This window comes from Triticum urartu, chromosome 2A (genome assembly GCF_056163025.1).
Source record: "Triticum urartu cultivar PI428250 chromosome 2A, HENAU_Tu73, whole genome shotgun sequence".
Lineage (NCBI taxonomy): Eukaryota > Viridiplantae > Streptophyta > Magnoliopsida > Poales > Poaceae > Triticum > Triticum urartu.
Window position 1 is genome coordinate 379,201,067 of NC_141874.1, and position 72,089 is coordinate 379,273,155.

Genomic DNA, 72,089 nt, shown 5'->3' on the forward strand with positions numbered 1-72,089 from the left:
CGAGATCAGATGCACTTTTCACTAATCTCAGATACAGCTCCAGGAGCACTTTGTACTGCCCGATGTACACCCCAGATATATACTCAGACATGCAGGAGTAGGGGTATTATCTCTCCGGAGAGCCCCGAATCTAGGTAAACTAGCGTGCTACTCGCATACCCATCCCTGAATATTCCGCCAGCAGTCTTGCCCTCACACTAAGCCACCCTGTGGCATGTGTCGTCTTGCACCCCCCGTGAGAATACCACGACAGTTGGCGCCCATCGTGGGACGGTACTATGCTACCGCGCTGCTACTGGTTTCGCACTCTGGGTGGGACCATCTTCGTCATCTCCGCTGTGACGTCGCCTTCGTCTCATCCGGTAGTGCTCGGGGGCCCGACATCAACACGCCCTCGGAGTGGCCGCGAGGGGCGGCACGTCCTCGCCGTCGGCCTCGCCATCTTCATCATCACTACGACGTCGCCACCTCTCCGGCGCCGGTCAAGGGCTCGACATCAGCACACCCTCGGCGCGTCCATCCTGGGTGGTGCGACTTCGTCACCATCATTGCAACGCCGGCAGTCCGTCCGCGCATGCGCCGCGCGCGGGCTCACTTCGGTCGGCCGTGTCCATCCACGCGTCGTTCGTGTCTGCTCCCCTCCAAGTTGCGCCTTGCCTTTGGCCGGAACGCGTGTTCGCTCCTCCATATATTATCCACACTAGCTGTCTAGATGCAAGTCAACTATTGGCAAACCATTAGCCAATCATGGTCAGATATAACCCATACACTAGCCAGACTCTAGTCATACATCTCCCAGATGCAAGCCATACATGCATGTAAGCAATGCGTACACTACTCGCCTTGCATCGCGGTTCTGCTGCTCCACTGCACCGCGCCGTCCGCTGCAGGAATCCCAAGCGCGATCGCTGTTTAGTGCTTGCGTCCTCCTTCCCCTCCATGTATGCGCGCACCGGGTATCCCGCCGCCTGGGTTCGCCTCTGCTCCATTCCACGAGCATGCATGCGCACGCTGCTGTCCGGCTCGTAACCGCCCGCCGCGTTGGCCCTCTGCCCCGCTCGGCCCTAGCGTGCGCGCAGCCGCTTGCCGCGCTGGCCCTCCGCTCCGCTGTGCCATCCCAGCGCGCCTCTCCCTTTGCAGCTCCTGGCCGGCTCGCCCAGCCGCCTACCATCCAACTCGCCGCGCGCCTCCCGCAAGCCGGGCTCGGCCTCTCGAGCCGTCTCCGCTAGCGGGCCGGATTGCCGTTCGCCGGCTCCTGCGTCAGCCTGCCGGCCGCGTGCTGCCTCCCCGCGCCGGGTGCTCCTGGCCAGGACGCGCTGACGCTCCCGAGCTGACCGGCTCTCGGCTCCGCCCCCATGGCCTCCGTGCGACCCAGCCGGCCTCCTCCACGACGCTGCGCCCCTCCGCCGCGACCGGCGTCCGTGCCGGCTCGGCCGAACGTCCCCGCCTGGACCACCTCCACGCCGGGTTCCCTCCGCCGCGGCCGGCGCTGGCCGCTCCCCTCGCTCACTCCCGCACCTCGTCGGTCCGCCTCCGCGTGCCACCCCAGGCCGGCTCCCGCGCCTGCCTGCTGGCTCCGTGCCGGCTCCCAGCTCGGCCTGCCGGCTGCGCCACCCGGCCGCCTGCCCGCATCCCGGACGCCGACTCCCGCGCTCCGCTCCACTCCGCCTTGCCCTGCTAGCCAGCATCCGCCCCGTCGGTCCTCCCCGTGGACGGGTGCTCTGCGCCCGCCCGCCGGCGGCCGGATGCGCCGCCTCCCGTTGCCCGGCTTGCTACCCCAGCCCGCACTCGCCGGCCGCCTCCCGCTCCAACCGATCGATCCAGCCGGCTGCTCGAGAGAAGCAAAGAAAAAGAAGAGTCTGGCTGCTAGAAAAGTCAAGAGTCCGGCTGGCGGGTTGGCCAAAAAAAGAAAAAGAGAGAGAGAAGTCGGCTGGGACAGAGAGAAAAAAGAAAAACACATCCGGATGACCCGTCCGCCTGCTTCGCCACTCGGACGGTCAGTTGTGACCCGCACTGCCGGCTGTGCCAAGCTGGCTGGACTGCCTCCTGCTCCGACGACGCATCGAGCGGGTGCGCTGACGAGCCCCCACGAGGAAGAAGACAAAATAGTTGCCGGGAGATCCAGCCCGACTGCTCAGTAGTCGGCCCGAATCTCGGGGCTACACCCAGCGGGTGTGCTGACGCGCTCCCGCGAAAAAGAAAAAGACAAAGTAGTTGTCGGGAGATCCGGCCCGACTACACAACAGTCGGCCCGAATCTCGGGGGCTACACCCAGCGGGTGCGCTGACGCGCCCCCGCGAAGAAGAAGACAAAGTAGTTGCCGGAAGATCCGGCCCGACTGCTCAGCAGTCGGCCCGAATCTCGGGGGCTACACCCGGTGGGTGCGCTGGCGCGCCCCCACGGAAGATTGCAAACAAGAGAAGAGTTTTGTCCGATTGCCAGCAGCCGGCAGAAGAGAAAAAGAAGAAAAAGGGCGCTGCAAGACGCCTCGCCGCCTGGCCGGTCGAGGCTGACCGGCCAGGACCCCCCTTCAAGCACCCGGGGGCTCGAAGGCTACATCCAGCGGGTGCGCCGGCGCACTCTACGAGCGCCGAGCCGTGCTGGCTGTCTTCGGCAAACTCCGCCTCAGCTACACAAAAACTAATGTGACCTCCTCACCCGCATGTTTTTTGCACCACGCAAGCACGGATAACCCCGAGCGATGCTCGGGGGGCTATCTCCGCATTTAATTACAGTTGCATCACTGTTCGCCCCGGCGCCAGCCAGAGTTGGCCCGGGGACTGGCCGCTTGGCCTGAGATATTAGTTCCCGCAGACTGCTTAGTAGCGTGCGCGGTACCAAAGGCCCACTCTTAGCCACAGACCTCAGAGTGGTTGTTCAGCTAGCAAGAGTGAACGCTGGAGGCCACCCACGCGAAAAACGTCCGGGAAGAAAAACGGTTCGGGTGACCCGGTCATTTTCTTTACAAGTATCTACTCGGTTGAATCTGCTCCCAGACTCTGAGTACTGTACACTCCACTTCGCGGCTGTACGGCAAGCAAGAGCACAAGCCAAAAAGCGGAGGGAACACGAAAAAGATTAAGGGGGCCCGGAGGAAACCGAGTTGGCACCCTCCGCATAAAACTTGCAATGCTAAAGCAAAGATTTTATATATTTGCGTGGACTAACTTTGTCTTTTTGCATGATCATTTCCGTGGGGAACCCCCCCCCCTCGCTCGGAGGCTCGGAGACTACATTAACACCTGCCAAGGAACTTCCGTCCAACTTTGCCAAGTTGCCCGAAGGCTCGGGGGCTACTGTCAGAGTTATTGGCGACAGGTACCCCGAAGATGGCAAGACAATAATTCAAGACATCGGGGATAGAAAAGCCCCTCAGTCCAGTTGCCCGGCCGCTCCAGCCGGCTCCATGGCCCACTACCTGGCTGCTTGCCAGCTGCGCCAATCTGCCGGCTGCCGACTGTAGCTCGACCCGACACCGACAAGACCCTGACGGGACGGCCATACCGCAACGTCATCTACAGTGTACCATGTCCCTTGGGCATTGACTTATAAAATGCATGACATGCACCATGCCACTAGCTAGCTACCATGCCTACATAGCTTGGTTTGTAAGCTACCCAAGGTAGCTTGCAACCAACGCCACCATCACCCATGCTAACTCCTATATATAGGCACACATCCATCCATCTAGGGAGATGGACAAGGCACTCACGCCACACCCATTCGGCCACACTCGGCCACAAGAGCATGCCATGCACATGCATATATGAGATCATATGCACTTGGCATTGATCTCAGATACAGCTCCAGGAGCACTTTGTACTGCCCGATGTACACCCCAGATATATACTCAGACATGCAGGAGTAGGGGTATTATCTCTCCGGAGAGCCGTGAACCTGGGTAAACTAGCGTGTGCTACTCGCATACCCGTCCCTGGATATTCCGGCAGTAGTCTTGCCCTCACACTAAGCCACCCTGTGGCATCTGTCGTCTTGCACCCCCCGTGAGAATACCATGACAGGAAGGGTTTGGAGAGTGCAAATGCAATGATGACACGGAGATTTTTGGCATGGTTCCGATAGGTGGTTCTATCGTACATCCACGTTGATGGAGACTTCAACCCATGAAGGGTAACAGTTGCGCGAGTCCACGGAGGGCTCCACCCATGAAGGGTCCACGAAGAAGCAACCTTGTCTATCCCACAATGGCAATCACCCATGAAGGACTTGCCTCACTCGGGTACATCTTCACGAAGTAGGGGATCTCCTTGCCCTTACAAACTTCTTGGTTCAACTCCACAATCTTGTCGGAGGTTCCCAAGCGACACCTAACCAATCTAGGAGACACCCCTCTCCAAAAGGTAATAGATGTTGCATTGATGATGAACTCCTTGCTCTTGTGCTTCAAATGATAGTCTCCCCAACATTCAACTCTCTCTCTCTCTCACACAGATTTGGATATGGTGGAAAGATGATTTGAATGGAAAGAAACTTGGGGAAGGCTAGAAATCAAGATTCTTGTGGTTGGATTGGAATATCTTGATCTCAACACATGAGTAGCTGGTTCTCTCTAAAAATGTAGGCTGGAAGTGTAGGCACGTTCTGATGGCTCTCTCACATATGGAGAAGGGGGTGGAGGGGTATATATATCCTCCACACAAAATCCAACCTTTACACACATTTGACCCAACTCGGCCGGACCTAATAGATGAACTCAGTGAGACCGATTCAGTTAAAAATGTGAACATTAGGAATCTCGGTGGGACCGACTGGAACACCTCAGTGGGACCGATGTGCTAGGGTTAGGGAAAACCTCATCTCGGTGAAGCCGATTGCTTGAACTCGGTGAAACTGATTTCAGCAAAGAGCAAACAGAGAGTTGGTCAAGGAAACTCGATGGGACCAATCGCTCATTTCGGTGAGACCGAAATGTTACGAAAGGGAAATAGAGAGTTTGCAAGGCCATCTCGGTGAGACCGAGATCTGTATTGGTGTGACCGAGGTGTTAGGGTTTCTAGCAGTGGCTAGGTCAAATGAACTCGGTGGCGCCGTTTAGAATATTTCAGGGAGGGGGGGGGGAATTTGACATTGGGTTTTGGACATATTTGGAAATGAGAAAGTGGTTAAGGGCTTTGGAGAAATATCTCTAAGCATTTTCAGAAAGTAGACTATAAAGCAACACCTCATCCCATTTTGATATTATTGTCTTTCCTATGGACTCAATGTCATCTTGGATCACTAAAATATAAATGAAGAGTCTTGAGCTTTTGCCAATATGTGTCATTAGCATTTTGAGGGATCCACATCTCTAGTCCATGCCATGCCATTCATTGAACTTTCCGAAATATTAAACTTGAATGAATATTAGTTCAATGAGCTATATATTGTTATGAATTACCAAAAGCACCCATGGATTAGTTGCACTTTCAGATAGCCATAGTGTTTCTTGTTATATATATCTTGTTGTCACTTAGTTGTGTATCTTGCTTAGCAAAGTTGTTGGTGCACATAGGTGAGCCTAGTTGATTTAGGTTTTGTGCTTGACATATTAAGCGCTAGTTTTATTCCATATTTGTTCAAGCTTAACCCGTAACTATTTTAAAGCGCCTATTCAACCACCCCCCTCTAGGCGACATCCATGATTTTCCAGTTGGTATTAGAGCCACATCTCTCTTTATTAGGCTTAACCACCTAGAGAGTCAAGATGTAGACTAGGGGATTAGGATTCGTTGACACTCTTAATTTCGATGTCACAAATTTTGATGTTTTGGTAATTTGCATGCTTAATCTCTTTAGGGTCATGGGCCCAAATTTAGAGCGAACCGTGGATGGGTTTTTCTCCTCCAAAGGATCCTCAAAACCTATATTTAGAGGATGAGAAAAACTCTTATCTCAATGCTCAAGCTTCTATAGTGCTTTTTGATGCTTTGAGCAATGTAGTTATATTTCAACTCATGCCATTTCGGGATACTCATGAGTTGTGGACAAAGCTTCACAATAAATATGGTGTGTCCAAAATTTGTGGGAATGATTGTACTCCCTCCATCTCTGGTCGTGTAGTTTTCTCAACTTCTTCTACTTCACCTAAATGTGGATTGCCACAAAGTAATGATATTGTGCGTAGTGTTGGTCGTTGCAATGATGATGGTGGGATTATTGTTGATGATCCTTCATCACTATCTTATTGCAATGATCCTTCTTTGGACCTTAACACTTTGACCACTCTAGTTGTTTCACATGCTTGTGTTGATAGTCCTTGCATATCATGTAGAAATTGTTTGACTAAATCTCATGATGATATGCTTGCTATATCTTGTTGCCATGATAAAAATGCCTCTATTTTCTCGAGTTGTTGTGCTAACAATGTGGAGGAAAACCAACGGTTTATGGAACAAGGCTTGGTCTCGGATGGTGCATCAAGGGATCCTACATCATCATCTCTTGTTTCTCACTTTTTCCTTATGGATAAGGCTTCAAAGGTATCTCCTACTTTGAATCCCAATATATCTCTTGATGATAATGATGAAGAAAATGATAAAGTTGCTTCCTTAAAAATTAAGGGGGAAATGATTTTTAAAGCTCTTCATAAGAACAAAATTGCTCGTTCCAACTTCATGGAAATCATGTATATTGCCATTGAGGGTAATAAATACATTGAGGAGTTGGAAGCTCATCTTGAGTAGCATGAGGTCACCACTGAGAAAATGGAAGGTCATGAGCGTGATTACACTAATGAGATTGTGGATCTTTCTCAAGCTCTTGAGGAAGAACAAGCCACCAAGGAATCTCTTGAGGAGACCTTTTGCTCTAGAATTAACTAAAATAAAGGAATCCCATGATAGAGCCCTTGAGGTGGCCAATGATTTCAAAACTAAAAATGATAAGCTTGAAGTTGCTCATGTTAAAATCCTTGAGGACTTTGAGCACCTCAAAAATGGTTCAAGGGTCATTAAGAGTGAGATCCTCGGACTAACCGAGTCTCATCCACAACTGAAAGTTTCATATTTAAAAGAGCTTGCCAGGTTGCCTTCTCCTCTTGTTGTTAATGATGATGCTTGTGCTAAAGGCTCAACTTGAGTTGCTATCTAGCCATTATGGGAAATTGGAAGAAAGCCATGTAAAGCTCACAGCTCTCATGATAATCTTCTAGTATCCCATAATGTGCTAAAGATAGCTCATGAGGATATGATTACTAAGGTAACAGATCCTCATGTGGATACTAGCACTACTTGAAGTCAAAATGCCATATTGCCATGTGCTAGTCCTTGTAATCCATCTACTCACAATGTTGCTACATCTTGTGATGAATTGCTTTCCTTGCCTTGTTGCTCTAACGATGAAGCTTATACTTCCTCTAGTACTTTTGTTGACATTAACCATGTAGAGGAAATCAAAGAGCTCAAGGCCCAAGTCACTTCTTTGAACACTGGTATGGCGAGCTCCTATACAAACGGGTTTTAACCCCTTTCCGTGATGACATTTTGAATCGTCGCCTAGTGAGTGTGGGTGATAGGCGGGTCCCTCCCACATGACCCAGAAACCGTAGGGAATAGGCCCTCTGGTCACACATGCTGGGCAAAATGAGATCGTGTCCGATGGGCGAGCGATCAAATACAATTATACATGCCCAATCGGTTCCGGACGTAAGTACATCCCACACAGTTAGTCCTAGACAAACATTTCCGTTCATATGTACATTCCAAACAGTCAATCCAAGGAATACGTTTCTGTTCGTATGTACGTACCACACAGTCAATCCAAGAAATATGTTTCCGTTCGTATGTACATCCCACACAGTCAATCCAGGGAAAACCTTTTCGTTCCCACGTACATCACACAATTTTCCCCATTAGATCTTTTGTGATAGTGTTGCCATTATAGACGATATTAACCATTTTATCGTTTGCATTATTGAATGCATCACACACGGTGCATAGAAGCAACTATGTGGCATAGGCTATCCATCACACACACTTTTTATGTGGTAAACGTTTGCGCAAGGTGGCCTAACACAAACAGTTTTCAAGAGGAAGTCGTGTGTGATTATTCATTGATCCGACACGTTTTCTTCCTAGAAACTATGTGCATTGTCTGAGGTCATCGCCCACGGTGTTTTCGCAATACCTGTTTGCAATAGAAAAACCCAATTACCAGGCTAATTGGCCTATTGTTAGTAATCCATTTATTAATAAAATTGACATTTCATATTAAGCACACAATATATTTCATGTTCGTATTAAGGAAGCAAGATTTCATAATTGAAATACAGCAGAGTACAACATCAGATAACTTCAGCACTCAGTTACACCATATAGGCATATAGCTAGCTACCCCATTACACAACTGCACGAGCACCAAGTTTCACATGCAACATCTATAACCTTTCGAAATTAGCATCATAGACGGTACATAGACAGATGAATCTCATCTAGAAAACTGCTGAAGCGGAAGGCGAATATTGAGCCTTCATTGATATTGAAGGTCTTTGCAACTTTAGGTCGGTGCCTCTGGATGATTGACCGTCCATCCTTCATCCTCTTCAGGAAGACTTCAATACTAAACCGTGGGTGTTGTATGAATACATTCATCACCTCCTGACCACACAGATGGTTTGAGATATCATCATCAGTGAATTGCTTTGGAAAGGCCTGAAAATAAGGATATGCATAAATATTTTCTCTAGATCTGAAATGGCGCAAAGGAATAAAAAAGACGAGGTATAATAGTTAGTACCATCATGTCGTGAACTGATGTCTTCTTCATTGTGCAGACAAAGATCTTGTTGTTTTTGTCGCTAATTTCTTTATCGTAACAATCTTTGTGAGTTTCTTGACTTGACTGATATTCATGGACAACTCATTTCCCCATATACAAAAAGGGTCGAACAGTGGGTCAAAACATTTGACAGCAGGACCTACATGTGCAAGACCAAATTGTTAAAAACCTAAATATTAGAATGGTTCTTGCAATTGCACAGTAATGTGCTATTAGACAAAGGACCATGCATGTGAAAACCTCGATTGTAAACCTCGGTGCTTCCCATTGTTTCCCTACAACACATATAAGGTAGTTAGTGATCAGGTTAAGTGATGGTTGGCATTCTATCAGTAAAATATGTTGATGAAAGATAAACACATTGCAGATTCATCGGATTAATTATAGCCACATGGAAAAGCCATTTATCCAAACCAAGCATGATTAAGAACTAGGAAATATAGCAATTTTATATGTTTCTCATGTATTAAGTGTAGCCAAATTCGATTTATTCCTCGCATGCATAACAATTCAAATTTGTACCCACAATAATTGGACATCACATTGCAGAATTGAACCAAGCAGTTAACTAAACACCATGACAAATGAACCAAACATTAACTGAGCACCACTTGCACAATAAAACATACTCCTAATAGAAGATCATATAGTTAACCAAACCAAGCATGCTTAACAACTTGGAAATATAATGATTGTATTTGTTTCTCATGTATTTAGTACAGCCAAATTCAATTTATTTCTCACATGGTAGAAAATAGCAAAATGCATCCACAACAATTGAACATCGCATTGCAGAATTGAACCAAAAAATTAACTAAACACCACAACAAATGAACCGATCATTAACTGAGCACCACATTGCACAATATATAACATACTAGAAGATCAGATAGTTAACCAAACAAAGCATGCTTGACAACCTGGAAATATAGCAATTGTATTTGTTTCTCATGTATTTTGTAGGACAAATCCGATTTATTTATCACATGGAAGACAATACAAAATTACACCCAGAAGAATTGAACATCACATTGCAGAATTGAACCAAACAGTTAATAGAACCCGACAACAAATTAACCAAACAGTTAATAAGTGAGCACCACATTGCACGATATATAGAACATATACACTAGAGGAATAGATTCCATGGTAAACGTAGATAGGAAAATTCACTAGAATTTGTTAAGGAAAGGCAGGAGCAGCACATGCAACAGGTAAACCCAGCATGCTTAACTGGCGTAGCTAGCTAACTGAACATAGGTCCTTACAGTGAGCTAATTAGACAAGAAACTCCTCATCGTTGGAGATATCGATGATGATTGGCTCCTTGTACATGGAAGAGGGCGAGGCCTCCACATCGTGGGTGCCCTCCTTGTAGTGGTGAGTTGCCTGAGCCACTCCGGGCACCAATCCGCTGGCTCTCGAGTTGAGGTAAGCACGGGTACGCTGAGAAAGAACCTTGTAGTCTTCGTCAAAGGCACCGACGGTGGCCTCGAGAAAACGCCACGCACTGTCGTTTAAAGTAGCCAACCGCGTTGCGGCATCAGCGCACGAGGCGTCGATGGTGAGGTGCTCCTCCAAGATCTGGGGGTTGGCATGAATGGCAGCCATCGCAATCTCATCCGCGCGTGCGGCCCCGATATGCTTCTCCGCTATTAAATGCTCCTTGAGCTCCTGGCTATAATGCATGAACCATGGCTTAGGGTGGCGCTTATTTGGGGTAGGGGTTGGTGATTTGGGTGGAAGGTGTCACACCAGTGGTCGGGGCCTGTGGGATGTAGAAGGAGGAGGAGGATGGGGGTCGGTTGTGGATTACCTGCCTAGATCGAATGAGGCCGAGCAGCGTGAAGCAGGGTCTCCGGCGAGGAGGTGGCGCTGCAAGCAAGGAGTGAAGATTTTGACTTGGAAAGGAAGGCAGAAACAGGGGAAATGTGGCTTTTGTTAAGGGGGAGGGGTGGGGAAGTAGATATTTCTGCGGAAGCCAATTTTTTTGGCTCCGTGGAGCGAAAAAACTAGCGCGCAAAGTGTCATCGGTCCCTTATTCAGCACTGTGTACGATATGTGAACATCACAAACGATTCATATAGCTTACCCTGTGTGTGATGAGTTTGAACGTGCAAATTTAGGTCTGAATTTCCCTGGTTATAGTGGTCATCCATGTCATTGCATAATTTTGGTACGTAAAGGAGCCTACGGCGCACCCACACTTCTTAATCGAGCAGGTTTAGCATTTAAACAGAGCTAGCCGACCTAAACATTACTCTAACAAATTAAAGATCGACGCTCTTAATTAAACAAGGAGTACTACTCCGGCTGGTGCAGACTAAGGCATAGCCTAGTGGTGTGAAGGGGCTGATGCCTTCCCACCCACCCAGGTTCAAGGCATGGTACTTGCAATTTGGGTTTGTTGCACCAATTATACTGTAGGGGGTTCCCTTACAGTCTTTCTGTCAAAAAAACTACTCCGGCTAGCGCTCGTCGATCTCCACCACCTCCTCCATGTCCAGCTCGCGCCTCATGATCCCCTGGGGAAGGCGCTGCATGCCATCCATCGCACCATACTCGGCAAGCATCTCACCATCCGCATCTGCCATCTCTTTGGAAAAGGCCTCCATGAGCTGGGTGTGGGAAGCCATGATCTGGGCTTGGACGGGCACCTTCGTGACAAGGTGTGCTGCAAAGGAACGGACGGCTGCTCGAACAACCTCGGCGATTGCCAACTCTTCGGCTATGGGTTGCCGACCGTTGTCGGAGAAGCTTCATTCGATTTGTGCGATGACCGCCAGGAGGTGGGCGTGGGCGGCCTCGACATGGTCGTGGACGGCCTCCATCAGAGCTAAGGCTGCCACTACGAAACGAATAGCTGTTGCGTCGCTCTCGCCAGTTGCTATCCCTGAGGCAGATGTTGCTGCCACCACCTCAGAAGCAACAACGGCCGTTTGGGATGCCTTGGCTGCCCAGTTGCAGATTGTGGCCGTGCTCACACAACTTGTTATCATGTGCATGGCGGCTTGATACATCTCCAATGTATCTATAATTTTTGATTGTTCCATGCTATTATATTATCTGTTTTGGATGTTTTATATGCATTAATATGCTATTTTATATTATTTTTTGGGACTAACCTATTAACCTAGAGCCCAGTGCCAATTTTTGTTTTTTTCGTGTTTTTGAGTTTTACAGAAAAGGAATACCAAACGGAGTCCAAACGAGCTGAAACTTTACAACGACTTTTTATGGACCAGAAGAAGCCCACTGAGTATTGGAGATGGACTAGAAGAGCCACGAGGCATCCATAAGGGTGGAGAGCTCCACCCTAAGGCACGCCCCCTGCCTTGTCGTCACCTCGTGGACCCCCCCTAATTTGTTCGTGATGCCAAAATTTTCTATAAATAGATAAAAACCCGGAAAGAAACCTAGATCGGGAGTTCCGCCGTGGCAAGCCTCTGTAGCGACGAAAACCAATCGGGAGCCCGTTCCGGCACCCTGCAAGAGGGGGAAACCATCATCGGAGGCCATCTTCATCATCTCGCGGCTCTCCAAGATGAGGAGGGAGTAGTTCACCCTCGGGGCTGAGGGTATGTACCAGTAGCTATGTGTTTGATCTCTCTCTCTCTCTCCCGTGTTCTTGATTTGGCATGATCTCGATGTACCGCGAGCTTTGTTATTATAGTTTGATCATATGGTGTTTATCCCCGTCTATCTTCTTGTGATGAATTAAATTTTACCTTTGAGGTTTCATTATTATTGGATTGAATACTATTATGGATTTGAGAACACCTAATGTATGTCTTGCATGGGATACCCATGGTGACAATCAGGTGTTCTATTGATTCACTTGATGTATGTTTTGGCACTCAACCCACAGATTCCCGAGGTGACATTGGGGTAATCTATGCATAGGGATTGGTGCACATTTTCGTCCTTGTTTCTCCGGTAGGAATCTAGGGGCACTCTTTGAAGTTCTTTGTGTTGGACTGAATATTATGAATCTGAAGTTGTTTGATGCATATCGTATAATTGACCCACGGATACTTGTGGTGACATTGGAGTATCTAGGTGACATTAGGGTAGATTTATGTGTGTCATATGATGTTATTTTACTACGAACTCTAGGGTTGTTTGTGACACTTATAGGAATAGCTCAATGGATTGATCAGAAAGAATAACTTTGAGGTGGTTTCATACACTACAAGCAATTTCATCGCATGTTCTCCGCGATAGGAACTTTGGAGTGACTCTTTGTTGCACATTGAGGGATTGCCATATGATCTAATTATGTTATCATTGTTGAGAGAACTTGCACTAGTGAAAGTATGAACCTTAGGCCTTGTTTTCAAGCATTGCAATACCGTTTTCGCTCACTTTTGCCACTTACTACCTTGCTGTTTTTATATTTTCAGATTACAAAAACCTATATCTACCATCCATATTACACTTGTATCACCATCTCTTCGCCGAACTAGTGCACCTATAAAATTTACCATTGTATTGTGTGTGTTGGGGACACAAGAGACTCTTTGTTATTTGGTTGCAGGGTTGTTTCAGCGAGACCATATTCATCCTACGCCTCCCACAGATTGACAAACCTTAGGTCATCCACTTGAGGGAAATTTGCTACTATCGTACAAAACTCTGCGCTTGGAGGCCCAACACGAGTCTACAAGAAGAAGGTTGCATATTAGACATCAAGCTCTTTTCTGGTGCTGTTGCCGGGGAGGTGAGTGCTTGAAGGTGATACGTCCATTTTGCATCATGTTTTCTTTCTATTATTTATAATGTTTTTATCTATAATAATGCTTTTTGGAGTAATTCTAATGCCTTTTCTCTCATAATTTCAAGGAACACACCAAGAGGGAGAATTCCGGCAGCTGGAAATCTAGACCTGGAAAAGCTACGTTAGGCCACCTATTCTACCGAACTCCAAATAAGTTGAAACTTCACGGAGATTTTTTATGGACTGTTTAAGAAATATTGGAGCCAATAAACACCAAAGGGGGCCACCAGGTGGGCACAACCCACCTGGGCGCGCCAGGCGCGCCCTGGTGGGTTGTGGCCTCCTTGGCCCACCTCCTGTGACGCCCCCGATTTGACCGTACACTAATCATGCACACAAATGTGTACGATCAAGATCAAGGACTCACGGGAAGATATCACAACACAACTCTACAAATAACAATAAGTCATACAAGCATCATATTACAAGCCAGGGGCCTCGAGGGCTTGAATACAAGAGCTCGATCATAGACGAGTCAGCGGAAGCAACAATATCTGAGTACAGGCCTAAGTTAAACAAGTTTGCCTTAAGAAGGCTAGCACAAACTGGGATACAGATCGAAAGAGGCGCAGGCCTCCTGCCTGGGATCCTCCTAACTACTCCTGGTCGTCGTCAGCGGGCATCACGTAGTAGTAGGCACCTCCGGTGTAGTAGGAGTCGTCGTCGACGGTGGCGTCTGGCTCCTGGGCTCCAATGTCTGGTTGCGACAACCAGGAAGAAAGGTAAGGGGGAAAAAGGGGGAGAAAGCAACCGTGAGTACTCATCCAAAGTACTCGCAAGCAAGGAGCTACACTACATATTGTATGCATTGGTATCAACTGGAATAAGGCTATTATATGTGGGCTGGACTGCAGAAAGCCGGAATAAGAGGGGGATAGCTAGTCCTTTCGAAGACTACGCTTCTGGCAGCCTCCGTCTTGCAGCATGTAGAAGAGAGTAGACTGAAGACCTCCAAGTAGCATCGTATAGCATAATCCTAACCGATGATCCTCCCCTCGTCGCCCTGTGAGAGAGCGATCACCGGTTGTATCTGGCTCTTGAAAGGGTGTGTTTTATTAAGTATCTGGTTCTAGTTGTCATAAGGTCAAGGTACAACTCCAAGTCGTCCTGTTACCGAAGATCACGGCTATTCGAATAGATTAACTTCCCTGCAGGGGTGCACCACATACCCCAACACGCTCGATCCCATTTGGCCGGACACACTTTCCTGGGTCATGCCCGGCCTCGGAAGATCAACACGTCGCTGCCCCACCTAGACCAACAGAGAGGTCAGCACGCCGGTCTAAACCTAAGCGCCCAGGGGTCTGGGCCCATCGCCCTTAGCACACCTGCACGTTGCGAACGCGGCCGAAAGCAGACCTAGCCTAGTGGCCTTCCAGTCCAATCCGGCGCGCGCCACTCAATCGCTGATGTCACGAAGGCTTCGGCTGATACCACGACGCCGGGATACCCATAACTACTCCCGCGTAGATGGTTAGTGCGTATAGACCAAATGGCCAGACTCAGATCAAATACCCAGATCTTGTTAAGCGTGTTAAGTATCCGCGAACGCCGACCAGGGCCAGGCCCACCTCTCTCCTAGGTGGTCGGAACCTGCCCTGCCGCTCCGCCTCAAAACTCCACTCGCGGGTGCTCCTCAAGCCGACCCGTCTTTAGTCACCACATGTATCATGTATAAAGTATATAGTATATACCCGTGATCAACTCCCGAGTGATCACGGCCCGATAGTATAGCATGGCAGACGGACAAGGATGTAGGGCCATTGATGATAAACTAGCATCCTATACTAAGCATTAGGATTGCAGGTAAAGGTAACAACAGTAGTAGCAAGGATAGGCTATGCATCAGGATAGGATTAACGGGAAGCAGTAACATGCTACACTACTCTAATGCAAGCAGTATAGAGAAGAGTAGGCAATATCTGGTGATCAAAGGGGGGGGGCTTGCCTGGTTTCTCTGGCAAGAGAGAGTGGTCGTCAACTCTGTAGTCGTACTGGGTAGCGGCGGCGTCGGTCCCGGTGTCTAGCGAGAGAAGAGGGGGGAGAAACAATAAATATTTAAGCAAACAGATGCGTAGCGATGCATGACATGACAAGTATCGATGCTAGGGGTGCCCTATCGCGGTATGAGGTGATACCGGTGAAGGGGGGAAACATCCGGGGAAGTATCCCCGGTGTTTCGCGTTTTCGGACAAATGAAACAAAGGGGGAAAGTTGCATGTTCGCTATGCTAGGGATGTGTGGCGGATAAACGGGTTGTGTATTCAAATTCGTCTTGTCGTTCTGAGCAACTTTCATGTACAAAGTTTTTCCATCCGAGCTACGGTTTATTTTATATTAATTTTAAAAGATTTAAATCATTTTTAGGATTTATTTATTTAATTTAATCAACATTATCCAGAATAGTGTTTGCTGACGTCATCATGATGTCAGCATGACGTCAGTAGTTGACTTGGTCAACCTGACAGGTGGGTCCCGTTCGTCATACTCTGTTTTAATTAACTAACAGTTAATTAGGTTAATTAGTGATTAGGTTAATCTAATTATAATTAATTAACTTAATTAATTCCTTAATTAATTAATTAATTATTTTTATTATTATTATTATATATATTTTTAATTCTTCTTTTTTTTAATAAAGTTCTGGGGCATGGGGGCCCACTGTCATAGTCATAAGGGGGGTCTTAGCGGGCGGTGACGCTAGTGGTAACGGGCGCAGGGGGGTTCACGGGCGCCCAACCCGGGCGGGAACCGCGTGGGCATGGCTGGGCGCCGGCGCGGCGCGGGCGCCGGGCGCCGGAGACGGCCGTGGGCATGGCGGCCAGGGTCAGCAGAGGAACAGGGGGCGGTGGCGTCGGTGAGGCAATGACAGGGGCGATGCGAGCGGGCGCGTGTGACGCGGGGAGGAGGAGAGGTAGGCCGTGGCCTCACCGTGCGAAGCAGGGGTCGGGGCAATGCGCTTGACGGAGGTCGGGGACGACGGCGACGTTGGGGAGGAAGTCCGGCGAGGCAGATCGTTGACGGAGGCGAGCTAGCGGTGACGGGGTCGAGGCGGAGGCGGCACCGGGCGGCGTCGGCGGTCCGGGCGACGTGCGAGGGAGAAGGAGGGGCGAGGCAGTCCAGCGCGCGGCGAGGTGGGGCGTCGGGGTGGCACCAGGGACGGGCTCCGGCGAGGAGGATGCAGGCCGGCGAGGGGGGGTCCGGCGACGGGGAGGTCGAGGCGGAGGCGCGGTCCAGGCGGCGACGACGAAGGGCACGGCGTCGGGGGGGGGCATTCCCCTCGATCCGATCTGGATCGGGGAGGAGGGGGGAGAGCGACTGGGGGGAGGGGGCGAGTGGGGGAGTGGGTGACGGGGTGGGGTTAGGGTTTGGGTTGTGGGGGATATGGGGAATGGGGGTGGCCGGCTGGGCCTTTGCCCAGTTGGGCCGGTTGGTGGCCTGGCCGGCTGGGCCGTCTGGCCCAGTGGGGGGTGCGTTTCCTTTTTTTTTGTTTTTTTTGCTTCTCTCCTTTTTTCTTTTTATTTATTTTCTATCATGTTTTAAACCATTTTAAATCATCTAGGCATTTTATAAAAATGTGTTAGCTTTACTATAACTACCCTGGCATTTAACTGCACACTCCGAACATTTTAGTTTAATATTTTGAAACCTTTGCCGTTTGACATTAATTTGAATTTTGAATTTGATGCGGTTTCGAATTAACCCGAGATTAGTAACAGTAATCGCAGATGACATGGCATCATTAGGAGAGTTTTACTGTAGCTTGATTACCTGGTCGTTACAAAACTCCTCCACTACAAGAAATCTCGTCCCGAGATTTAGGAGGTAGAAAGAAACAGTGCGGGGTATTCATCACGCAGGCGGTCCTCGCGTTCCCAAGTGGCTTCGTCTTCAGAGTGATTCGACCACTGGACTTTGAGGAATTTGATCGCCTTCTGACATGTGCGGCGTTTAGCTTGGTCAAGAATGCGGACCGAATGCTCTTTATAAGAGAGGTCCTGTTGCAATTCGAGCACTTCATGATCCATCGCTCGGATTGGATCCTTGAAGCAACGGCGGAGTTGTGACACATGGAACACATCGTGAACCTGAGAAAGGTTCGGCGGAAGCTCCAATTGATATGCTACCTTTCCACGCCTTTCGAGAATAGTGAAGGGACCGATATAGCGAGGAGCTAGCTTGCCCTTGATCCTGAAGCGGTGAGCACCCTTCATTGGTGTAACTCGAAGATAAGCCTTTTCGCCAGGTTGATAGACCATGTCTTGGTGATGACGGTCATACTGACTTTTCTGACGAGACTGAGCAGTCTTGAGATTCTCGCGAATAATGCGAACTTGTTCTTCGGCCTGTTGGATAATATCCGGACCGAAGAGTGGACGCTCCCCAGTTTCTGACCAGTTCAGAGGGGTTCGACACTTTCGTCCATATAGCACTTCGAAGGGGGACATCTTCAGACTAGCTTGATAGCTATTATTATAAGAGAACTCGGCATATGGAAGAGACTCCTCCCATTTCTTGCCGAATGAGATTACACAAGCTCGAAGCATGTCTTCGAGAACTTGGTTGACACGTTCAACTTGCCCTTGTGACTGCGGATGAAACGCAGTACTGAAAGATAAGTGAGTCCCCATAGATTCTTGGAAACTTGCCCAGAATCTTGAAGTGAATAAGCTGCCACGGTCTGAACTGATAACCAGTGGGATACCGTGAAGTGAAACAATTCTAGCCATGTAGAGAGTAGCAAGCTGACTAGAAGTGATTGTCTCTTTGACCGCCAGGAAATGGGCAACTTTGGAAAGCCGGTCAATGACGACAAGAATAGCATCATTACCTTTCTGCGATTTGGGAAATCCAGTGACGAAGTCCATTTCAACATGGTCCCATTTCCATTCAGGAATAGAGATAGGTTGCAGAGTTCTAGCAGGCCTTTGATGCTCTGCTTTGATTTGGCGACAAACGTCACACTCAGCAACATAACGAGCAATGTCCTGCTTCATATTAGACCACCAGAATCTTTGACGAATATCCTGGTACATCTTTGTACTACCAGGATGGATGGACAGAGGCGTATCATGGGCTTCTTGCATAACCCTTTTAGTCTTATCCAGGTTTTTCTTCGAACATGGTACCACTAGGCGGCCTTTGAAATACAAGGCGCCATCGTCGGCGATCGTGAAGAATGAGGGCTTTCCTTTTTTTAGGTCGCGCTTAATCTTGAGGACTTCATCGTCACATTTCTGTATCCATTTGATGGTGTCCACAAGATCTGGTTTCGCAACCAGGGTATTGAGAGAACCCTTGGAAACAACATGGAGGTTCCGTTTGGGGAAATCTTCGGGAGGGGGAGCGAGTGATCCCGGAGGAACAATATGGAGGTTCAGCCCTCTAAATTCTTCAACAAGCGATGGGTGAACTTTGTGAACCTGGAGGTGGTTACAGTAGGACTTGCGGCTCAAGGCATCAGCCATTACATTAGCCTTGCCGGGGGTATAGGATATACCCACGTCAAAGTCTGCAACAGTCTCCATCCATCTTTGCTGGCGTAGGTTCAAATCTGGCTGAGTAAACAGATACTTCAGACTTTGATGGTCGGTGAAGATCTCGCAACGATTACCGAGAAGGACTTTCGGTACGAAGCGCCGCCTCTGGTGCCCATCTTTTGGTATATACGTCATCTTAACCAAGAAAAAAATAGGAGGAGGACTTTCGGTACGAAGCGCCGCCGCCTCGAGGCGAAACTTGGGCAGGAGCACTTTTGCCCTCCGGCGAAGCGATTCCGTCGGGGGAACTTCCCTCTCGGAGGGGGAAATCATCGTCATCATCATCACCAACAACTCTCCCATCTTCGGGAGGGTAATCTCCATCAACATCTTCAACAGCACCATATCATCTCAAACCCTAGTTCATCTCTTGTATTCAATCTTGTTACCGGAACTATAGATTGGTGCATGTGGGTGACTAGTAGTGTTAATTACATCTTATAGTTGATTACTATATAGTTTATTTGGTGGAATGTTATATTTTCAGATCCATTATGCTATTTAATACTCCTCTGATCATGACCATGTTTATTATTTGTGAGTAGTTACTTTTGTTCTTGAGGTCACTGGAGAAATCATGTTGCAAGTTATCAGGTGAACTTGATATGTGCTCGATATTTTGATAGTTTGTATGTTGTTATTCCCTTAGTGGTGTCATGTGAACGTCGACTACATGACACTTCACCATATATGGGCCTAAGGGAATGCATTGTGGAGTAGAAACTAGATGGTGAGTTGCGAGAGTGACCGAAGCTTAAACCCCAGTTTATGCGCTATTTTGTAAGGGACCGATTGGATCCAAAAGTTTAATGCTATGGTTAGAATTTATTCTTAATACTTTTCTCGTAGTTGAGGATGCTTGCAGGAGGGTTAATCATAAGTAGGAGGTTTGTTCAAGTAAGAACAACACCTAAGCACCGGTCCACCCACATACCAAATTATCAAAGTAGTGAACACAAATCGAACCAACATGATGAAAGTGACTAGATGAAATTCCCGTGTACCCTCAAGAATGCTTTGCTTATTATAAGATACCATTTGGCATGTCCTTTGCCTCAAAAGGATTGGGATACCTTGCTGCATACTTGTTACTTTTATCGTTACTTGCCCGTTACAAATTACCTTGCTATCAAACTACTCGCTACTTACAATTTCAGCACTTGCAGACAATACCTTACTAAAAACTACTTGTCATTTCCTTCTGATGTTCGTTGGGTTCGACACTCTTACTTATCTAAAAGATCTACAATTGATCCCCTATACTTGTGTGTCATCAAGGCTATTTTCTGGCGCCGTTGCCGGGGAGTGAAGCGCCTTTGGTAAGGAAACATTTATATAGTGTGCTAAAATTTATTGTCACTTGTTACTATGGAAAACAATGCATTGAGGGGTTTGTTCGGGGTATCTTCACCACGTCCAGAACCAGAATTATCTACCCATCAACCTACTGCACCTACTTCAAATATTAAATATGAAATTCCTTCGGGTATGATAGAACAACTGCTAGCTAATCCTTATGTAGGAGATGGAACCGAACATCCTGATATGCACTTGATATATGTAGAACAAATTTGTGAATTGTTCAAGCTTGCAGGTTTACCCAGGGATCAAGTTATGAAAAATGTTATCTTTGAAGGGAAAGGCATTAGCATGGTATAGGCTATGCGATGATATTGGATCATGGAATTGGAATCGTTTGAAATTGGAGTTCCACCAGAAATTTTATCCTATTCATCTAGTTCATCGTGATCGGAATTATATACATAATTTTTGGCCTTGTGAAGGAGAAAGTATCACTCTAGCTTGGGCGAGGCTTAAGTCAATGTTATATTCATGCCCCAATCATGAGCTCTCAAGAGAAATTATTATTCAGAATTTTTATGCTCGGCTTTCTCGTAATGATCAAACCATGCTTGATACTTCTTGTGTTGGTTCCTTTATGAAGAAGACTATTGAATTCCGGTGGGATCTTTTGGAAATAATTAAATGCAACTCTCAAGATTGGGAAATCGACAAAGGTAAAGAGTCAGGTATTAAACTTGAGTATGATTGTGTTATATCTTTTATGGATACCGATGCTTTTCAAAAGTTTATCACTAAATATGGACTTGACTCTGAGATAGTAGCCTCCTTTTGTGAATCATTTGCTACTCATGTTGAACTCCCTAAAGAGAAGTGGTTTAAATATCACCCACCTATTAAAGAAGAAATTAAAGAACTGGTACTAGTTAAAGAAGAAACTATACTTTATAATGTTGATCCAGTTGTTCCTTCTGCTTATATTGAGAAACCACCTTTCCCTGTTAGGATAAAGGAACATGCTAAAGTTTCAACTGTGGTTAACAAAAGCTATATTAGAACACCTAAACCTGATGAACTAATTAAAGTGGAACCTAGCATTGCTATGGTTAAAGATATCTTGGAAGAAGATATTGATGGGCATGTTATTTACTTCTATGAAGAAGTTTCTAGAATTGCTAAACCTGATAGAAAAGATAAACATAGACCTGTTGTTGGCATGCTTGTCATTTCAGTTAAAATAGGAGATCAATGTTATCATGGTTTATTTAACATGGGTGCTAATGTGAGTGCTATTCCTTACATTTTATATGAAGAAATTATGAAAGATATAGCACTTGCTGAGATAGAAGAAATAGATGTTACTATTAAACTTGCTAGTAGAGACACTATATCACCAATTGGGATTATTAGAGATGTTGAGGTCTTGTGTGGGAAAATAAAATACCCTACTGATTTTCTTGTTCTTGGTTCCCCACAAGATGACTTCTGTCCAATTATATTTGGAAGACCTTTCTTGAACACAGTTAATGCTAAGATAGATTGTAAGAAACAAACTGTGGGTGTTAGTTTTGGTGATGAGTCTCATGAGTTTAATTTTTCCAAGTTTAGTAGAAATCATCATGAAAAGTAATTGCCTAGTAAGGATGAATTAATTGGCCATGCTTCTATTTCTGTACCACCTACTAATCCTTTAGAACAATATTTGCTAGATCATGAAAATGATTCACATATGCATGAAAGAAATGAAATAGATAAAGTTTTCTTTGAACAACGTCCTCTGCTTAAACACAATTTGCCTATTGAAACTCTTGGAGGTTCTCCTCCACCTAAAGGTGATCCTGTGTTTGAATTAAAACAATTCCCAAACACTTTGAACTATGCTTATCTTGATGAAAAGAAAATATATCATGTTATTATCAGTGCTAACCTTTCAGAACATGAAGAAGAAAGATTATTGAAAGTTCTAAGGAAGCACCGGGCTGCTATTGGATATACTCTTGATGATGTAAAGAGAATTAGTCCCACTCTATGTCAACATGAAATTAATATGGAACCTGATGCTAAACCAGTTGTTGATCACCAACGTTGGATAAATCCGAATATGAAAGAGGTGGTAAGAACGGAAACATTAGAACTTCTGGAAGCAGGTATAATCTATCCCATAGCTGACAGTAGATGGGTAAGTCATGTTCATTGTGTCCCTAAGAAAGGAGGTATAACTGTTGTTCCTAATGATAAGAATGAGCTTATTCCACAAAGAATTATTACAGGCTATAGAATGGTAATTGATTATAGAAAATTAAAGAAAGCAACTACAAAAGATCATTACCCTTTGCCTTTTATTGATCAAATGCTCGAAAGATTATCTAAGCACACACACTTTTGCTTCCTTTATGGATATTCTGGCTTTTCACAAATACCTGTTTCTCAACCTGATCAAGAAAAGACCACTTTTACTTGTCCCTTTGGAACTTATTCTTATAGGCATGCCTTTTGGTTTATGTAATGCACCTGCTACTTTCAAAGATGTATGACTGCTATATTCTAGGATTTTTGTGAAAAGATTGTTGAGGTTTTCATGGATGACTTCTCTATTTATGGGAAGTCTTTTGATGATTGTTTAAGCAATCTTTCTCGATTTTTCCAGAGATGTGAACAAACAAATCTTGTCTTGAATTGGGAGAAGTGCCACTTTATGGTTGATGAAGGCATTGTCTTGGGTCATAAAATTTCTAAAAGAGGTATTGAAGCCGACCAAGCTAAGGTTGATGCAATTGAGAAAATGCCATGTCCTAAGGACATCAAAGGTATTTGTAGTTTCCTAGGTCATGTTGGTTTCTATAGGAGATTTATCAAAGACTTTTCTAAAATTTATAGGCCTCTTACTAATCTCTTGCAAAAGGATATCCGTTTTGTTTTTGATGATGATTGTTTAGAAGCTTTTGAAACACTCAAGAAAGCCTTAATTACTGCACCTATTGTTCAACCACCTGATTGGAACTTGCCTTTTGAAATTATGTGTGATGCTAGTGATTATGTTGTTGGTGCTGTTCTAGGACAAAGAGTTGATAAGAAATTGAATGTTATTCATTATGCTAGTAAAATTCTAGACAGTGCTCAAATAAATTATGCTACTACTGAAAAAGAATTCTTAGCAGTTGTGTTTGCTTGTGATAAATTTAGACCATATATTGTTAATTACCAAGTAACTATTCACACAGACCATGCTGCTATTAAATATCTTATGGAAAAGAAAGATGCTAAACCTAGACTTATTCGTTGGGTTGTCTTGTTACAAGAATTTGATTTACATATCATTGATAGAAAAGGAGCTGAGAATCCAGTAGATGATAATTTGTCTAGGCTTGAAAATGTGCTTGATGACCCAATACCTATTGATGATAGTTTTCCTCATGAGCAGTTAGCTGCAATAAATGTTGCTAATAGTACTCCTTGGTATGCTGACTATGCTAATTACATTGTTGCTAAATATTTACCTCCTAGCTTTACATACCAAGAAAAGAAAAAAATCTTCTATGATTTAAGACATTACTTTTGGTATGACCCACATCTTTATAAAGAAGGAGTAGATGGTATTATTAGACGTTGTGTACCTTAGCATTAACAGGGACAAATCCTACGGAAATGTCACTCTGAGGCTTATGGAGGGCATCATGCTAGAGATAGAACTGCTCACAAGGTATTGAAGTCTGGATTTTATTGGCCTACTCTCTTCAAGGATGCCCGTAAGTATGTCTCATCTTGTGATGAATGTCAAAGAATAGGTAATATTGGTAAGCGCCAAGAAATGCCTATGAATTATTCACTTGCTGTTGAACCATTTGATGTTTGGGGATTTGATTACATGGGACCTTTTCCTTCCTCTAATGGGTATACACATATTTTGGTTGCTATTGATTATGTTTAAGTGGGTAGAAGCTACTCCAACCAGTAGTGATAATCACAACACCTCTATTAAAATGCTTAAGGAATTTATTTTTCCAAGGTTTGGAGTCCCTAGATATTTAATGACCGATGGTGGTTCACATTTTATTCATGGTGCTTTCCGTAAAATGCTTGCCAAGTATGATGTTAACCATAGAATTGCATCACCCTATCATCCTCAGTCTAGTGGTCAAGTTGAACTTAGCAATAGAGAAATAAAATTAATTTTTCAAAAGGTTGTTAATAGTTCCAGGAAGAATTGGTCTAAGAAATTAGATGATGCACTTAGGGCTTATAGAACAGCATATAAAAATCCTATGGGTATGTATCCTTATAAAATGGTTTATGGAAAAGCTTGTCATTTGCCTCTTGAGTTAGAACATAAAGCATATTGGGAAATCAAGGAACTCAATTATGATTCCAAACTTGCTGGTGAAAAGAGGTTATTTGATATCAGCTCATTAGATGAATGCAGAACCCAAGCATATGAAAATGCAAAATTATTCAAAGAAAAAGTTAAAAGATAGCATGACAAAAGAATTCAAAAGCGTGAGTTTAAAGTAGGAGAATATGTTCTTTTGTACAACTCTCGTTTCAGATTCTTTGCAGGAAACTCCTCTCAAAATGGGAAGGCCCATATGTCATTGAGGAGGTTTACCGGTTTGGTGCCATCAAAATAAATAATTCCGAAGGTACTAACCCGAAGGTTGTTAATGGGCAATGAATAAAGCACTATATCTCAAGTATGCCTATTAATGTTGAAAGTAATATTATCCAAACCATGACACCGGAAGAACACATAAAAGAGTCCTTCCAGAACACTCTAGAATCATGAAAATAAGGAGGTACGTGATACGGTAAGTAAACGGACTCCGAAAAATCCGCAAAAATATTTTTTATCAGTTTTGGAATATTTTAGAATTTTGGAAATAAAGAAACTCCCAGGGAGCGTCCCCTGGTGGGCACAAGACACCAAGGCGCGCCAGGCTTGCCTAGCGCGCCCAGGTGGGTTGTGCCCAACTGGGACACCTCCCGTACTCCATTTTTCTACCTTATACTTCTCCTCCAAGATAAAAAAATATATATATACTCCCCGAACATATTGATCACCGTATCGCGGAGAAGTCCTTCGTTCTCTTTTCTTGTTGTTTCCTGTGCAGTTTTGAAAATATGTCGTCCCAAGACTCCGACGGTGAGAGCTATGTCTCGCATCTCATTGCTGACCCAAAGGCCTATGGGGACCTATCTCCTTATGGTCGAACTACGGATGATGAGGAGGATGCTCACTTGATGAGGATCGATGACTCAAGCTCGGGGGAGGAGGATGTTCCCCTACCTCAACCTGGGGATATGAAGATAAAGTTCAAGAAGTCCAGTCTCCCTAAGAGAGCTAACCATTCTAATAACCGACCTATTCCTTCTCATTTTCGGCAGAAAAGTAAAGGAGATCTATGTGACAAGATCTTGAAAGTTGGAGTTGGAAGTCGATGATTTAAAGGAGGAAATTGATCTCCTCAACTACAATATGAAAAAGTTGAAGGCACAATTGGCCTCACCACCACCATCACCTTCTTCACCACCAAAGGAGAACTAAGTATCAGGCATGGGCACTCCCCTTGGCTTCCTCCAAGCTTGGGGGAGGTGCCCCGGTATCGTATCATCCCACTATCTTTTTGCTTTTACTTATCTTAGTTTGATCTTTTGCTTTTAGGTGAAATAAAAGTTTAGTTATATCCTTTCTTCCTTCAGAGTTTGCTTAGTGATCTATCCTTGTAATCGTATATAATAAAGTTAGTTTGAGTTTTTGCTTTCTTTGCTTTCATGTTGTAAATAATGAAAAGAAATAAAGAAAGAAATAAGAAAGGAAATAAATAGAGAAAATATTATATACTAATCCTATGTTAGGTGATAGCACCACATAAGGAAAAGTATAAGTAGAAATTTTTATTAAAGATTGAAAAACATAGCATTAGTCAATGATGCAACTCATGAAAGAATTAATAAGGGAAGAGAAGATTCACATATAGATATACTATCCTAGAAATCTTTTGTGACTGTGGGCCCTCATCAAAATATTATATGCCAAAATTGTTGACGTTGGACAAGGAAGACAACTTAATGGTTTATGTTTGTTTATATTCACATAGAAGTCATATTGTCATAGATCCTTTAACATGTGATGCTTACCCCTATCTTTGCTAGCCAAAAATTCTGTACTAAGTAGAGATACTACTTGTGCATCCAAAAACCCTTAAACCCAAATCTTATTTTCAAGTGTCCACCATACCTACCTAGGGATTGAGCAAGATCCCTCAAGTAAGTTGTCATCGGTGCAAAAAGGCAATAAAATTACTTCTAAAAGTGTGAGATCATTTAGTGTAAGAGAAAATTGAGCATTGCACAAACTGGTGATGGTGAAGAATAAAAGCGACAGACTGCATAATAAAGGTCGCTATCGCAAGGGGAAATGTAACATCACGTTCTTTTGCACTAAGGGATTGAGCATACAAGCAAATAAGCGCATGGCAACCTCCGCTTCCCTCTGCGAAGGTCCTATCTTTTACTTCTATGCAAAGAGTCAAAAGTTTTTCTCTCTATTCCTTTTATTTTTCTCTTTTGGAAAGCATCATGTGGTGAGGAAAGATCAAGGCACATATGTCCAGTTGAATATGGGTGGCATGAGTTATTATTGTTGACATCACCCTTGAGGTGAGCATGTTGGGAGGCAAAATCATAAGCCCTTATCTTTCTATGTGTCCGGTTGAAACGTTTTTCTCATGGGTATGAGGTGTGTGCTAGCAATCATAGAAGACTATATGATGGTTGAGTATGTGGACTTGCCTAAAGGCTCCGACATGTGACTCTTCCTGAAAAGATGATGAATTATAGTTGCAAAGTTGACTGAGAACATAGTTTGTTGGTTTCTAATAGAGTTTTTGCTTTATACTTCGGTTGTGTGATGAACTATACTTATTCATAGGAAGTATATGATAAAAGTCCTATATTAAATTTTGTTGCTGTTATAATAATCAACATGATGCTTCTATGTCTGTATTTTGTTTTTATCGACACCTCTCTCTTAAAGCATGTGGACATGTTTTTCGATTTCGGTTTTCGCTTGAGGACAAGCGAGGTCTAAGCCTGGGGGAGTTCATAAGTCCATTTTGCATCATGTTTTCTTGCTGTCATTTATAATGTTTTTATCCATAATAATGCTTTTTGGAGTAATTCTAGTGCCTTTTCTCTCATAATTTGCAAGGAACACACCAAGAGGGAGAATTCCGGCAGCTGGAAATCTGGACCTGGAAAACTTATGTCAGGCCACCTATTCTGCACAACTCCAAATAAGCTAAAACTTCATGGAGATTTTTTATGGATTATTTAAGAAATATTGGAGCCAATAAACACCAGAGGGGGGCACCAGGTGGGCACAACCCACCAGGGCGCCCCAGGCCCCCCAGGCGCGCCCTGGTGGGTTGTGGCCTCCTCGGCCCACCTCCGGTGCCCATCTTTTGGTATATAATTCATTTTGACCTAGAAAAAAATAAGAGGAGGACCTTCGGGACGAAGCACTGCCGCCTCGAGGCGGAAATTGGGTAGGAGCACTTTTGCCCTCCGGCGGAGCGATTCCGCCGGGGGAACTTCCCTCCCGGAGGGGGAAATCATCATCATCATCACCAACAACTCTCCCATCTCTGGGAGGGTAATCTCCATCAACATCTTCAATAGCACCATCTCATCTCAAACCCTAGTTCATCTCTTGTATTCAATCTTGTTACCGGAACTATAGATTGGTGCCTGTGGGTGACTAGTAGTATTGATTACATCTTGTAGTTGGTTACTATATGGTTTATTTGGTGGAAGATTATATGTTCAGACCCATTATGCTATTTAATACTTATTTGATCCTGACCATGTTTATTATTTGTGAGTAGTTACTTTTGTTCTTGAGGTCACGGGAGAAATCATGTTGCAAGTAATCAGGTGAACTTGATATGTGTTCACTATTTTGATAGTATGTATCGACTACATGACACTTCAACATATTTGGGCCTAAGGGAATGCATTGTGATGTAGCAACTGGATGGTGGGTTGCGAGACTGACAGAAGCTTAAACCCTAGTTTATGCGCTATTTTGTAAGGGATCGATTGGATCCAAAAGTTTAATGCTATGGTTAGGATTTATGCTTAATACTTTTCTCGTAGTTGCGGATGGTTGTGAGAGGGTTAATCATAAATAGGAGGTTTGTTCAAGTAAGAACAACACCTAAGCACCGGTCCACCCACATACTAAATTATCAAAGTAGCGAACACAAATCAAACCAACATGATTAAAGTGACTAGATGAAATTCCAGTGTACCCTCAAGAACGCTTTGCTTATTATAAGAGACCGTTTTGGCCCGTCCTTTGCCTCAAAAGGATTGGGCTACCTTGCTGCATACTTGTTACTTTTATCGTTACTTTCCCGTTACAAATTACCTTGCTATCAAACTACTCGCTACTTACAATTTCAGCACTTGCAAACAATACCTTACCAAAAACTACTTGTCATTTCCTTCTGTTCCTCGTTGGGTTCGACACTCTTACTTATCGAAAAGAGCTACAATTGATCTCCTATACTTGTGAATCATTAGAAGGTATATCTTTAGATCTTGCAATTGAATATTTTAGTTTCTTGTTTTATCACTAGTTTAGTTTATAAAAGAAAATTACAAAAAATGGAATTGAGGTTGCCACATATTATCCATCTTTATAATGTCTTCCGTAAAAATGATGGAAAGGAAAATTGTGCTCAAGTGTTAGAAGAAGAAGTCAATAAAATGTTTGCCACTAAATCCTTGAATGGTGAGCATGATTGCAATTTTGTTAGTACGAATTTCTTGAATATCCATGATGCTAATGATATGCAAAGCTACAAGCTTGGGGATGCTATGTTTGATGAAGATGATATTTTTTGTCCCCCGAGTTTTGATGAGCAAATTTATTATGATGATAACATTCCTGATATTTATGATGATTATATTGATGGAAGTGGTTTTGGAAGAGCATCAACTTTAGGTAATGATCCCACAGTTTTGGAGGGTGTTGAATCTTATTGTCAGAATTATGAAAGTGGATTTGGAGAGGCCATGACTTTATTTAGTGATGAATCCACTATTTCGGAAGAGGTTCCAAATGATTATGAGAACAAAGTTGCTATCTATGATGATTATTGTGATGACATGTATGCTATAAAGAATAATGATAACCATGAAACTTGTCATCATGATTTTAATTTTCAATTGGATTATGCCTCACATGATAGTTATTTTGTTGAGTTTGCTCCCACTACTACTCATGAGAATAAATTTGCTTATGTGGAGAGTAGTAAAATTTGTATGCTTGTGCATCATGAAAATAATGTTTATGTGATGGTTACATTGTTGAATTCATTCATGATGCTACTAAAAATTATTATGAGGGAGGAATATATGCTTGTAGGAGTTTCAATAATATCGAGTTTCCTCTCTATGTGCTGAAAATCTTGAAGTTATGCTTGTTTTGCCTTCCTATGCTAGTTGATTCTTGTTCCCAAAAATTGTTTGGTCACAAAATCCCTATGCATAGGAAGTGGGTTAGACTTGCTAGTCATATGCTACATGATGCTCCCATTATGTTTCAATTCTTATCTTTTATGTGAGCATCATTGAAATCATCATGCCTAGCTAAAAATGCATTAAAGAAAAGCTCTTGTTGGGAGACAACCCAATATTTATACCTACTGTTTTTGTGTGTTCACATGATTTGGATACTGTATTAATCATGTTTTATAGATTTTATTTCAATAAAGTGCCAAGTAAGACCTTTGGGATGGTCTATGGTGATAGTTGATTTGATCTTGCTGAAAACAGAAACTTTTGCGCCCAGTAAAATAATTTTCTCTTATTACAAAAGCGTGATAAAATCCTGATTCTTTTTGAAAAAGATTAATATAAAAATTTCCCATGTTGCCCTAATTTTTCAGAATTTTTGGAGTTACAGAAGTATACGAAGTTTCTAGATTACTACAGACTGTTCTGTTTTTGACAGATTCTATTTTCTATGTGTTGTTTGCTTATTTTCATGAATCTATGGGTAGTATCGGAAGGTATGAACCACGGAGAAGTTGGGATACAGTAGATATAACACCAATATAAATTTATAATGAGTTCACAACAGTACCTAAGTGGTGATTTTCTTTATTATACTAACTGAGCTTACGAGTTTTCTGTTGAGTTTTGTGTTGTGAAGTTTTCCAGTTTTGGGTAAAGTTTTGATGGACTACGGAATAAGGAGTGGAAAGAGCCTAAGCTTGGGGATTCCCAAGGCACCCCAAGGTAATATTCAAGGATAACCAAGAGCCTAAGCTTGGGGATGCCCCGGATGGCATCCCCTCCTTCATCTTCGTTCATCGGTAACCTTACTTGGAGCTATATTTTTATTCACCACATGATATGTGTTTTGCTTGGAGAATCATTTTATTTTACTAGGATTTGCTTGCTATTTGAATAATATCCCAAGTTCTGAAATTCTTAAATGTTAGAGAGTCTTCACATAGTTACATAATTATTCGACCACTCATTGATCTTCACTTATATCTTTTGGAGTAGTTTGTCGTTTGCTCTAGTGCTTCACTTATATCATTTTAGAGCATGGCAGTGGTTTTATTTTGAAGAAATTATTGAACTCTCATGATTCACTTATTTTTGTGGAATTGTCACGGCAGATGTCCTAGTGTGAGGACTTATTCGTGAGGCCAACGCATCTTTGTGGTAGCTTGAGAGGGGTTGATCGGGATGAGAGACGTAGGGCGGATCAACGCACAAGACAAGGATTTAGACAGCTTCGGGCCCCAGGAAACATCATCCTGTAATAGCTCTACATGTTGTTTGTGCCTAGATATCATTATGGTTATGAGAGAGTCGCCGCATAGCCGGCTCCCCCTTTGTGTCTAGCCCTAGAGATTGTTTCTTTCTTACTTGTCCCTCTTTGGGGAGCCCTGCCCCTCCTTATATATGTTGAAGGGGCGGGTTACATGACTAGTCCTAGTAGGATTAGGATTACTCTATTACAAGTGGAGTCCTAGTATTGCTTCCTTTGCAGGAGAATATTCCTTATGTTTTCCTCTTAAGTCGGACCACCATAACATGAGCCGTCCTTCTGGGCCTTGGGCCTTGTCATCCATCTGAAACACCCACCGGGTCACCAATGAGTCTTTAGGCTCATGAGTTGTCACACCAGTGAACCGCCAGACACATGAGCTGCCAATCTTCTGGTGGGTTGCCAATGAAATGCCAAGTCCGGCCGGGTCATATATCCGGCCGGGTCATACCCCGGGGTATATCCCCGACATTAGCCCCTAGTTTAATTTGGATTTATCCATATTAAACTAATCTGCAATATAAACACAAGAACAAATTTTATAGGTTGTGCTCCGGGTTAAATTTTTTTGTAAGCCGGCACCTGATCATCCTTAAGTCCTTGACATTTTCTCCCGGAAAATCCGGGTCAATAGGCCAGCTTCATAATCCATTTGCTGACATTGGCTCTTGTAAAGAAATATTATAAGAGATAATCCATTTGAGTCGGCCTTCAATGCTCTGATTTTAAAAAATATTTGTCTTGAAATATTCAACTGATATTCAACCGGCTTAAAGATGTAGATCTTGCCGATTTATGATTGCCAAAATTGTTGGGTTATAAACAAATAATGCCGGGTCATGCAATTGTTGCTGATGCCGGGTTAATCTTATGATGACGTCGGGTCATAAACTTTGCAGATTTCTCCGATAACAATATAATACCTGATTTGCTCAAAACTGATAATTTGAAGTTATTCCTCCCTTATATGCATATCACCTGTAGCCCCCAAGTGCCAGGTTGTCATGCTTGCAGCAACCTGGGACTTGTAATTGCCTTATGCTCATAAAAATTTCAACTAGTGTAGCCCCCAAGGGCCGGGTAATTATGCAATAATGAGCAGGGACTTTGTAAATATGATCATGTAAACTTGAGAAGCAACATGTAGCCCCCAAGGGCCGGCTCAGTAAGATATTACTGAGCTGGGACTGTGTATATGATTCATTGATAATAACATCATATGATGTAATCTCCACCATGGAGCTTGAACCCACATCCACAAGGTTAAGAGCTTTGTACTCTACCATCTGAGTAGCGGATCTTTCAATATAATGGATTAAGGCTTGTGTGCCTTGAATTTTCGACAGGAGCAATTGGTAGCCCCCAAGGGCCGGCTCATTTAGAATGTGATGAGTCGGGTCTTCAATAAGTTGAGCAAAAAATGATTTGTATTAGCCCCCAAGTGCCATGGTGCATGCTGGCAGTGACATGGGACTTGCATATTCGATGTAATCTCAACTTGAATAATGTAGCCCCCAAGTGCCGGGTCGTAAGCCTACAGCGACTCGGGACTATTCCTTCCATTGTAGAATAAATTATATCCATTGATAAAATAATATACATTGCACTGAAGCGACTTTGAAAACCTCAATCGTAACATTGGTTATTGATAACCATAATAAAAATCCAGCCATGTTGGCTATTAAAGATTTGAATAATATAACTCGGTTTGAAAAACCGGTTCGTGTGATATTGAATCGTACTGCCGATCTAGGATACCTGTGCAGTAAGGGTGATAACCCAATCTTTAGAAGCCAAAAACTTCCAAATGTTTATGATTGTCATATATGGCGACTTATCATCCAAACTCAAGTCGGGTTAATCGAAACCACATATATGCTTCAGATATGAACAAAAAGTCTCAAGACAAACCCAACAGACTGTTTTCAAAAAAACTTAAGAAAAATAGAAAGAAGAATTTGAGGCTTCTGATTCGAATACGATCAGTAAACCAGACCAAAGGGGTTAAGCTAGGATTCGAATACGATCATGTAGCCCCCAGTGGCTTTGGCGTTGCACCGATCAAGAGTGTACCGACAGCTATGTTCTCTTTGGTTCGAATACGACCTATGTTTGAACAGGAAGCCCCCAAATGACCTTGAGAGTTGTTTAATGACTTTGATTCGAATACGATCAAAGTCGGACCCAAAAGGGGTTAAGCTATGATTCGAATACGATCAAGAAGCCCCCTAATAGGTTTGGCATTGTGCCGATCAAGAGGGTACCGACAGCTATGTTCTCTTTAGTTCGAATACGACCTATATTTGAACAGGAAGCCCCCAAATGACATGTAACTGTGGCTATGAGCCGGATCAAAGGGTAATCATAGCTTAGCTCAATAAGCCGGAAGCCCCGAAGTGATATATTTCTGAGCAGTGCTTGCCAGGTGCCTATGTTTGAGTTGTGTTGTGCAACAAACTCTCTTTGGTCCCTGTAATTTTTCTAAGAACTCGAACTTGCGAGAGATTATTTCTTTTAAACCGGGACTTTAAACCGAATATTGAGAGCTTCCAAAGCTTTGTGGGAGATAGATTTACCTTGAATTGGAATCCTTCGTGATAACCCGGAGTTCTTCTATTGAGCCGGAACTCTATGATTGTCAATCCCTTTTTAAGCCGGAAATTTTCTGACGGCCTTTAAATTTTCACCAACAGGGTAGTAGCCTCCAGGGCCGGGTTATTTTTCCCTCCAAGGACCCGGAGTTCTCGAATTTTGCTGAAACTGGCAACATTTGTTGGGTCATGTCATCATAGCCCCCGAGTCTCAAGGTGACTCGAGGAGTTCGCTTGAGATTCTCCATAATTGACCGTGATATAAACCGGTATGAGTCATTCAACAGCTCAGTGATATAACAGTCCTTTTTGCAGTAAACATCTTGTCCTGCATTAAAGAACTTGCAAGCCAGAGTAATTGCTCTTTTTAAAGAATGCCAATATGTAATATAAAAATATACTGGATGGATTTCACCTGATATGTTAGACCAGAAATTATCTACCGCGGAGTTGATGATCACCACGGTGAAGCTAAAATCAATCACGCCCGATTCAGCCACGGGAACAAACAGATGAGCCGGCCACGGCGTTGTAAGCCAGCGCGGACGGGCGAGGCAATCGCAGGCGCGGTAAGCCGCACGGACGGGTGATCAACCACGTCATCTTGATGTAAACTGGGCCGTAAAAAGGCGGTTTCCACATATATTCATCTAGCATCATGGCACGGTCAGATGCTGGCGCATGATAATTGTGACGTGATCTATACGTCCATGACATGGCCATCGCTCTTGCAGTGAACAATTGTCCTGCATAAACAATATTGCAGACCAAGGCAAAGATAAACTGCTCTTTTGCAAAAATAATATGTGCAAATATGATAAATTTAAATGAATATCACCTGATTTGTTCGGATGACGGATGATCCATTCAACACGATAGAGGCGGTTCAGGCAGACAGGCGACTCAATATGGCCCCGACAGCTCAACGCGGCCCCGACGGTTGGCCGGCTCATCAGGAGAGGCTACGACAGCCAGAGCACACGAAGGGAGCGGTAAGCCGGCCTGCAGAAGAGAACTGTGCAAGGAGCCTGCGGTTTTTTTCCTTTTTGAACCGGTCACATGCCCACATCCAGGGCGGCTCGCGACGGATCAACATGCCGGCGAGGCCGCCTGTAGGCGGTTCGTAGTGATAGAGACGGGACTAGCTCAAGGGAGACCCTCAGGCAGGAACAGCTCAGGGAGGTTCCCTGCGGCGGTGAGACAAGTTCATCATGCGGGCGGCTCGCGGGCCCGCATCTCAGACAGCGGGCGGCTCTTCGCGCGGTGGCAGCGGGGCGACGAGGTGGCCACCTGCAGTTGAAAACTGTGCTCGAGATGACAATGTGCTCTGCGATGAGTCAGCGAAGGCGCGCATCAGCTTGTCACTACCGAGGCGGCGCAAGGGGCGATTGATTAGTTCCATAACTCCTGTTTATAAATCGTTGAAGGACAGGGATCCGAGCCACACTCCAAACCGTTGACCCTTTGGCCAAAATGTGCAAGAATTTGATGAAGGAACCTGTCCATCGGGATGATCGGATGAGGCAGAGCTCATGACCCCATCGCTGTTGATGTACTTGGATAGTATTAGCAGTCTTGGACTTATTTTTTGGGGGGGGGGGGTATGTGGAGGACGAGTCTGATTTCTTGTTCGATTCCATGCCGACCGCGTTGACGGCTCGGACTTCTACGTCTGCGACTCCGGCTCTGCCTCGTGCGGTTCCGACTCATGTGCTAGCTTCTTGAAAGTACTGATTCCATATATGCAACTTGCGTACCAAAACACGGCGGCTCAGGCGGATTGCAGCTTGTGTCCTTCACGCACACGTAATATGCAACAGTTTTGACCCATGATTCGATGTATTGACAGCAACAATTTTGTCTTGGCACGTAGTATGATGATTGATGTGTTGTGCTCTGAACTTTCCCAGCTGCCCTCCTTAGTTTTTAAAGGGAGGATGCCCGACGCTTGGGCGGCGTATAACCAAAACCCTGCAAACTTTCGGCATGATGCTTTGGTTGAACGCGACGACATTGTTGTGAAAATTGCGTTGGGATTCATTGCTTGGCGAGATTTCTCTTGAACACTTGTGAGTCAGGATCCACAGCCGCTACGTAAACATACGACGGATCACCCATATCTGACGTACGCGGTCGTCAAAGAAACTTTTTCCCTCAATCTATTTATGCGGACGCCGAAACTTTTTCAATCTCGACTAATGAACTCGAAGTTGATGTAGTTCCTTCCGCGGCCGCGCTTTGTCATTTGAACAATAGCAATCTTCTTGAACCCTAGAAAAGATCCCTCCAAGAACTCATCACCACTGTGTGGTCTTGGGTTCGAGCCCCACGGTGGGCGCCAACTGTCGTGGAATTGTCACGGCAGATGTCCTAGTGTGAGAACTTAGTCATGAGGCCAGCGCATCTTTGTGGTAGCTTGAGAGGGGTTGATCGGGATGAGAGACGCAGGGCGGATCAATGCACAAGACAAGGATTTAGACAGCTTCGGGCCCCGGGAAACATCATCCGGTAATAGCCCTACATGCTGTTTGTGGCTAGATCTCATTATGGTTATGAGAGAGTCGCCGCATAGCCGGCTCCCCCTTTGTGCCTAGCCCCAGAGATTGTTTCTTTCTTACTTGTCCCTCTTTGGGGAGCCCTGCCCCTCCTTATATGTGTTGAAGGGGCGGGTTACATGACTAGTCCTAGTAGGATTAGGATTACTCTATTACAAATGGAATCCTAGTCTTGCTTCCTTTGCACGAGAATATTCCTTATGTCTTCCTCTTAAGTCGGCCCACCATAACATGAGCCGGACTTCTGGGCCTTGGGCCTTGTCATCCATATGAAACACCCACCGAGTCACCAATGAGTCTTCAGGCTCGTGAGTCGTCACACCAATGAACCGCCAGACACATGAGTCGCCAATCTTCTGGCGGGTTGCCAATGAAATGCCAAGTCTGGTCGGGTCATACCGCGGGGTATATCCCCGACATTTATATTATTTTGAGTCTCTCTAAACAGCGTGGTAATTTGCTTTGGTTATGAATTTAGTCCTAATATGATAGGCATCCAAGAGGGATATAATAAAAAAATCATATTAAGTGCATTGAATACCATGAGAAGTTTGATTCCTTATGATTGTTTTGAGATATGAGGATGATGATATTAGGGTCATGCTAGTGATTAATTGTGGATTGCAGAAATACTTTTTCTACAGTTTGTGATTCCCGTAGCATGCACGTATGGTGAACCGTTATGTAACAAAGTTGGAGCATGAGGTATTTATTGATTGTCTTCCTTATGAGTGGCGGTCGGGGACGAGCGATGGTCTTTTCTTACCAATATATCCCCCTAGGAGCATGCGCATAGTACTTTTTTCGATGACTAATAGATTTTTGTAATAAGTATGTGATTTCTTTATGACTAATGTTGAGTCCATGGATTATACGCACTCTCACCCTTCCACCATTGCTAGCCTCTCTTGTGCCGTGCAACTTTCGCCGGTACCATACACCCACCTTATACCTTCCTCAAAACAGCCACCATACCTACCTATTATGGCATTTCCATAGCCATTCCGAGATATATTGCCATGCAACTTTCCACTGTTTCATTTTTTATGACACGCTTCATCATTGTCATATTGCTTTGCATGATCATGTAGTTGACATAGTATTTGTGGCAAAGCCACCATTCATAATTTTCATACATGTCACTCTTGAGTCATTGCACATCCTGGTACACCGGCGAAGGCATTCATATAGAGTCATATTTTGTTCTAAGTATCGAGTTGTAAGTAAATAAAAGTGTGATGATCACCATTATTAGAACATTCCCCATGTGAGGAAAAAAAGGGAGGCCAAATAAGCCAATCAAAAAAAGAGAAGAAAAAAATGAGAGAAAAGAGAAAAGGGGCAATGCTACTATCATTTTTCCACACTCGTGCTTCAAAGTAGTACCATGATCTTCATGATAGAGAGTCTCCTATGTTGTCACTTTCATATACTAGCGGGAATTTTTCATTATAGAACTTGGCTTGTATATTCCAATGATGTGCTTCCTCAAATTGCCCTAGGTCTTCGTGAGCAAGCAAGTTGGATGCACACCCACTTAGTTTCTTTTTGAGCTTTCATACACTTATAGCTCTAGTGCATCTGTTGCATGGCAATCCCTACTCACTCACATTGATATCTATTGATGGGAATCTCCATAGCCCGTTGATACGCCTAGTTGATGTGAGACTATCTCCTTTTTGCCTTCTCCACAACCACCATATTCTATTCCACCTATAGTGCTATGTCCATGGCTCACGCTCATGTATTGCGTGAAAGTTGAAAAGGTTTGAGAACATCAAAAGTATGAAACAATTGCTTGGTTTGTCATCGGGGTTGTGCATGATTTGAGTATTTTGTGTGATGAAGATGGAGCATAGCCAGACTATATGATTTTGTAGAGATGGCTTTTTTGGCCATGTTATTTTGAGAAGACATGATTGGCTTATTAGTATGCTTGAAGTATTATCGTTTTGATGTCAATATTACACTTATGTTTTGAATCTTATGGATCTGAACATTCATGCACAGTGAAGAAAATTCCATGGATAAATATGCTAGGTAGAATTCCACATCAAAAATTCTGTTTTTATCATTTACCTACTCGAGGACGAGCAGGAATTAAGATTGGGGATGCTTGATACGTCTCCAATGTATTTATAATTTTTTATTGTTCCATGCTATTATATTATCTATTTTGCATGTTTTATATGCATTAATATGCTATTTTATATTATTTTTGGGACTAACCTATTAACCTAGAGCCCAGTGCCAGTTTCTGTTTTTTCCTTGTTTTGAGTTCTACAGAAAAGGAATACCAAAGGGAGTCCAAACGAGCTGAAACTTTATGACGACTTTTTATGGACCAGAAGAAGCCCATGGAGTATCGGAGATGGACCAGAAGAGCCACGAGACGCCCACAAGGGTGGAGGGCATACCCCCTAGGGCGTGCCCCCTGCCTTGTCATTGCCTCATCGACACCTCTGACTTGTACCCGACGCCAAAAAATCCTATATATAGAGAAAACCCCCAAAAGAAACCTAGATCAGGAGTTCCGCTGCTGCAAGCCTGTGTAGCCACGAAAAACCAATTGGGAGCCTGTTCCGGCACCCTGCCAGAGGGGGAAACCATCATCGGAGGCCATCTTCATCATCCCGATGCTGTCCATGACGAGGATGGAGTAGTTCACCCTCGGGGCTGAGGGTATGTACCAGTATCTATGTGTTTGATCTCTCTCTCTCTCACTCTCTCGTGTTCTTGATTTGGCACGATCTTGATGTACCGCGAGGTTTGTTATTATAGTTGGATCATATGGTGTTTCCCCCCCTCTATCTTGTGATGAATTAAGTTTTACCTTTGAGGTTTCACTATTATCGGATTGAATACTATTATGGATTTGAGAACACTTCATGTATGTCTTGCGTGGGATACCCGTGGTGACAATGGGGTGTTCTATTGATCCACTTGATGTGTGTTTTGGCACTCAACTCGCGGATTCTTGAGGTGGCATTGGGGTAATCTATGCATAGGGGTTGATGCACGTTTTCGTCCTTGTTTCTCTGGTAGAAATCTTGGGGCTCTCTTTGAGGTTCTTTGTGTTGGATTGAATATTATGAATCTGAAGTTGTTTGATGCATATCGTATAATTGACCCACTGATACTTGTGGTGACATTGGAGTATCTAGGTGACATTAGGGTTGATTGATGTGTATCATATGGTGTTATTTTACTACGAACTCTAGGGTTGTTTGTGACACTTATATGAATAGCTGAATGGATTGATCGGAAAGAATAACTTTTAGGTGGTTTTGTACCCTACACGCAATTTCATCTTATGTTCTCTGCGATAGGAACTTTGGAGTGACTCTTTGTCGCACATTGAGCGATTTCCATATGATTCAATTATGTTATCATTGTTGAGACACTTTGCACTAGTGAAAGTATGAACCCTAGGCCTTGTTTTCAAGCATTGCAATACCGTTTTTGCTCACTTTTGTTACTAGTTACCTTACTGTTCTTATATTTTTAGATTACAAAAACCTATATCTACTATCCATGTTACACTTGTATCACCATCTCTTCGCCGAACTAGTGCACCTATACAATTTACCATTGTATTGGGTGTGTTGGGGAAACAAGAGACTCTTTGTTATTTGGTTACAGGGTTGTTTGAGAGAGACATCATCATCCTACGCCTCCCACGGATTGATAAACCTTAGGTCATCCACTTCAGGGAAATTTTCTACTGTCCTACAAAACTCTGCGCTTGGAGGCCCAACACGAGTATACAAGAAGAAGGTAGCCCTCAAAACGTGGGTCCACGTCCCCATCTTTCGCTGGCGACGATTGAAAAGTGAAATGATATTTGGGGAGAGAGCTAGTGTGCTTGATGTGTCGGCTGTGGACTGTAGTCGACACACCTTCTCGCATCAGCCATATACGTACTATACTCCGACGGTGCTCCAAGATATTTTGTACTGCATCTCACAGAGTTGGTGATAATAAACTGTGTGCGATCTACTTGATTTTTCGTCTTGATTTGAAATACATAATGTGATCTCAGCGGAAAAGGAGGGTGTTTGAATTGCTAGAACTTTTATCTACAGTGAACATGCAACTATAGGTGTGTCGTCAAAAAAATTGGAATTATTCAGGGTTCATTTGGACATTTTTATACATTATCTTGGTTTTCAAGGCATTTCAGGTGCACAATTCAAAATTAAACTACATGCACATGCTCCGGTGCACCAAAATGGGTTGTAAAATCATATATGTCTCCATGGGTTGATGCTTATGTCCCAGCAAGAAATGGGGATGAATTTGAAACACCTTGGCACCGTGGCTCGCTGGCAAACATTGAGATACTTGGTTTTGTAATTCTAGTAAATCCAAAACTCATCTGAAATTCATGAACCTTGGCATGCAATCATGGAATGGAATCAACATGTTGGGGTAAAAAAAATTGTCCCATTTGGGGCAGGTTTTGGTATAAGCTTCTCACAAACTAGAGCTTCGCACAAGAAGCCTCAAGGTTCCGGTAGGGAACATGCCACCTTTGTGGACGAAATGATATTTGTCGCCTCTTCTTGCTTTCAATTTTTCTCTGGTGTCAACATAGAACAACATGAGTGTCGTGTTAATTTTTGTGGTTTTTGGGGTTCGTTTGGACATTTTTATACGTTAATTGAGTTTTCTGGGCATTTATGTGCATAATTCAAATTTGAACTACATGAACATGCTCGAGTGCATCAAAATGGGTTGAAAAATCAAATGTGTGTCCTTGGTTGCATGCTTAGTTCACATGCAAAAAATGAGAATGAATGTCAAAGAGCGTGCCACCGTTGATCACCGCTAACATTGGGATACATGGTTTTACAATTCTAGTAAATCAAAAACTTATCTGAAATTCATGAAACTTGACATCCTATCATGTGTAAGTGCATCTAGTGCCACCCCTAGTTGGTTTTGGAGTATTGACGACAAACCTAGTTGAGGGACTAATGTGTTCATAAGAATTGCAGGATAACACAGGTAGAAGTCCCTCATTGATTCGGTTTTCCTACCAGAGATGACCCCTAAAAATGTATGAAGACATTGAAGTCAAAGGTGGTATGTGAAGACATTCACATTGAAGACTATGACAAGAGAAGACATCGCATGAAGACTATGGAGCGTGAAGACTTAGATCTTTCGTAGTTCTTTTTCTTCTTTGTTGAGTCATAGGAACCACCGTACTGTTAAGTCGGGTCCAAGAAAACCAGTCAGAATGACTGAAGTGATGCTTAACCAAAATCCTATGTCTTCGAGTGAAGACTATGAGAGCAAATCTTATTCAGAGTTGGACAAGTCAGCTTTGCTTGTAGCCCAAGTAAAGTTGTCGTGTGTGTTTGAAATCTGACCGTTGGAACACGTGTCAGTTCCTTAGTGACCCAGGGTCATTTCGGACAAATCAGGTCGGGTTGCCTAGTGGCTATAAATAGCCCACCCCCTACAACCATAAACGGTTGGCTGCTCAGAGTTAAAATACGGCTTTTGTCGTTTGAGAGCAACCCACCTCGAAGCCTTTGAGAGAGAATTCCTTGAGAGGATAAAGCCCTAACCACCCAGAGCCAAAGAGTGTTAGGCATCACTTAAGTCTTCTTGTCTGTGTGATCTGAAGACTTATTACACTTGAGGACTGTGAATCCTCCAGCCGGTTAGGCGTCGCATTCTGAGCATCCAAGAGTCATTGTGGATTGCCGGTGAACGAAGTCTGTGAAGGTTTGGAAGTCTACCTTGAAGACTTACCAGAGTGATTGGGCGAGGACTGGGTGTCCTTAGCTCAAGGGGAATAAGGTGAAGACGAGGTCTTCTGAGTTGAATCTCAGCCTCCCTAACCAGACGTACAGTTGTCACAACAACTGGAACTGGTCCAACAAATCATTGTCTTCAACGAGTCACTGGTTTCATCCTTCCCTTCCCTTTACTTACTGTTGGCTCGTGTGAAGTCATTGTACGATAGCATCACCGTTTGACTTCACTAAGTGATTACGTGGACTTATTGGCTTCTCAACATCTTCCTACCTGATCCTTACTGCCTAGCTGCTATTTGTCATTGTGCTTTTACTTCATTGAATACATGACTATGGTGTGCCTAGTGTAGTCTACCTTCCGCTGCATGATAATAGGTTTATTTCTATCGTTTGTCTTCGAAACTTACATGTTTTGAAGACTTTCCTAAAAATTGCCTATTCACCCCTGTCTAGTCGATCACTAGCACTTTCAATTGATATCAGAGCAAGGTACTCCCTTGTTCTATGTGATTCGGTTTAACCACCTAGAGTTTTAGCTATGTCGACTGCAGGGATAATTAAAGTCTCCGCTGCGTGCCCCGTCTTCGATGGAACTGAATATCCCTACTGGAAGAATAAGATGCGCATGCATCTTGAAGCCATTGATGTTGACCTATGGTATGTCGTTAAGAACGACGTTCCCAAGGCTGGAGAACGTGTCACTGCCACTAATGTCAAGAAGTTCGTTCAACTGGACTCTACTGCCAAGAATATCATCTGTGGTCATCTAACCAAAGGACAGTATGGCCGCGTGAGTGCTTTGGAAACATCTAAGCTCGTCTGGGACTGGCTATCCAAGGTCAACGAAGGCGTCTCAACCCAGAGAGATCAGAGAATCAGTGTCCTTCGCAACCTCTTCAATTGCTTCAAGAGAAATGACAATGAGAATGTCCAGCTCACGTTTGATCGACTCACTGACATCACAAATGAGCTTCAAGCCCTCAGCGCTACTGAGATCACCAAGCATGAAGTCGTCAAGACACTCCTGAGATCACTTGATAGTTCGTTTGACACCCTAGCCCTGATGATTCAAGAACGTCCTGATTTCAAGACACTCGATCCGTCTGACATACTTGAGAGGCTCAACACACACGAGTTTCAGCTTTCTGAGAAAAGAGACATCTACGGTCCCAACTATGGGCGAACTCGTGCCTTGAAGGCAAAGGCTGTCTCCTCATCTGAAGAAGAATCTGATAGCAGTTCTGATGATCCTGAAGACATTGGAAGGGAGCTTGCTATGCTTGTGAAGAAGTTCCAAAAATTCACCAAGAAGAAAGGCCTCAGAAAGTCTTCACGATCAAGCTCAAGGAATGATGAAGCTTTTGCTCATGACTACAAGAAGAGAACATGTCACAAGTGCAAGAAACCTGGCCACTACATCTCTGAATGTCCACAGTGGGACAATGAGAACAACAAGAAGAAGAAGAGCAAGGAGTATGACTCTGACGACAAGAAGAAGAAGAGATACTCAAAATCTTCTTCCAAGTCTTCCTCCAAGTCTTCATCACACAAGAAGAGCTCATGTGGCAAGGCACGTGCGTTTGTTGGCAAGGAAATGGACTCTGAGGATGAGTCCGCTTCTGAGGAGGCGGAAGTGGAGTCTGAGGAGGAGTCCGATTCTGGCGTTGCAAGTCTGGCTACAGCATACGTTGCCAAGTCCATCTTCAACACTGAAGAAAATGACTTCATCACCGACACCGATGCAAACGACAAGGACTACTCCGTTCCTTCCTACTGCTTCATGGCACGCGGTGCCAAGGTAAACACACGCACTACTCACTATCAAACATCTAGTGACGATGACTCTGGTTGTGTTTCCAAACCCAGCTACAAAACACTTTCTAAAATTGCAACCGAAAAACAGAAAACCATGGAACACATTCAAAAACTGTTAGACAAAAGCGATGATCTGTTAGACGCTGAAATGACTCGATCTCAGTCCTTAATTGAAGACATAAAAAATCTTCACGTTAAGTATGAGGAACTTGAAAGTCATCATGAAACGCTCTCAACAGCTCATGAAAGGCTTTCCTATGATTATCTTCAAAGGAAGCAAGATCTTGAGAAATTGAGAGCGGCTCATGAAGATCTTCAAAAAGAAAACGAGTCACTTCGCGCCGAACAGATCAGTTCAGCTCAGGAAGGATTTGAACCACCATGTCTTAAATGCATCGAGCGTGATAACGCCACTTCTGTTGCTGAATGCTCTACTGCTGCTACTGTTGCAAAATCTTCAACTATTGATGTGGAAACTAACCCCTCTGCTAAGGACACCACTGCTATTGCTGATGAGAATGCTAGGTTGAAGACACTGCTTGAAACAGGGATGTACAAAAGTCTCAAAGGGCATCAGACACTATGCGATGTCCTAAAAAGGCAGATCCTGAACCGAAACCCTAGGAAAGAGGGTGTTGGGTTCGTAAGGAAAATGAATGCTGATGGCTCTTACTGGAAACCTGAGCAGTACCCCAAAACCACATGGGTTGCTGCAAAGGAACCTTCAGCAGATCCATCCACTCTATCTGGATTCACTTGTGCTAACCCCATTATTATTGATGAATCCTTTGATGCAAACTATAAACTGTTTAAGAATCAGAATGGTGAAGTGTTTGCCAGGTACATTGGTACTAACTGCAGGAATGGACCGCTTATGAAGAAGATCTGGGTGCCGAAAAGGTGTTTGGAGAATCTTCCTGTGAGTGTCATCATGACACCACAGGTGAAGAAGACAAACTCCAGACCACAGGCTTCATATGGTCCAAAGGCTTCATACAGACAGAGGACTCACCGGAGTCAAACTAACGCAAATGTTTTGCAGGGAAGCCATACTCAGGCCTATGAATATGAGCACGGTTCATCAAATTGCCATGTTCATAAGATCAAGAACTATTCTGCTTATTCTTATGAGTACTATTGTCCACCTGCAAGACTTTTTGCTAGGGCTCCAAAGCCAAAGTTCTCAGATGCTGCACTTAGACTTATTGCTTCGAAGCCACCCCTGAAGATGTGGGTGGCTAAGAAAGCTTAACTCTCTTTTGCAGGGAAAGGTCTCCAGACGAAAACCAAAATCGTCTGATGCTATTGGTGGGGACCTTAAACATCTTGTAGGGTGCAAGATCAAATTCCCAAATGGTCTTATTATGTATTTTGTTTCTGAATCTCTTGCAACTTGCCCTATCAGTCCTAATCTCGATCTAAGATTTAATAATCCACTGGTTCGTCAAATGCTTTTGCTTCACAATTCTCTTCGTGAAGCCTATCCCCCTAACTACACTGTAGGGTACGACACCAGCTGCTTCAGAATGGATTATTGATAGTGGGTGTACAAATCACATGACTGGCAAGTGAAGCCTTCTCATGGACTCAACTTTATGTCCATCAGACAAAAGTCACATCACATTTGCCGACACTGGTAAAAGCAAGGTATTTGGTCTAGGTAGAGTTGCAATCTCAAAGGATCAACACATGGATAAATTCATGCTTGTTGAATCCCTTGGTTTCAACTTAATGTCTGTCTCAATGCTTTATGATTTAAACATGATTGTGATGTTTGGAAAATATCATTGCCTTGTACTAATGGAATCTGACAAGTCTCTAGTGTTTGAAGGGTATCGAAAAGATGATTTGTATGTTGTAGATTTCTCAGCAGGACCACAACTTGCAGTATGTCTTCTAGCAAAAGCTTCTGAATGCTGGCTCTGGCATCGAAGGCTAGGGCATGCTGGCATGAGGAACCTCCACACTCTTGCAAGGAAGAAGCATGTCATAGGCATCGAGGGCGTCAAGTTCAAGAAGGATCACTTATGCGGTGCCTGTGAAGCAGGAAAGATGACGAGGGCCAAGCATCCCTCGAAGAAAATCATGACAACGACTCAACCCTTCGAACTGCTACACATGGATCTTTTCGGTCCCACTCATTACTCAACTCTTACTACTACTGCTTGTCTCTATGGCTTTGTCATTGTTGATGATTATTCAAGATACACTTGGGTGCATATAATCCTTTACAAGACTGAAGTGCAGGATGTCTTCAGACGCTTCGCCAATCGAGCAATGAACAACTATGGCGCTAAGATAAAGCACATCAGAAGTGAAAATGGCACTGAATTCAAGAACACTGGCCTTGATACATATCTTGATACTTTGGGCATCACACATGAATTCTCAGCTCCGTACACGCCACAGCAGAATGGCGTCGTCGAACGCAAGAACAGAACACTTATTGAGATGGCTCGAACGATGCTTGATGAATACAAGACTCCAAGAAAATTCTGGCCTGAAGCCATTGACACTGCATGCCATATCATCAACCATGTTTATCTTCACAAGCTTCTGAACAAGACATCCTATGAGCTCCTTACTGGCAAGAAGCCAAATGTCAGCTACTTCAGAGTATTTGGCGCCAAGTGCTGGATCAAGGATCCACATCACACTTCAAAGTTTGCACCAAAAGCACATGAGGGTTTTATGCTTGGATATGGAAAGGATTCTCACTCCTACAGAGTCTTCAATCTCTTTCATTACAAAGTGGTTGAAATAGTGGATGTGCGGTTCGATGAAACTAACGGCTCACAAAGAGAGCAACTGCCAAATGTGCTAGATGAAGTTCCATCCAGTGAATCAATCAAACTTATGGGAACTGGAGAAATCATACCTTCTGAAGCTCAACCCGAAGAAGAACTTATCATCTCCGCACCTGATCAACCTGAAGATAATGCTCAGCCTGAAGACAATCCCTCTAACAATGACGATGATCGGCAAGAGTAAAATCTTCGTCCTATACATCCTCGTGTTGCAAATGAAGTGCAGATTGAGAGAATAATCGATAGCATCAATGCACCAGGTCCACTCACTCGTTCAAGGGCAACTCAGCTAGCAAATTTCTGTGGGCACTTCGCATTCGTCTCAATAACATAACTCAAGAAAGTTGAAGAAGCCTTTATGGAACCTGAATGGATTCAAGCGATGCAAGAAGAGCTTCAACAGTTTGAGCTGAATAATGTATGGGAACTGGTTAAGCGTCCTGATCCTCGAAAGCACAATATAATAGGCACCAAATGGATATATCGCAACAAGCAAGATGAGCATGGTCAAGTTGTCAGAAACAAAGCTTGTCTCGTAGCTCAAGGATACACTCAAGTTGAAGGGATTGACTTCGATGAACCATTTGCTCCTCTGGCTAGACTTGAAGCCATACACATACTGCTAGCCTATGCAAATCATCACAACATACTTCTATATCAAATGGATGTGAAGAGTGCTTTTCTCAATGGCAAGATTGAAGAAGAAGTGTATGTTGCACAACCGCCTGGCTTTGAAGATCCAAAACATCCTGACATGGTGTACAAGCTCAACAAGGCACTGTATGGCCTCAAACAAGCTCCTCGGGCTTGGTATGACACACTCAAAGACTTCCTGAAGAGCAAAGGCTTCAAATCTGGTTCCCTCGACCCCACTCTCTTTACGAAGACATATGATGGTGAACTGTTTGTGTGCCAAATATATGTGGATGACATTATCTTCGGCTGCACCAATTAGAAATACAGTGAAGAGTTTGGATATATGATGCAAGAGCAATATCAGATGTCAATGATGGGTGAGCTGAAGTTCTTCCTTGGTCTTCAAATACGTCAGCAACGCAACAGCATCTTTATATCTGAAGAGAAGTATCTCAAATATTGCCTGAAGAAGTTTGGTATGCAAGACTGCAAAGGTTTCACGATGCCAATGCCAGCCAAACATCATCTGGGTCCCGACGATAATGGTAAAGAGTTCGACCAAAAGGTATACTGCTCCATGATTGGTTCTTTACTTTATCTATGTGCATCTAGGCCAGATATTATGCTTAGTGTTTGCATGTGTGCTCGATTCCAAGCGGCACCAAAGGAATCGCATCACTTAGCTGTGAAGCGAATTCTTCGATATTTGGCTTACACCCCAACTCTAGGATTATGATATCCAAAGGGCTCAGAGTTTGATCTGGTTGGTTTCTCGGATGCTGATTATGCTGGTGACAAGGTGGATCGCAAGTCTACATCAGGCACATGTCATTTTCTGGGACGATCACTTGTATGTTGGTCTTCAAAGAAGCAGGACTGTGTATCTCTCTCTACTGCTGAATCTGAATACATTGCTGCTGGATCTTGTTGCACTCAGCTTCTGTGGATGAAGCAAACACTCAAAGACTATGGTATTCATCTGAAGCAAGTGCCACTTTACTGCAACAACGAAAGCGCCATCAAGATTGCCAACAACCCAGTTCAGCACTCGAAGACAAAGCACATTGAAATTCGTCATCACTTTCTCAGAGATCATGTTGTGAAGGAAGATATTGATATCATAAACGTCAACACTGAAGAGCAATTGGCAGATATCTTCACCAAGCCCTTGGATGAGAAGAGATTTTGCAAGTTACGGTGTGAGCTAAATATCTTGGAATCCTCAAATGTCCTGTGATCAGGCACACATCCTAACACTTATGCATATTGACGACTTAGATGTGCAACACATGAAGTAAAGTATATCTTCAATCAATGAAGACATACATCCTAAGTGTGAATACATTAATGTGGAATTTGACTTTGGAGCGCCACGATAATTGTGCGCCGTGTCTGGGTCTAATACTTCCTATACAGTGGGTAACGCCACCACCAAATTCTTTTGTTTGAAGTGTTTTACCCATGGCGTTACATTTGCTATGTCTTCACAGTTTGTTTGTCTTCATTCTCAACTTTAACTCATGATTATCTTCACTATGTTGGTTTGATTGTCTTTTTCATATATATACATAGTGTTTTGTCCTCTACAGCATTCACTTATAGCTATGTCTTCTTGTTGAATCTTTTGAACTAAGTGAATGTGATCGGACCCTAACCTCTCTATGCTTTCTATCTCAAACTCTATCTCTCCAAATCATATGCATTCTATTGAAACTGTCGAATGTCTTCTCTGCGTCCTTGTCAGTAGAAGATACAGAGACAAACATTAAGTCCGCTTTCAATGCCAATTCCTTCACCTGAAACCCGGAGAAGTGGGAACGACCACCTGACAATCCAGGTGTGCGTGGGAACGTGGAACAACCTCCGATATGCTGCATGATGGCCACGTGTTCTTCAGATGTGAATCGCCAGGGGCACCTGTGTAATAACGTTGTGCCGTCTTTGTCCCTATAAATACACGCCTCACCACAGTCACTATCCTTTCTTCCACTCCTGCACGAACCCTAGCGCCACCGCTAGCCCTCGACGACACCGGTGACGAAGCGCTTAGCTGCCGCAACCTCTCCGACGCCGTCTTCACGCCAGCCGCGGACATCGTCTTCTCCGCCGTCACCGTAGGTGTCCTCCGTCGCCAAGTTAGGGCACGGACGATCGAACTGCTCGGCCTCCTCTTCCACTCCGTCTAGCAGTTCCTTGTGTGGTAAATAAAACTTCCTTTTTACGGCCCCTTTGATCCTGTTGATTCATCACTTTCTGCCACAAGAAGTTTCTATTCACACAAGTTAGATCTACTTCATACTGCATCTCATATTATGCCTAGTATGTTCACTTATGCTTCACAAAGTAGTTAGATTCCTCACTTGTACTGATCTATGGATTCGTACAAATCTGGAACCAACTCCTTATCTATGAGTGAATGTCTTCGCACGATGAGGTCAATGTCTTCTAAACTGATTTATCTTCAAAATCTTCTGAGAATGCATATGACCTCTTCCCCTTCCCTCGCACCTTAATGCTGTCACAGGTACATGTCCGTGGAAGAATCCCTTGGATCTCATAGTCTACATTCATTTGCAGAATTCTTACAGCATCATATAAATTCTCCCGAAGCCAGTTCCTGTTTATCCAGCAAGCGAAAGCCTCTGAAGCCTTTGAACGTGTTGAAGCCATTCAGTTTGAAGTTCATGGCTGCAGAGAAATCCGTAAGGAAGGGTGGCAGATAGCGTCGTTGGGGAACATCAAAAGATTTGCCTGATGACCTCTCAGAGCTTTACAAGACAGATCCTGAAGAGGATTACAATCAGCGCAAGACCCGAATCCAATGGATTCGAAGATATTGGGCAGAACAATGGTTCAAATACCGGTTTGTGACCCAGGAATATGCTGAGAAAAATGCCATCAAGCGACCTTGGGGAGACATCCTATACAAAAATCTTCAACCTAGGTCCAGAGACGAAGCCATTGATCAAGGCTTCTATCCCTGCATGGTCCGAGGACCACAGCCTGCAGATGCACACCCATCGTCACTACTATGGTGTCGTGACGACAATCTGTTCAAGCGCAACTTCCAGTTTGCCAAGAACTCAGCGAAGCAGAACAAGAAGTCATTGGGACTAGACTTCAACCCTGGTCCCTCTGCTCCCCGTGCCGATGGCACCCGCGAAGCTGAAGTCAATCTTGTTGGGCCCTTCTACAATCTGGAAGGTCTCATCACTCACATCGTGGTTCAAGGGATAGCTGTGGATGAGCCTACAGATGACGCTGAATCTGATGAAGCGCCTGCAGCGCCGAAGCCAAAGAAACTGAAGCAACCTAAAGCTTCAAAGCCTGCCTCAGCCCCAAAAATCTCACGGGCGAAGCCACTGGCTACTGCACCTCCTGAAGACAGTGTGCAGTCTGAAGATCTGTCACGTATCTCCAAGCCCCTGAGAGTCAAGATGCCTCTGCCACACACCAGCCAAGAACTGACTGTTGCTGCCATTCTGCGCAACGATGCCATTGATCTGTCCAGTGATGAAGATCTGGCAGATGACGCTCTTGAGCAACTGATCAAGAGCAAAGAAGAAGCAGAAATCTTCAACAATTTGCCTCTCTTTGACATGGCAATCATCCACGACTTCATCAATGAGTGGTTTGAAATGCCCAACCTCAGCTTTGAAGACCTGCAACTTCCCATTGGCCTCAGTGTTGCCTTCCATGGCACCATTGCTTCAGAGTTAGCTATCGCTCAGCACATCGTTGAACTGAAGCAGAAGATTGACTTTGAGAAAGCTCAGTTCAAGAAGCATATGGCCAAGCTCAGCGTGCAAGAGGTGAAGAACTTCAAGATTATGCTGCACGAGCTCAAGGAAGCCTTTCTCAAGAAACGTGCAGAAGCTCAGGGTTCTCGTGAGCGCATGAAGAGCCTGGCTGACCAGTGTGTACAAGCCTACAACGAGGCTGAGATGCGCAAGGCCCTTGGGCGTCCGGGCATTGATCCCAGGATGGCTGCAAAGAAGAAGAAGAAGCCCGCTGTGGCCGAACCCAACGCACCAAGGCAGGAAGCAGATCCCATTGTCTTCCCAACTGAAAGCACAAGTGCTCCCTAGGTGGTTTTGATAATTGATGACAACATATCTCTTGTTGGACTAACATTTCTATCTAGCATGTTTCAGATAAGTTCAACAATGGAGTGGCATGGACTAAAGGTTGTGGGAACTCCTTCAAGATGCTAAGGACAAAGGATTGGCTCAAGCTCAAAAGCTCAAGACTCTTCATTTTATATTTTAGTGATCCAAGATCACATTGAGTCTTTAGGAAAAGCCAATACTATCAAGGAGGGATGAGGTGTTGCTTAATGAGCCTCTTGCTTCATGTGCTTAGTGATATGCTCCAAAACCCTCAACTACTTTCCCATATCCACATATGACCTAAACCCTAAGCCAAACTCGGTCCTACCGATTCTTTCTATCCGGCGCCACCGAGTTTCACTTGTCATAAGCCACTGCCAAAACCTAGCAATTCGGTTCTACCGATAGGGATCTCGGTCTCACCGAGATGGGATTGCAAACTCTCTGTTTCCCTTTCGTAACTTTTCGGTCTCACCGAAAGAGCGAATCGGTCCCACCGAGATTGCAATGTAAACTCTCTATTTCCCTTTTGTAACTTTTCGGTCTCACCGAAAGAGCAAATCGGTCCCACCGAGTTTGCCTGACCAACTCTCTGGTTAGCTTATTACCAAACTCGGTCTCACCGAGTTTGTGTAATCGGTCTCACCGAGATTACGTTATGCCCAAACCCTAACCATATCGGTCCTACCGAGTTGCATGTCAGTCCCACCGAAAATCTCTAACGGTCACTAGGTTTACCTTTTCGGTCCAACCGAGTTTGTTGATTCGGTCCCACCGAGATTGGAAAACTATGTGTAACGGTTGGATTTTGTGTGGAGGCTATATATACCCCTCCACCTCCTCTTCATTCGTGGAGAGAGCCATCAGAACACATACACAATTCCAACTCATATGTTCTGAGAGAGAACCACCTACTCATGTGTTGAGACCAAGATCTTCCATTCCTACCATATGAATCTTGATCTCTAGCCTTCCTCAAGTTGCTTTCCACTCAAATCTTCTTTCCATAAAATCCAAATCCTATTTGAGAGAGTTGAGTGTTGGGGAGACTATCATTTGAAGCACAAGAGCAAGGAGTTCATTACCTACACACCATTTGTTACTTCTTGGAGAGTGGTGTCTCCTAGATTGGCTAGGTGTTACTTGGGAGCCTCCGACAAGATTGTGGAGTTGAACCAAGGAGTTTGTAAGGGCAAGGAGATCGCCTACTTCGTGAAGATCTACCGCTAGTGAGGCAAGTCCTTCGTGGGCGATGGCCATGGTGGGATAGACAAGGTTGCTTCTTCGTGGACCCTTCGTGGGTGGTTGCTTCTTCGTGGACCCTTCGTGGGTGGAGCCCTCCGTGGACTCGCGCAACCATTACCCTTCATGGGTGGAGCCCTTCGTGGACTCGCGCAACCGTTACCCTTCGTGGGTTGAAGTCTCCATCAACGTGGATGTAGGATAGCACCACCTATTCGAACCACGGGAAAAACATCCGTGTCTCCAATTGCGTTTGAATTCTCCAAACCCTTCCCCTTACATTCTTGCAAGTTGCATGCTTTACATTCCGCTGCTCATATACTCTTTGCATGCTTGCTTGATATGTATTATGTATGTTGAAATTGTGCCTAAAACTCCACTCAAACCAAAAAGGCCTAAAAATTGCAACTTTAGCACTAAGTGTCTAATCACCCCCCCTCTAGACACATCTACTTCTAGATCCTACAAGTGGTATCAGAGCTTTGGTCTCCATTGCCTTGGTTTAATCACCATTGGAGGAAGATGGATGTGTCTACTTTAGGGAGTCTTAGACATAGAGTGCCTATTCTTGATGGAGAGTATTTTCACGAGTGGAAAAATGAGACGCTTGTAATCTTCAATCAATATCATTTGAACAAGTATATTGCTAGTCCTTGTGCACCTCATATTGATCCTTTGCATCCTACCCTAGATGAAGATATTGACATGATTCGCAATCTTAGAACTATTGAGCTCATCATTAGAGGATTGCCCAAAAATTTGATTGCTAATTTGCCTACTCTTAATTGTGCGTATACTATATGGAAATTTCTTGAGGAACGATTTCCCGATCATTCCTTGAAAAATTTGGATGAAATTCTCCATAAATCTATTGCCTTGAGTAAGATGAACTCTAGTGATCCTAGTTTTGGTGATTATCTATTTGAGCTTGCCAATCTCAAGCGAGCTAAAGGAGATGTTGGAATCATTAGTGATATCATATTCGAAGCTATAAGAATTCATAAAGGTGACCACTTTGATGATCATTTATCTAATGAATTACCCTCTCTAGGAAATGATGAGTCACAAGATCATGGTGAACATGGATACTATGATGATGATGATGATGATGATGATGATGATAGTGACTCCGATCTTGATGATGCAATGAGACATTTTGGTCTTATGGCAAATCTTCGGGGATATGAGTCAGGAGGAAAGGAATGGGTTCTTGATAGTGGATGTACTGATCATATGACCGGAGATGAAGAGATGTTCCGTGAGCTTGCTGAAAATGACGGCCCTCGAAAATATGTCACCTTTGGTGATAATTCAAAGGGTAAAGTGGTTGGCCTTGGTAAGGTGGCCATCTCACATGATAGTTCCATTCAAAATGTCATGCTCGTTGAATCTCTTGGCTACAACTTACTTTCAGTATCTAGACTAGCTGATTTCGGTTTGAATGTCCTATTTACTGAGGTAGAGTGCCAAGTATTTCGTCGAGACAATCATAAAATGGTCTTTACTGGTATGCGTAGAGGTGATCTTTACATTGTCGATTTCTCTAAAAAGGCACAACCTAAACTTGCTTTATTGCTAAATCCTCAAAAGGTTGGTTGTGGCATAGACGACTAGGTCACGTTGGCATGAGAAACCTTGACAAGCTTATTAAAGGAAATCATATCCTTGGAGTTAACAATGTCATATTTGATAAGGATAGACTTTGCAGTGCTTGTCAAGCAGGTAAACAGGTTGGAGGAAGGCATCCCGTGAAGAACATCATGACCACAAGAAGGCCACTCGAGCTACTTCATATGGATCTTTTTGGTCCCAACGCCTACAAGAGTCTCGGTGGAAATTCTTTTGGTCTAGTTATAGTTGATGATTTTTCAAGATTTACGTGGGTGTTCTTTCTTAATGACAAGTCGCAGGTCCAGAAGATCTTCAGAAACTTCTCTAGGAAGGCCCAAAATTAGTTTGACGTGAAGATCAAGAAGGTTCGGAGTGACAACGGAACGGAGTTCAAGAACGCAAATGTGGACACCTTTCTTGACGAACAAGGGATTTCACACGAGTTCTCGGCTACGTACACACCTCAACAAAATGGGGTTGTTGAGAGGAAGAACCGGACACTCATCGAAATGGCAAGAACGATGCTTGATGAATACAAGACGCCGAAGCACTTTTGGGCAAAAGCGGTTGAGACAGCTTGTCACGCAACAAATCGCTTATATCTTCACAAGCTACTCGGCAAGACGGCATACGAGCTTCTCACCGGTAACAAACCCCAAGTTGGATACTTTTGAGTATTCGGCTCAAAGTGCTACATTCTTGATAAGCATCGTCGTTCAAAGTTTGCTCCTAAATCTCATAAAGGTTTTCTACTTGGTTATGGCTCAAACTCTCACACTTACCGTGTCTACAACAATTTCACCCGAAAGGTTGAAGAGACGGTAGATGTGAAGTTTGATGAATCTAATGGCTCGCAAGTAGAGCAATTGCCAATTGATGTAGGAGACAAAGACCCTTCAGAAGCAATCCAAGACTTGTCCATTGGCAAAATTCGTCCAACAGAGGTGAAGGAGAGTACTTCATTCGTCCAAGTGGAATCTTCTACTTCACGACAAGGTGAACCAAGAATCGACACGGAAGCATACACAAGTGGGACACACCAAGATGAAGAAGACAAGGAAATGCATCAAGACGAACATCAACAACCTCTTTCTCCACCACGACAAGAGAACGACGACGTCAACAATGAAGAAGGCCAAGAAGAAGAACAAGATGAAGAAGATGTTCAACGAAGACCCAAGCAAAAGATCTCATGAGTTCGAGCAAGAATTGCCAAAGATCATCCCATCGAGCAAATCCTCAATGATATACAAACCGGGAGAATCACTCGCTCAAAAACTCGTTTAGCTAACTTTTGTGAAAACTATTCATTCATCTCTAGCATTGAACCTATGAAGGTTGAAGAAGCATTGGAAGATCCGGATTGGATAAACGCTATGCATGAAGAGCTACACAATTTTGAGAGAAACCAAGTTTGGACATTGGTTGAGAAGCCCGACAACAACCAGAACATCATTGGTACCAAATGGGTGTTTCGCAACAAGCAAGATGAAGATGGACAAGTGGTTCGCAACAAAGCACGTCTCGTCGCCCAAGGATACACACAAGTCAAAGGTATGGACTATGGTGAGACATATGCTCCCGTTGCTAGACTTGAGTCCATTCGCATCTTACTTGCCTATGCTAATCACCATAATATCACCTTGTACCAAATGGACATTAAAAGTGCTTTTCTAAATGGTGAAATAGAGGAGGAAGTTTATGTCAAACAACCTCCCGGCTTTATCAATCCTAAGAAACCAAATCATGTTTACAAACTTCACAAAGCTCTTTATGGTCTTAAACAAGCTCCCAGAGCATGGTATAAATGCTTGACCAAGTTCCTTATTACAAGTGGTTTTGAAATTGGTAAAATTGATTCTACTCTTTTTACTAAAAGGGTTAATGGAGAACTATTTGTATGCCAAATTTATGTCGATGATATCATATTTGGTTCAACTAACCCTCTCTTTAGTGAAAAGTTTGGAAAGCTAATGTCAGAGAAGTTTGAGATGTCTATGATGAGTGTACTCAAATTCTTTCTCGGTTTGCAAATCAAGAAAACTAAGGAAGGTACATTTGTCTCTCAAATGAAGTACACCAAGGACTTATTCAAGGAGTTCAATATGCAAGAATGCAAAGGTATGTCTACACCCATGCCTACTAGTGGACATAATGATTTGACCAAAGATGGTGAACCGGTTGATCAAAAGGTTTATCGCTCTATGATTGGTTCATTATTATACCTATGTGCTTCACATCCCGATATTATGCTAAGTGTGTGCATGTGTGCACGATATCAAGCTGCTCCTAAAGAATGTCATCTTAAGGCTGTGAAAAGGATAGTGAGATATTCAATCCATACACCAAATTTTGGCATTTGGTATCCTAAGAGGTCTTCTTTTGATCTTGTTGGCTATTCCGACTCGGATTATGCCGGAGATAAGGTTGATAGAAAGTCCACTTCGGGTACTTGTCAATTTCTTGGTAGATCTCTTGTGTCTTGGTCTTCCAAGAAACAAAACTCGGTATCCTTATCCATCGTCGAAGCGGAATACTTTGCCGCTGGTTCATGTTGTGCTCAATTACTTTGGATGACCCAAACTCTTAAAGATTATGGGATTTATGTGAAACATGTTCCACTGCTTTGTGACAATGAAAGTGCTATCAAAATTGGTCATAATCCTGTACAACATTCTCGAACTAAGCATATTGAAGTTCGTCATCATTTCATTCGAGATCATGTTGCTAAGGGTGACATTGATCTTAAGCATGTTCGCACCGATAAGCAATTAGCGGATATATTTACTAAACCTCTTGATGAGAAAGTGTTTTGCAGGTTGAGAGGAGAATTGAACATCATTGATGCTTCGAACTTGGAGTAGAAACTCCATTGGATACATGCAAGACATGAGCTTATGACTAATCCATGATATATCTCTTATGATAACTATCTTATGTCTTGGATATATTTGCACCTTGCATGTTGTCTAACCCATGTAGGTGCTTGGTTGAATCTAATTCCATGAGATTGCGACTCACTCACATCTTGAGCAATCTCTACATCACCAAGACTCTACACAATGGTGGTTGAAGACAAGGAAGCACAAAACCATTCAAACATATCCTTTGACAAATTCTATGTTGAGCTTCATGATTGTCATTTTTGGATACACAAGTGCTCTTCCTTGCAAGAACTAACCCATGTAGGTAGATGAACTCAAACTCCAAGTGGTGCTCCAAACTCTTGATGAGCTACATCAACCTTGAGCACCCACACAAGTTCAACTACATGAGCAAGAACCACACCACCACCCAAGGTATGTTATTCCATCTTAGAGAAGCTTTACTCCAAGACATGAGTCAAAGCAACTCAACAAGATGTGAATACATCAAGATGCTTAAACGAAAAATGGTAACCCCATTTTGAGCTTAAACGATGAGTATGACCTATGATCAAGTGTTCTCACTTGACTCCTAAGTCAATATACTCTAACATAGGTGACTATGTCACCGCCCAACTCTAGATGAAGTTCTCTTGTGTTCTTTTCTGTGTTATTGCATTTGTCTCATGCATGTTTATTTTCTTTCTCTTTTTCAAAAAAAACTTCATCTAGATCTTTCAGTTTCTTCTCTTTTCTCTTTGTTTTTGTTCTGCATTTTCTGCATTTAATTCCTTGCAAATCCTTCAGGTAATTCATTGCAAATCTTTGTGAGATCCTACATGTCTAGTGAGCTGAGGTGACAAGTGTTTTTTTTCTGTGTGAACTCGGTTTCACCGACTTGTAATTTTTGGTCCAACCGAATCTTTTCGGTGCCACCGAAACATACCACTCGGTGCCACCGACTTCGCAACAGGAAAAACAGTTTGCCACTTGTTCTATATTTCTTCTGATCCAGCTCTACTCAATGAATCTTGTCCTCTACAAGCATCACAGTTTTATCCATTGCTTTGTGCTGAGTCTCAAGGACCAAACCTATACGACGGATTCCAGAAAGCCCTTCTTGGAAATTGATGTCAAAGGGGGAGAGAGAGATCACATCAAAGCTTGTAGGAGAGAGAGATCACATCAAGGGAGAGAAAAAGTCTCAAGAACTAAAGAACTAAACCTACAAGAGAGAAAGTATTAAGGGGGAGAAAGAGATTTCCAGGGGGAGAGAATACTCAAGGATCCCAGATGCTTGATGTTCAAGAGGAGAGATGTCACATGCCTTTTTGGGGGAAAGACATGTATTTGCATTAAGTTCTATTCATTTGTATCTTTCAACTCTGATTTGCTATTCCTTATCTTCTCCCAATATCCCATGTAAGATTCTGGGGGAGCAAGACACCTAAGGGAAAGAAATCAGTCAAATTCATTGCATATCTTTATTCTTGGGGACATGTTGAATCCAATGTGGTACCTTGTACTCACTCTCTACATGTCATCCCAGTCTTGGTATTCTCGTGGTTTCTTTTGTTTGCTCTGGCTAGTGGATGTACCTGTGTTATCTAACTTTGTTTGTGCAGGTTCATTCCATCCTAAGCCAACTCAAGACCACAAGGTAAGTATATGCATCAAAATCATGAGTATGAGGAGTTCTTGCTTATGTACATACTGTTTGCAAGAAGGACTCATGAGCATGAAGGTATTTTCCTTGATAATCTTTTGCTCTGATGCATATGGCCAAGATACATGTAACACATTGCCTACTCTGTCATGGTTATGCTCTCACATGCCCATATATTTCATATTTACATGAGTGCATACATGTAGGGGGAGCCTATGCCTGTTACATGTCCTTCCAAAGCTTTACTTGCTGTTCTTTTATCTTTATCTAAAGCTTTGATGTATGTTGCCATCAATTACCAAAAAGGGGGAGATTGAAAGCACAAGTGCTCCCTAGGTGGTTTTGATAATTGATGACAACATATCTCTTGTTGGACTAACATTTCTATCTAGCATGTTTCAGATAAGTTCAACAATGGAGTGGCATGGACTAAAAGTTGTGGGAACTCCTTCAAGATGCTAAGGACAAAGGATTGGCTCAAGCTCAAAAGCTCAAGACTCTTCATTTTATATTTTAGTGATCCAAGATCACATTGAGTCTTTAGGAAAAGCCAATACTATCAAGGAGGGATGAGGTGTTGCTTAATGAGCCTCTTGCTTCATGTGCTTAGTGATATGCTCCAAAACCCTCAACTACTTTCCCATATCCACATATGACCTAAACCCTAAGCCAAACTCGGTCCTACCGATTCTTTCTATCCGGCGCCACCGAGTTTCACTTGTCATAAGCCACTGCCAAACCCTAGCAATTCGGTTCTACCGATAGGGATCTCGGTCTCACCGAGATGGGATTGCAAACTCTCTGTTTCCCTTTCGTAAATTTTCGGTCTCACCGAAAGAGTGAATCGGTCCCACCGAGATTGCAATGTAAACTCTCTATTTCCCTTTTGTAACTTTTCGGTCTCACCGAAAGAGCAAATCGGTCCCAGAGAGTTTGCCTGACCAACTCTCTGGTTAGCTTATTACCAAACTCGGTCTCACCGAGTTTGTGTAATCGGTCTCACCAAGATTACGTTATGCCCAAACCCTAACCATATCGGTCCTACCGAGTTGCATGTCAGTCCCACCGAAAATCTCTAACGGTCACTAGGTTTACCTTTTCGGTCCGACCGAGTTTGTTGATTCGGTCCCACCGAGATTGGAAAACTATGTGTAACGGTTGGATTTTGTGTGGAGGCTATATATACCCCTCCACCTCCTCTTCATTCGTGGAGAGAGCCATCAGAACACATACACAATTCCAACTCATATGTTCTGAGAGAGAACCACCTACTCATGTGTTGAGACCAAGATCTTCCATTCCTACCATATGAATCTTGATCTCTAGCCTTCCCCAAGTTGCTTTCCACTCAAATCTTCTTTCCACAAAATCCAAATCCTATGAGAGAGAGTTGAGTGTTGGGGAGACTATCATTTGAAGCACAAGAGCAAGGAGTTCATTACCTACACACCATTTGTTACTTCTTGGAGAGTGGTGTCTCCTAGATTGGCTAGGTGTTACTTGGGAGCCTCCGACAAGATTGTGGAGTTGAACCAAGGAGTTTGTAACGGCAAGGAGATCGCCTACTTCGTGAAGATCTACCGCTAGTGAGGCAAGTCCTTCGTGGGCGATGGCCATGGTGGGATACACAAGGTTGCTTCTTCGTGGACCCTTCGTGGGTGGAGCCCTCCGTGGACTCGCGCAACCATTACCCTTCATGGGTGGAGCCCTCCGTGGACTCGTGCAACCGTTACCCTTCGTGGGTTGAAGTATCCATCAACGTGGATGTAGGATAGCACCACCTATCCGAACCACGGGAAAAACATCCGTGTCTCCAATTGCGTTTGAATTCTCCAAACCCTTCCCCTTACATTCTTGCAAGTTGCATGCTTTACATTCCGCTGCTCATATACTCTTTGCATGCTTGCTTGATATGTATTGTGTATGTTGAAATTGTGCCTAAAACTCCACTCAAACCAAAAAGGCCTAAAAATTGCAACTTTAGCACTAAGTGTCTAATCACCCCCCCTCTAGACACATCTACTTCTAGATCCTACACCAACCAGCATGACTGGATCGAAGCCAAAAGCCAGGTCTACCGCTTCAGAACTGAAGAAGATGAGGACTGCTGAGGCTGAAGCCAGAAAGAGGAAATATCCTGAAGCCTCTGATGCTGCTCCCTCCAAAAAGAAGCAGAAGACCAAGAAGGAACGGGCTGCTCCCACAGAGCCCTTAATTGTTGAACCTATCTCCATGGTTCGCCCTGCCGCTGAACATCAAGAGCGCCAACTGACTGTCCATGAGCCTGCTTCCACAGAGGCTTATGAAGCTGAAGACATTCCAGCAGCTGATCCCACCGCTGCTGAAGACATTGGTCACCATGACAATGTTGAAGATGATGTAGTTCTTCCTCAGATCGAGCACCAATAGGTATCATTGCCTGTGCTTACGCACAGCGAACTCATCAACATTGGTCGTCCTCTGACGCCAATTGCTCAGGATGCAACATGGGCTGATCACCCACAACAACAACAAGTCACACCACCCCAGCAAGAAGAAGAAGATGCCTTTGAGGCCCAGCCAACTCCATCTCCAAAGGCGTCACCTATGTTACGCAGGCTTCGCAAAGGACCAAGGTCTCAAGTCTCCGAGTCTGACGCTAAAACTGCTGAAGACATTACGGCTGCATCAGCCGATGACACTCAAGAAGAAGAACGTGTTCCTACTCCCCCAACTACTAAAGAAGCTGTTCTCGAGGAGAACGTGTTTGTGCCCGACCCTCCAGCTCATCAAGTGGAGGTAGAAAATCTTGAGGCTGCCACCACCAACACCAATGAAGCCACTAACGTTGTCATGGCTGAAGCAAATGTGGAGCCTACACCAACCCAAGAACCAGAAGTCAGCGAAGCCAATGATGTCACTGCTTCTGTTCCTGCGCCTGCTGCTGGTCCTTAGTTTGACTATCATATTGAGCACAGGCCTCAGGTACAGAAGCCAATGCCAAGGTTGCCCAGGTTTCCAGGTCCTGCCTCAGCATCCAGATCCTTTAATGTCAACGGCTTCAAAGCAGACAACACTTTCTTCAATAGCTCCAAGAACCCCTACTCAAGGGAAAGAATATCTTCTGATCGGTTCTGGAGCTACCCGCAGCGAAGCTATTACTCCTGCATTCTGTACAATCAAGGTCGCATCTTCCCACATATGCGTCTTGACACCGAAGCAATAGCTAGTCTACCCTGTCTGGAAGAAGCTCTGGATTGCTTCAAAGAGGTTGGATTGTTGCCTTTCGTCACCAACCAAGAGCACTGGAACGAAGAGTTGTTGCTCCAATTTTATGCCACACTTCACATACGTGGTTACAATAGAGATCCGAAGACTTGGGTCCTGGAGTGGATGACAGGAAATGTTCATCACGAAGCCAAAGCCTTTGATATCATTGAGCTCACTGGTCTGCCCACTCCTGGAGATCTCTATGAACCTGGCTGTCAGCTTCACAGTGAAGCTATGGAGAGCATCTTTCAGAAGCCTGAACCGAACATGAGTCAGATGCTCAGTATGATGAAGCCCTTGCCACAAGATGCTGCATATCCTAAGGAGTTCTTTGTTGAAGACCTTGAGTATCTGCCAAGGACTATCTATCACATCATAAGGTGAACTCTCTGGCTCATCAAAGGACATTCTCCACATGCAAAGCTGGAAGGTGCAATGAAGACTTTGGTCTTCTATATTCTTCATGGCAAATGCTTCAATGCACAGGAATTCTTCATCCGCCAACTTGCTGCATCGGGATCTGATCTTTTTGGCTTGAAGTTCTACGCTCCATGGATAATGCGGCTGATTAAACTCCACTCAGTTATCTCATATCAGCCATCTGCTCGCAATCATCGGATCTTTCTGCCTGATGTGGATATGTCCGTTGAAGCCATTTATCCTGAGCCTGCCAAGGAACCTCTTAGTCTTCAGAATGCAGAGCATCAAAGTTTCACTCAGAACATTGAAGGAGTTGAAGCAGTCACTCGTGTTTATCCTCTGGTTGGAACTACACGTGCACCTCATCGTGCTCTTACTGAAGCCACTGAAAGCACTATTGCCCAACGACCCAAGAAGCGATCTCGTGTTCTCAATGACTGAGAGCTTCTGGTTGCTCTTCATCAGAAACAGGATAGGCATCATGACTAGCTAAAGCGCCAAATGCAAAGCCTCTTGGTGGATGTCAACCGCAATCCCAATCTTGCCACCAAGAATGCCTTTGTTGCCCATGAAACTTGTCGGCGTACATGGAAAGGGCTGACGCTTATGTGCTCTAAGGATGATCTTCACGAGGATGGCTTCCCTGAACGTTTCAAGTTTGACTCCACACCTCCCCGAAGGGCTGTGCTGCGACGAACTCCATCTCTTGAAGACTCTGAGTTTTCTTCCTCTGCGGCAACTGTGAATGCCACAGTGATCGAGGACGAAGATGATGCCACTTCACCGCCCCCTACTTCTGCACGCCTCGACACTGCCCCAAGTTCTTCTGCACCGCCAAACACCACCGATGACCCTGCTGCTTCACCTACTCTTCGTGGGAACGAGTAGATGCTCTATGTCTTCAAACCTTTTTGGTCCTCACTGACAAAAGGGGGAGAAGCATATGAGTTTGATAGTCTTCAAGCGGGTCAATATGGGCGGTTACTTTATGTTTTGCCTAGTGTTTACAACTCTCGTTTTGATACATTTGGTTCCTTGAGTTGTAACACTTAAACTCAATGGTCGTCTGCTACTTATTTGCTATTTTGTGATGCGATGATAAATTCCGCATGTGCAACGATAAATTCCGCACTTAGATCATTTTGCAAACGTCCATTTGTCATTATGCATGTCATTATCTTCACATACCTTTCATGCATAATGAATTGTCATCATAAGTTGAAGAGGATCTCCTCAAGTACAACCTGCCATGTGCATTTGCATTCCAAAAGAAAATTACTTATATGCACATCTTCAGGGGGAGCCCTTGCAACTTATGAAGACAATTCCTTATCCTTTACAATTTCACATATTATATTCCCCGTTGAAAAACTTCAACTAGTTTGTCATCAATCACCAAAAAGGGGGAGATTGTAAGTGCATCTAGTGCCACCCCTAGTTGGTTTTGGAGTATTGACGACAAACCTAGTTGAGGGACTAATGTGTTCATAAGAATTGCAGGATAACACAGGTAGAAGTCCCTCATTGATTCGGTTTTCCTACCAGAGATGACCCCTAAAAATGTATGAAGACATTGAAGTCAAAGGTGGTATGTGAATACATTCACATTGAAGACTATGACAAGAGAAGACATCGCATGAAGACTATGGAGCGCGAAGACTTAGATCTTTCGTAGTTCTTTTTCTTCTTTGTTGAGTCATAGGAACCACCGTACTGTTAAGTCGGGTCCAAGAAAACCAGTCAGAATGACTGAAGTGATGCTTAACCAAAATCCTATGTCTTCGAGTGAAGACTATGAGAGCGAATCTTGTTTAGAGTTGGACAAGTCAGCTTTGCTTGTAGCCCAAGTAAAGTTGCCGTGTGTGTTTGAAATCTGACCGTTGGAACACGTGTCAGTTCCTTAGTGACCCAGGGTCATTTCGGACAAATCAGGTCAGGTTGCCTAGTGGCTATAAATAGCCCACCCCCTACAACCATAAACGGTTGGCTGCTCAGAGTTAAAATACGACTTTTGTCGTTTGAGAGCAACCCACCTCGAAGCCTTTGAGAAAGAATTCCTTGAGAGGATAAAGCCCTAACCACCCAGAGCCAAAGAGTGTTAGGCATCACTTAAGTCTTCTTGTCTGTGTGATCTGAAGACTTATTACACTTGAGGACTGTGAATCCTCCAGCCGGTTAGGCGTCGCGTTCTGAGCATCCAAGAGTCATTATGGATTGCCGGTGAACGAAGTCTGTGAAGGTTTGGAAGTCTACCTTGAAGACTTACCAGAGTGATTGGGCAAGGACTGGGTGTCCTTAGCTCAAGGGGAATAAGGTGAAGACGAGGTCTTCTGAGTTGAATCTCAGCCTCCCTAACCAGACGTACAGTTGTCACAGCAACTAGAACTGGTCCAACAAATCATTATCTTCAACGAGTCACTGGTTTCATCCTTCCCTTCCCTTTACTTACTGTTGGCTCGTGTGAAGTCATTGTACGATATCATCACCATTTGACTTCACTAAGTGATTACGTGGACTGATTGGCTTCTCAACATCTTCCTACCTGATCCTTACTGCCTAGCTGCTATTTGTCATTGTGCTTTTACTTCATTGAATACATGACTATGGTTTGCCTAGTGTTGTCTACCTTCCGCTGCATGATAATAGGTTTATTTCTATCGTTTGTCTTCGAAACTTACATGTTTTGAAGACTTTCCTAAAAATCGCCTATTCACCCCCCCCTCTAGTCGATCACTAGCACTTTCATCATGGAATGGCATCAACATGTTGTGGTAAAAATATTGTTCCATTTGGGGCCGGTTTGGGTATAAGCTTCTCACAACAAGCCTCATGGTTCTGGTAGGGAACATGCTACCTTTGTGGACAAAACGATATCCGTTGCCTCTTCTTGCTTTCAAATTTTTTTCTAGTGTCAACATTGAACAATAGGAGTGTTGTGTTAAATTTTTGGATTGGGGGGGGTTTGTTTGGACATTTTTATACATTAACTAAGTTTTCTATGCATTTATGTGCATAATTCAAATTTGAACTATAGGCACATGCTCCAGTGTACATAAATGGGTTGAAAAAAACCAAATGTGTATCCTTGGTTGCATGCTTAGGTCCCATGCAAGAAATGAGAATGAATGTCAAACACCTTGCCATCGTCGCTCGGCCTCTAACATTGAGATACATGGTTTTTGAATTCTAGTAAATCAAAAAATCGTCTGAAATTTATGAAACTTGGCATGCTATCATGGAATGGCATCAACATGTCGTGGTAAAAATATTGTCCCATTTGGGGCAGGTTGGGGTATAAGCTTCTCACAAACCAGAGCTTCTCACAAACCAAAGCTTCTCACAACAAGCCTCATGGTTATGGTAGGGAACGTATCACCTTTGTGGATGAAATGATATTCATTGCCTCTTCTTGCTTTCAAATTTTTTCTAGTGTCAACATAGAACAACAGGAGTGTTGTGTTAAATTTTGGAATATTTGAGGCTTCGTTTGGACATTTTTATACATTAACTGAGTTTACTATGCATTTATGTGCATAATTTAAATTTGAACTATAGGCACATGCTCCAGTGCATATAAATGGGTTGAAACATGAAATGTGTGTCCTTGGTTGCATGCTTAGGTCCCCTGAAAGAAATGAGAATGAATGTCAAACACCTTGCCACCGCCGCTCGGCCGCAAACATTGAGATACATGGTTTTTAAATTCTCGTAAATCCAAAACTTGTTTGAAATTCATGAAACTTGGCATGCTATCATGGAACAACACCAACATGCTATGGTAAAAATGTGTCCCATTTGGGGCAGGTTTGGGTATAAACTTCTCACATGCCAGATGTCGGTTCTATATCATGGACACGGGATTTTACCCAGGTTCGGGCCCTCTTGATGGAGGTAAAACCCTACGTCCTGCTTTTGATTGTATTCATATGGGGATAGTACATAGTACATGAAAGTGCGTTAAGTCGACTAGAGGGGGTGAATAGGCGATTTTTATAAATACTTCACAAAGGAATTTCAGGGTGAGGAAATTCCTAAGGAAGAACTACTTGCAGCGGAATAAGTACACAGATATAGACATGACATAACATAAGCATGGGCATCATGATGAATTGGAAACAAAACACAGAGTACAGAAAGCGTAAGCATAGGATAAAGCAGGATGAAGACAAGCAAACTGAAGAAATTGAACTGAGGAAATTGAGAATGTCTTAAGTCAAAGTCTTCAAACAGATATGAACAGGTACCCAACTCAGTAATGAAGAAATTAAAGGGTTGAGGAAATAGAACCAGTAAGCTCGGTGAAGACAATGATTTGGTAGACCAGTTCCAACTGCTGTGACAGTTGTATGTCTGGTTAGAGCGGCTAGGTATTTAAACCTGAGGACACACAGTCCTCACCGTATTCTCCTTGAACTAAGGTCACACAGACCTTGTCCAATCACTCGTGGTAAGTCTTCAGGTGACTTCCAAACCTTCACAAACTCGGTCACTCGGCGATCCACAATTTCCTATTGGATCCTCTAGACCATGACACCTAACCGTCTGGAGGATGCACAGTCCTCAAAGGTAATAAGCGTCGGTTCCACACAGGAACAATCTCTTCAGTGATGCTCAATCACTTTGGGTTTGTAGGTGTTTGGTTTGGGGTTTTGGGTTTTTCCTCACTTGATGATTTTTACTCAAAGTCCTTAGAGGATGGGATGCTCTCAATGGCAGGTGTCAGTTTCTCTCGGAGCATCCAACCAGCTACTGCTTGTAGGGGGCGGCTATTTATAGCCTAGGGAGCAGCCCGACATGATAAGACATAAATGACCTTCAATGATATGACCGTTAGGTGGGTAGATATTCTGGGACAACTGGCGCATAGCATAGCAACGGTCGGAAATTTGAGGTTCAAGTTCCTCAGGGCTATCATGTTCCTCACTTGTATGCAATCCGGACTGGCGAATTCCTAACTCCTCAATCAGGACAAATTCCTCAGAGACCAGAAGAACTTCGTCTCTGTCACTTAAGAAATTGACTGAACTGTATTAGATTTCCAATGGCTTCACTGGAAGGATTGGTAGGTGTAGGATTATGAGTTGAGCATCACTTGGAAACTTTTCCTTAGTTTTACCTCGACCCCCTTTAACAGTACGGTGTTTCCTATGAGTCAAGAAAGAGAAAATGAAACTACGAAAACAAAAGTCTTCACGCTTCATGTTCCTCGCATGAATATCAAGTCTTCATGGTCACACCAATTTCTTCACTTTCAAAGTCTTCAGAAAGTCTTTAGAAATCCAATGTCTTCAGTTGAAGACATTCATTTTTAGGGGGTCGACTTTCTCTGTAAATATCAAACTCCTCATAGACTTATAGACCTGTGTACACTCACAAACGCATTAGTCCCTTAACCTATAAGTCTTCAATACACCAAAATCACTATGGGGCACTAGATGCACTTACAATCTCCCCCTTTTTAGTGATTGATGACAATATAGGTTAAGTTTTCAACGAGGATAAACATATGAAGTGTAAATACTGATATTGAGGAATTTGATTGCAAGATATAGAAGAACTCCCCTTGAAGATGTGCATAGTGAGGAATTTCCTTTCGAAGCAGTGCACATTTGAAGAGTATAATCATGGAGATCTCCCCCTATATCTTGTAATTCATACACGCATTTAACATATGATATGAAGAATTTAAAATGCATGATGAAATATGGTGGCTGATGTAATAAGGCATGCGTGCATTATCATACATGAGGTAATAGCATGCAGAGGAACATAGCAAAAGTATCAGACCACCACCGGACTTAAGTTTATAACTCGATCAAATAAATCTTCAGAAGAACGAGAGTTGTACTTAGCAAAAAACACCCATATAAGTAGACCTGGTTGAAGACTAACTCAAATTTCTCCCCCTTTGTCATCGAATGACCAAAAGGGACAAAAAATGAGGACTAACGCCCCTGAAGAATATCATCATTGAGTCAATGGAGGAGCTCCAGCGTTGTTGGGGTCGGTTGTTGGAGTAGGGCCTGCCGCAGTGTCATCCAAATCTTCATGCTCATCCGTCTCGCGTTAGGAAGAATATGAGATGGCTACCAAGGAAGGAACTTTGATTTTCTTGAATTTCTAAACCGGTGGCTGAGACCAGTCAAAGTCCTGCTTGAAGCCCATTTTCTTCAAATCGTCTTCACCATAAAGATGAGACAGAACAACCCAAGTGCGATTGAATACTTTTCATGAAGGTAGAAGTGGTTCTTCTTCACTGCATTGTGTGTAGCAGTCATGTTGTGAGGAATGTAACCAAACTGACGCTTAACCCATTTGTGGTTGTGATCGACCTTCTGGTGAAGACTGAGAAGAAGCTCATGATCAGTCAATACCCTTGGAGCTGTGGCTTGAGGATTTTGCTTTGAGGCATTGGCGGCAGAGTCATGAGTGGCAGAGTCATCATTGGTGGAGTAGGATGCAGCTTTGCGGAACTGGCCATCCAATGGACGAATGCCTTCATCGATAACAGCAGGTGCCTTGCCCTTTTCATCAGATGAGGAAATAGGTCGCTTGAAGACTTCAATTGGGGGCAAATAGGTGACATGATTGTGCAAATCAGCCTTGTAATTGATTGAAGACCTTGATCTGAGGAATCTCATAATCCAAGGAGCGTAAGGCTTCAATTCAAAAGGATATAATGCAACATTTGCCAGAGTCCTCATGAAGAAATCATGGTAGTTGATTGGAACTCCATGGATGATATTAAAAAGCAGATTCTTCATGATGCCAACGACCTCTTCTTCATTAGAGTCGTGGCCTTTGATTGGACTCAACGTCTTGGTCAGAATGCGATAGATAGTCCGGGGCACATACAACAATTCCTTCACGAGGAATTTGGTCCTTGGGGCTTGACCAGGCTTCAGCGGTTTCATCAGCACTTGCATGTGGTGATCTGAAAGCTCAGGTTCATGATAGAGCAGCTGCACACCTTCAAAGGGAGGACTGACAGGAAGGGCATGAAGCAATTCAGAGGTTGGTGCTTTGAAGTGAGTGCTATCGGTCATCCAGTCCAACACCCAAGAATTCACATCTTCAGCATTTCTTGTGATGTGCAGCGTCGCGTAAAATTGAAGAATTAGTTCTTCATTCCAGTCTACGATGTCGGTGCAGAAGTTGAGCAACCCAACTTCATGAAGAACACTAAGGACTGGTGTGAAGCAAGGCAGTGATTCCATGTACACATGAGGAATATGTGCATGATCAAACACTTTGTCCTTGTCAAAAAGCAGTGAAGAATAGAAGTTGGCTTGGCTTGCGGTCCAGAAGCGCTTCCTTCGCAGACGAGCTGAGTCATACGGATTGTAATCTGTGAAGAATACGTGCTCATGGAAGAAGTTAGCAACCTTGAATTTTTGCTTCTTGGAGAAGGGATTCTTCGGCTTGGGCTGAGGAGTGTTAGTCAAGGTCATCACAGCCTCAGGAATTACAATCTCCGGAACCACAGGCTGAGGAATTTCAGTTTCTGTTTCAGTAGCAGCATGGGTCTTCAATTCTTCATCAACATTGACATCAGCACTAGTGGCTAGAATTTCTTCATGGATGGAAGGAGTGGAGTGATGATCTGCAGAGCCCATTTGAACTTCAGTGTGTACTAGGGACTGAGGGATTTGTTGTAGTGGGGTGAAGAGCGGAGAGTTGGGGTGCTAACTATCCCAGTAGTCATCATTCAGCACTGGAGTGGAGCACCCAATGTCCACGTCTTCATCTTCTTCAATGCCTGCCTCTTTAGCTGTGAATTGAGGCATAGGCGATGAGATGACTGCGGTTGAAGGGATATTATCCACTTCAATTTCCTTGTCCAACTGCTCTAAAGAAGCAGCAGAAGGAACATCTTCATCAGATCCGCTTGGGATCTCATAATCTTCGCCAAAGGGAACGAGCTCCTTTGATGGCATGCTTGAAACTGGAACAACATCCATGGGATTCTCAAAAGAGCTTGTCAATATCTTCATCTTCTTCCGTGCTGAAGAATTTGATGAAGCAGATGCTTTCCTCTTTTTCACTGCTGCTCGCTCCGCAGCTTTGGTTTTCTCCGCTTCTGATGCAGAAGGAAGAACTGTACTTGGTGTTGGTGCAGGAGGAGCAGAGGAAATAGGTTCAGTTTCCTCACGCACAACTATTTCAGTTTGCCTGGTTGGTTCAGATTCTTCAGGCTCAGCGGTTGATGCCTCAGCTGGCCTAGCTTGTTCTTCAGGCGCAACACTAGTGGTTTCCCTGGCAATGTCATCAGTGGCTGGAATGCAGTCATCAGCCCTGGTACTCTCATTTTCTTCAGCAACCTGATTTTCATCAGTGGTACTGGCATGTTCTTCAGTCGGCTGAGTAGAAGCTTCAGCCTGAGGAATTTCAATGTGTGTTTGAGTAGCAACAATGGAGGTGAATGTCTCTGCCAATTTCACAAATCTGACTTTGGCTCCCTTCCAATCTACACGATAGACATCAAATTCATCACTGAGGTTTTTGATTTCAGCTTGAACAGTCACAAGTTCATCAGTTGTCATTTTGACAACATTCTTCTTCGGATGGCGCTCCTTCTTGCACTGCGCTTTCTTCAATTTCCTGGCCTTTTCAAATTTCCATTTTTCTTCGCCTATGAAGGCGGTCAGTATGTGACTTTGGCTAGGAGTGAGGTTGAGGTCAGGCATAGGAGTGTTGGGATCCTTGTGCCAGATATCAATGAAATCGAGGATCAATTTTGGATCCAAAGCAGAGGCACGTTTGTGCCTTTGGCTCTAGCGTCCCTTTCTTGCCTGTCTCAGATGATTTCGGCAAGTTCATCATCATCAGCTTCATCATCAGAGGACGGTACTTGGAAGGCGACCTGTTTCTTTTGAGGACTTGGTCTAGTGCCTCGTCCAGCAGTGGCATTGGTCTTCAACAATGTGGGGCCTGTTGAGGAACAGAGGAGCTGAAGAACTTGCAAAGGCTCCTGAGGCAATTGATTTGCCTGTGGTCCTTTGACACGAGGCGATATGCACAGGTGGTGAGGACTTTGCCGGAGGAGCTGAGGGTTTTGCAACTTGAGTAACTGGGGCAACTTGAGGAATTGGCCGTGAGGGCTTAGCAGAGCTGGGCCGTGAGGGCATTGAAGATGAAGCACTGGGCTTATGTGCAGGCTTCTTAGGCATAGCCTTCTTGGGCTTGCTAGCAGAGGCCTCGGCAGTGGCAGCAGCAGCTGCAGAGTCTTCATTGAATTTCCTCATTGCTTCTTTTGCCATTTTGGCCAGTTTAGCTAGATTCTTTACCCATTCAGCAGGAAATTCCTCACCTCTTCTGATGCTAGAGGGGTCAGCAACTTGGCCTAGTGCCAATGGAGATCTTTGGCATGGAGGGTGTACAGCGAATTTCTTCATGCACTTGGGAGTCCCATATCTGTACTCCCTCCATTCTCTGGCCCATCTCCTCTCTATCTTCCGAATGCGCACTTTGCGCTCATTCTTTGTTTCATGAGGCGGAGTGCAGTATCCTGCA